This window comes from Hylobates moloch, unplaced genomic scaffold, assembly GCF_009828535.3.
Source record: "Hylobates moloch isolate HMO894 unplaced genomic scaffold, HMol_V3 SCAFFOLD_10, whole genome shotgun sequence".
NCBI lineage: Eukaryota > Metazoa > Chordata > Mammalia > Primates > Hylobatidae > Hylobates > Hylobates moloch.
This window is the reverse complement of record NW_026652285.1, coordinates 36,227,595-36,292,839: the sequence shown is the minus strand read 5'-3', so window position 1 is coordinate 36,292,839 and position 65,245 is coordinate 36,227,595. Positions and strand designations below refer to the sequence as shown.

The 65,245-nt window shown below is 35.0% G+C and overlaps 1 long non-coding RNA gene across 1 annotated transcript; it reads right to left on the bottom strand.

The window, feature by feature from the left end:
• Nucleotides 1-9,065: 9,065 nt before the first annotated feature.
• LOC116474323 (uncharacterized) lies at nt 9,066-18,919 on the bottom strand. Its single transcript, XR_004249654.1, has 2 exons — nt 18,788-18,919; nt 9,066-9,653 (listed from the first exon to the last, which is right to left on the bottom strand). It is a non-coding gene; the product is annotated as an uncharacterized LOC116474323 (long non-coding RNA).
• Between the last annotated feature and the right edge of the window lie 46,326 nt (nt 18,920-65,245).

Here is a 65,245-nt window from a genome sequence, read left to right as displayed (position 1 = left end):
GGGCACAGGAAAGGGAACATCACACTCTGGGACTGTTGTGGGGTGGGGGAAGGGGGGAGGGACAGTATTAGGAGATATACCTAATGCTAAATGATGAGTTAATGGGTACAGCAAACCAACATGGCACATGGATACATATGTAACAAACCTGCACATTGTTCACATGTACCCTAAAACTTAAAGTATAATAATAAAAAATATATAAAAATAAAAATGCTTGAGAAAAAAATGACATGTTTGTGAATAAAAATATCTGGATACACACAACCGCATACTTACATATGACATGTTGGCCTACATAGTTACTAAGTGGATTAGAATTGACATATAACCATAATTCCTTTTAGTAATTAATTGATATTATATAATGTAATGTTTAAGAGTTTCTTAATAACTAAAGATATTTTGAGCTAAATGATTTAACTGCAGATCTTTCACTTGGTTATAATGTTTACATTTTATCTTGATTTCATTTAGTTCTTTCTATTAACTACTTGCAAGCATTTTATTATCCCAACACACATGAAATATGAAGTAAGTATCTAAACATTGGAATGAATTCCCTTGCTTTTCTCCTTGATCAATACCAGGTCCAAAGATTTTTTTCTAAACTGAAACAAAACAAAATAAAACAACAACAACATAAAACTACTTTCTTAATGGAATAGTATATAATAATGTTTTTAAGATATCCATATACAAGATAATAGAATGACAAAGTCACAAGTCACAATAATTAAGTGAGGGGACAGAATAGGGCAGGCTAAGTGCTTGGTATCTAGTCTTATTTGATATTTCAAATATATAATGTCAAATATAAAATAACCACTTCAGAAAACATCTCCACTGTGCTTCTACAGTTATCAGCAGTAACATTCAGATGTCCATATCTTAGTTATAACCTTGTTAATCTTACATTTAAGCAAGGAAGACAGATAACTAAACCAGTAATAAAAACAGTGATGGGTGTGCAGTGTGCCACGGGAGAATACACAGGAATACAGTCTAATCCTCAATAAAACATTAGTGAAACAAAATAGGCCGGGCATGGTGGCTCACGCCTGTAATCCCAACACTTTGGGAGGCCCAGGTGGGCAGATCACGAGGTCAGGAGACCGAGACCATCCTGGCTAACACGGTGAAACCCCGTCTCTACTAAATACACAAAAAATTAGCCAGGCGTGGTGGTGGGTGCCTGTAGTCCTAGCTACTCGGGAGGCTGAGGCAGGAGAATGACGTGAACCTGGGAGGCGGAGCTTGCAGTGAGCCGAGATCGCGCCACTGCACTCCAGCCTGGGTGACAGAGCAAGATTCCGTCTCAAAAAATAAAAAAATAAAAATTAATAAATTGCTGACTAATGGGAGCAATTTTTAACTACAAGGAAGATAGATCCAAGAATATTAAAATGATACAATAAAACATTTTAATGCAAACCGTCAATAAAACCAGTATAAAGTAAAACTTAACAGATGCATTAGAAGCTTCCAATGTCATTTTAAATACATATTTTGTAAAAGCATTAGAAAGCCAGAAACATAGACATATTTTCTCAACATATGAGGAAGAGAAGATGTCAGGGCAAGTACCATTTCAGTTTACAAAGAAACTACTTAGGGAAAAAGCATACCATATATATGTAATTTCTAATATATATATAATTTAGCTCAGAATCCCTAAAAAAAGGTAAGATATAGCAGTGGGGATGAAAAGGAGGGAATGTTCATTGAGAGAAAATGATGTATATTCAATTACTTCATTAATTGATATTGTAATAATATAAAATAGAAAATAATACTTCAAAGGTGGAAAACACCTAATTAAGTAATGTTTTGCTAATAGACGATAGTGCAGATTCATTTCTGGACTTCGATGGAGAGGAAGATTTGGAGATGAGATGGAAGCATTCTGTCAGAGGTCATAACTGTCAAAGTCAAATCAGATAAATACACATAGAGTTTGGTTAGAGAAGAAGATTAGTTTACCTATGTCAGCGAATATATGTTAGGCTGCAGTAAAAATGAGATTGGAACTATAAGGTGTGCGAATTTTGGTAGAAATTTGAAAGTCGGAGTTTCAGCTTAATTGTGTAGACAATAATATCATACCACCGCAGTATGTAATGCTGAATGGGATTTCAGATATTCACTCCAGTTTTGTGAAATTTTTAAAAATTATGCTTTAAGTTCTGGGATACATGTGCAGAATATGCAGGTTTGTTACATAGGCATACGTGTGGCATGGTGGTTTGCTGCACCCATCAACCCGTCATCTACATTAAGTATTTATCCTAATGCTATTGAGAAAACTGATGCTCTTAACATTTTAAATGGCTTGATTGTAATGATAGTATCAAGACCTGAATTCAAATAATATTCTCCTTAACAAAGAAACAGTATTGAGGAGAGTGAGTCAAACAGTGGGTTCTTGCAATAATAATCCATTTTAGAAACAGTAATCTCTGAATTATATTGAGAAAATATTTGCATAATTGATGGAAGTAAGAATATTAAATAAAAACATCAAAGAGCCCTTCTGAAGAAATGTGTAAACATAGAAAATGAAAATATCATTTGGAAATGAGAGTGAGGTGTGAGTACTAAAGAATTTTCAAAGGAAGATGTGACAGAATTTAGTGAACATAAAATTGAAAAGTAAAGAATAAGCCATCAATTCTAGATTTCTGAGCTAGAAGACTTTGGGGCAATTAGGCATTATTCAAAGCTAAACTGTTGAGAAAATATGCCATATTTAGCGAAAACAAACCTACAGACTAGTTATTATGAGGGAATAATGCCATAAATTTAAGTTAATCCTTCAGATATGTGGAATCAAAATAATTTTATTTTGCACTATTTCTGTAAACATTACTTTTTTTGTGTAAATAGGAGTTTATTTTCCCCAAAATTTTGAATCATGCACTTATAAGAAAGAGAATCCTGAGCTTCTAGGGATACATTTTGGAGCATTCAGCTTGTTTATTTGTTCCCTGGAATTAGAAACCTTCCAAGGAAAAAAGATGAAATGGCAATTGCTATTAATGCCTTTGGGTCTTCACTCCAAAATCCGGACCAAATACCAAACAAATTATGATTTTTTTTCAGAAGATATAAGATTCTGTCTCTCTCATCTTGCTTCCTCCCCTACCTCTCTCCTCTCTCCTTTCCCTCCTTCATTTTATCCTCTCTCGTACATAAACACTGGTAGCAGGAGTTTGGTACATAAAGTAAAGATATTAGCCTCGAAGTAAATGTTTGGTTGGCATGCTGCAGTTAAGTAATTTACAAAATATAACTTACTAAATTCAAATTTGCAATGTACTCAGGTTTTTCACCTTTATTTTCCTCTTCATCAACTCATAATTAATTCTTGTCCTTCTAAATGCCCAAGACATAAAATTATCTATTTTCTTTCATCTACCTTGATCTCTGTGGAAATCTAATGCTCTTATTCTGGTTTCTTGAGGTCTTGCCTTTATGTTCAGGATGAACATCATGCAAAATAGCCTGTGACATTGCATGATGCCACTCTTATTTCTCTTTTGTCATAGGTTTCTCCTTTTCCTAGCTATGTTATACATGTTACCATTTCCCCTACAACTTTTCTAACTGATTTTTTTCTATTTCTTCTTTCTCAGGTAAAGACTGATTTAATTAAGAGTAATTGTGGTACCTTCTTTGATAGCAAAGTAATGATGTATGTGTGTGTGCATCTATAGAAAGTACAGGCACTCAAATCATGATGTATAATTTAAAAGTTATACAATAAAAATCAGATGGAGAAAGGAAGCAAAAACCACAATGAATAATTTACCTATTATTTCACCAATCTTTAAGTAAAATACCTCAAGGAAATTTTCAAGTCATTTAAAAATATGTGGAATATGTGAATATATTCTTCAAAATGACCAAAGCCTATCCATATTTGTTTAAATTTGCATTTACTTCTCTATTTTACTTACTTTGAAATCCTCTATTGATTATTTATTTTTACTCTGAAAAATGGTTAATCATATAAAGTCGTCATTCAAAAAAATACAGTGCAAAATAGAATCTATATTAGCTTTTACAGGAACAATAAAGGTGTCCATAAATGAATTATAAATTGCATCACAAAAAGCATCAGAATAATTTTTAAGGTAAGTGGAATGTGACTCACTTCTCTATCAGAAAACTAGAGCAAAGCAATATTTTGACACATAAAATAATTACTTTCTGTTTGGGAGGTAAAATATAGTTGTTATCAAGTATAAATTGATCCTTAAAACACAAATATTTCTTCTACAATAGCCATACATTTTCCATTTTTATTCTTTTATTTGAGGGAATAAGTGTTTTTAACAAGTAATGTTCAAAATAAACATTAATGCTTACTGAAAATCATATACAAAAATTACCTCAAAATGGATCATAGACCCAGATTTAAAACCCAAAATTATAACATGTGTAGAAGAAAATATAGGAGAAAAATCTTTGTTACTTTTGAGTAGGCAAGGATTTCTTAGACAGAACACAAAAAGCACAAACTCTATTTTAAAAAACTAATAAACTGAACTTCAATTTTTAAACAGATACTTTTTTATCAGTATATGGCAGTGTATATCTTATCTAAATTATTAGTAAACTTGAACATGAGCCAAAGAGAAAAAAAACTCCTCTTTTATTTGATAATATTGCTCATTTATCCAATTGTTTTTGGATTATAGAGTTCAAACAATACTTTTAAAAGATGCATAATTCTATATTAATTACAACATTGCTTTTAGCCTCCCACCCAAAGATAAAATAAGACATTGATGGAGGGACTTTGCTAAAAATAGAAGCCTTAACTTTTTGTATATTAATCCTACTAGAAATAATATAATCTTACATGTTACGGCAAAGATTGTGGAGGCACACTAAGGTTTTTTTTACTGCTCCTTCTGATTCCAAGATAGGGCTGATGACCCATTCTGTCTAATAGGCTAAGAATAGGGATGTCATATGTCTACTGTGTATCAAAACATTGAAGAGTTAGCATGGTCCCTTCAGAGTGTCTTCCCTTGATATAGCAACTAGGAGGCTGAATGATCCAGCTGGTGCAGTTATTAGACATTGGAATTTCCATCAGCCTGGATTCCTGAGTGACTGTGGACAAAGAACACCGAGAAAATGTAGCATGAATGAGAGAGAAACTTTTGTTTTGATAAGCCACTCATATTTGGGAATGTTTGTTATCACCGCATATCCTAACCTAACGAATATGTACTTTTTATTAACACTTTCAATATACCAATGTCAAGAACTCTTATTTATCTATTCATGTTAAAATTTGTCTAATGTGTCAATTTTACTTACTCATAGTCTATTTGCCTTTATTATATTCAGTCATTTAAATTTGTAACATCAACATATGTCTGCTTTTATTTTCTGTCTTGCCATAGCTTAGAAAATGCATTTTAGTCATAAGAACATGTGCACCCAAAGAGCTTTTGAACCCAGAAGAGGCATAAAGTTATATGAGCCAAAGCTATCATTTTACTGAAACCCTTGGGGTTATGCTGGGCCAACTTCTATGTAAGAATTGTGGCAGAGCAAATGAGTGACTTGCAGTGGTAAAGATTAAGAAAGATATGAATTGTTACATGTGTATCATAGAAAGTTTTCTAATGTATAATGGTATAAAGATCATTTACATTTAGTACACTTGAATTTTTGTAATATGGATGTTTCATTTTCATAATTATTAATTTCCAGTATTTTAAATAAAATGGTGAATAAAATGTCTAGAGAAATGATCAGAGAGACAAGCAGCATTTGACAGATGAAGATATGTGAATAGTCTCAAACCTGTGGACAAATGTTCAACTTATCAGAAACAAAATACATATATTAATGAAATAGAATAGTAATAAAACACAGATTGGCCTGTCTTATTGGTAAACACTGAAAAGAACTACAGAAAATAAAGTTGACATGATATGAGGAAATTCACTAAAAACGGTGTTTTGGAATGAAGAGTGCTGCAAATTTTGTAGGGAAATATTGATAATTTATATTAAGATAAAGCAAATATTTTCAAGAAAATTCTAATTATGATGGAAATAAAGCAGCTATAAAGTTCAAAATAGAAGATCAACAGAATTTGATATACAATATATATGTCAACTAATTGAATTTAAATGCAAGGAAATGTGTTCATTTTTAACAAATATGTGTTTGTCTTCTACAATTATCCTATAATTGTGTCACGATCTTTCTAGTCTCCAAGGATGCAGTGGTGAACAGAGAGACACATCCCTGTTCAAAGTACGGCATAAAAGTCAGGTGCAGTGACTCACCTCTAAAATTTTAGCACTTTGGGAGGATGAGGTGGAAGCATCGCTTGAGAACAAGAGTTCAAGACTAGCCTGAGCAAAATAATGAGAACCCTTTCTACAAAATAACAAAAACAAAAATAGCAAGGTGTGGTGATGAGCACCTGTAGTCCCAACTACCTGGGAGAGTGAGGCAGGAGGATCCCTTGAGCCCAGGAGTTTGAGGCTGCAGTGAGCCATGATCAGGCCATTGCACTCCAGCCTGGGCAACAGAGAGAGACCCTCTCTCAAAAAACAAACAAAAACAAAGCACAGCATAAAATCAAACAGTGATAAATGAGATTAACAAAGAATGGAAATCTGGATGATGTAATAGGGTGTGTTGGGATAGGGTGGAACAGCAGGGGGGCATTTATAGTGGGCAGTGAGGTGAGGCCTTACTGCCAAAGTGCCATTCAACCTGAAAGCTGAAAGACAAGAAATAGCTGAAGGAAAGGCAAGCTAGATGAACAAACAGAGGCTCTAGGATAAAGATGAGCTTGGTGTTTGAAGAATAGAAAGATACCATGGGTTTGAGCCTGGTAGGTCAGAGGAAGAGTGCTGTGGAATAAATTTAAAATTAGATAGTCAAGTCTCTTGCTACTTGGAGGCCAAGTTAAGGGAAATTGATTTTATTTCAGGTGCTGTAGTTAAGAGGCAGAGGACTTTCACCAAGAACAGTAATCTGGATTTGTTTACATTTTATAGATCATTCTTGTTTCTGTATGGAAAACAGACAGTTCGGGGAGCTAGAGATAAAACAGTGCAACTCCTAAAGTGAGTGTTGTAGTATTAAGGAAAGAAATAAAGAAGTCTGGGCCAGGACAGTAGCTGTGAGGCTCGAAAGAAGTGAAGTAATTCAATAGCTGTGTGATTATTGATGTCCTAGATTTTGGGGGTTTTGAATAGAGCTACTAGATGGCTTTATTTGTTGCAATAGGGAAGACTAGACGGAGAATACATTAGTGGTCAATAGAAGGGGAGAAATCATGAGCTCGTGTTTGTCATTGTGACTCTAAGATGGAATTTTAAGCAAGCCTACTTACTGCATATACAAATTTGGATCTCAGTGGATGAGTCAGAGCCCTTTTCATAGAAGTGGTTTTATAAGTCAAAATAGTAGATGACAGCACTAAGGGAGACACTGTAGATAATGGTAAGAGCAAAGAAGTCTTTTGGAAGTCCCTTAATCCAGTTTCCCTTTAAATCTATGCCACCTAACACTCACCATAATAGCAAGCACATTTTTCTCTCTCTTCAGAGAAATATGAAACTAGAACTGTGTTATTTAATAAGTTAAAGGAAGTTCTGCAGTGCCACATTTCATATAAAAACTATTCACCCACATTTCAGATTTAAATATTTTTATTATAAATTAACAAATTACAGTTGCATATATTTATGCAGTACAAAGCGATGTTATGATTTATAAATACAATGCATAATAATTAAAACAAGCTAACATATCCATCACCTCAAATATTTATCCTTTTGTGGTGCAAATGTTTGAAATTTATTCTTAGTAATTTTAAAATGTACAATACGACATTATTAACTATATTCACCACACTGTGCAATAAATCCAAAAAAAAAAATCTTACTTCTCCTGTATAACTGACGCTATGTGCTCTTTGACCATCATCTCCCCATTCTCTCGTCCCCCGCCCCATTCTACTCTCTGCTTCTATGAGTTCAGATGTTTCGGATTCCACATATGAGTGGGAACACATGGTATTTCTGTTTCTTTGTCCAGTATATATCACATAGCATAATTTTCTTCAATTCCATTCATTTTGTTAAAAATGACAGAACATATTTCTTTCATAAGCTGGTGTGGTATTGCACTATGAATATATACCATTTTCTGTTTGTCCATTCATCTGTTGATGGACACTTAGGTTGATTCCATAATTTTGCTATTGTGATTATTGCTGCAAGGAATGCTGGAGTGTAAGCATCTCTTCAACATATTGATTGTAAATCTTTTGGGTAAATACCCAGAAGTGAGATTGCTGAATCACATGGTAATTCTGTTTTTGTTTTTTTGAGGGACCACCATACAGTTTTCCATAAATGACTATACAAACTTATCTACCCACCAACAATGTACAAGGGTTATCTTTTCTCCACATCTTCACCAACCCTTGTTGTGCTTCATGTTTTTACCATAGTATTTCTGAAAGATATGATGTGTTATATCATTGTGACTTTAATTTGCATTTCACTAATTATTAGTGATGTTGAGCATTTTTCCTACATCTGCTGTCCATTTGTATGTCTTCTTTTGAGAAATGTATATTCAGAGCCTTTGACCAGTTTTAAATCGGATTATTTGTTTCTTTTCTATAGAATTGTTTGAATTCCTTATATAATTTGGATATTAATCTCTAACAGATCTACAGCTTGCAAACATTGTCTCCCATACTGCAGGTTGTATCTTCACTGTGTTGTTTCCTTTGTTATGAAGAAGCTTTTTATTTAGATATGATCCAATTTTGTCTATTTTTGCTTTTGTTGCCTGTGCTCTTGGTGTCAAATCTAAAACAAATCATTTCCCAGATCAATGTTGTGTAGTTTTTTCCCTGTGTTTTCATCTAGTATTGCTCTTTCTGCTTTCTACTAGGATAGTAGAAGTCTAATAGAATTCTTTCCAGGTTTTGTTTCAAGGACTATGCAGCACAAAGCTAATCTGAATTTCCCAATATTAAAGTTACTAAACCATCGCTCCCTTTGTGAGCAAAAATTACTCCTTTTTTAACTTTATTTGAAAAATTGAATGGTAACACTCATTTGGGTGCAAAGAACAGTTGCATTTTTATTGTCTAAAGTAATTCAGTTAATGGTCATTCTTTAATACTTTCATGATTTCTCTTGACTGTTTTCCTTATCAGAATGCAGACATGAAAAGCACATGTATCTTTTTGAGAAAAAAAATCTGGCTTTTATGAATAAAATATAAAACTGATAGTGGAAGAAGAATGTGGATGGGTTGAGGTGCCTCAGGCCTAGACTCATCTGTCTCACTAAGTGTGTCTCCCCACAACTTACCTCCAGCTTCTGCCTTTCCTGAACATACATATTTTTGTTTTCTGCATTCAGGTTGAATCATTCGATTCTAATAAAATCCTCTGGAAAAGACATTATATCTTTCAAACACTCATATAAATCAGAACACCACCTAGGCAGAATAAGTATTAGCTGACACCCAAAGTTAGAAATGGCTTTGGTAATTAAGGTAGTACTGTGTTCCTGCTGTCACTGCCTAAATTTTTTTTTAATCAACACATTTCTTAGTCCCAATGTCTTTTATGCCTGAGATTTCTAGAAAAAGAGAAAACAAGATAGCGTCATTGTAGAGACTGACCTGGGAGCATGCACGTGACTTTATCTTTTTCTTTGTGATTACTATATTTAAACATGGTGTATTACTTAATATGGAGAAAAATAAAATGAAATTAAAGAAAGGGTAATAGAAACACAAACACTGAATTGAAGTTATGCCTTTCGATGCAATATGACCAGAAAATTTAGTCATATTTCTGTATTTTTACCAAATCGACATAGAGATAAACAAAGCTTTATTATCAGAAAGACATAGTATCCTTATATGTGAAACTCTGAGAATATAAACTGCTCATGATCCTTTTCCTGATCATATTGCAAGTACTCCTGTGTTTAGCTCCATTTAGGCATCCCAGGGAACTGTAAACAGTATCATAGTTACCACTACAACAAACATTAAAAATAACCGTATTAGGGATATCATTGATTATTTGGTCCAGACAGTAAATTCTAAAGACATTTGTGTACTCACACATATTGTATCCTGGCATTTATAATTTCACATTCTTGTAAGTGATTTCAAAGCCCATCTGACCCCTGCTATTCTAGAATATAAACATGAATATTTATTATTTTGTAATGGACACTAAAACTTTCCTTCCTAAGTTGAAAGTCTAGTCTTTCTCCTTTAAGGGAGATACTGCTGAATGAAGCCAGCCATCTTGATCTTTTTCAGGTTTGCGTAAAATGAAGGATGAAGAACATAAGTAGCCATGGGAATCTCAAGGGCGCTAAGTCTGTTACGAAATATGCCCTCTGCCTAGTCAGAAACGACTCAGTACTCCTCTTCTGCTCCATTGCCTGGGAATATTCAGAGCAAGGTGAATTGTTGGCAAAGTGTCATGCTATAAACCTCACAATCAATGCACTCGTCAGAGTGGACACCTTTCATTCAGTGGTAGAAAGAAGCAATAATAACATTTTAGAGGCTGCTTATTGAAATAATATTCTGGACGCAAGCACTTAAAAGGACTTGAAGTATTACCCAGTGACCTCTAGAAGAAAACTGCCTGCTTAGGGAACCCAAGGTCTGTCTCATTGTGCCTTTCCAATATACTGAGAAGTAACTTGAGATTGAGATGTACTTGAATGACTATGAGATTATCTAGCAAATATTAATTTTTTCTAGATATTAATTCTTTCTGGAATATTCCTAAGTGAATGGGCCACCTCAAAAAGACCTATCAGAGTATTTCAGTCATTGAAACTCATGCCCAGAAAAATGACTAATAAGCTGTGCTTTTGTTGCTCTCATGGTCTGTCAAAATCTGACTTTTTTTAAAATTTTTTTTATTATACTTTAAGTTAATGGGTACATGTGCACAATGTGCAGGTTTGTTACATATGTATACATGTGCCATGTTGGTGTGCTGCACCCATTAACTCTTCATTTACATTAGGTATATCTCCTAATGGTATCCCTCCCCCCTCATCCCCCCACCCCATGACAGGCCCTGGTGTGTGATGTTCCCCTTCCTGTGTCCATGTGTTCTCATTGTTCAATTCCCACCTATGAGTGAGAACATGCGGCATTTGTTTTTTTGTCCTTGCAATAGTTTGCTGAGAATGATGGTTTCCAGCTTCATCCATGGCCCTACAAAGGACATGAACTCATCATTTTTTATGGCTGCATAGTATTCCATGGTGTATATGTGCCACATTTTCTTAATCCAGTCTATCATTGATAGACATTTGGGTTGGTTCCAGGTCTTTGCTATTGTGAATAGTGCCGCAATAAACATATGTGTGCATGTGTCTTTATAGCAGCATGATTTAAAATCCTTTGGGTATATACCCAGTAATGGGATGGTTGGGTCAAATGGTATTTCTAGTTCTAGATCCTTGAGGAATTGCCACACTGTTTTCCACAATGGTTGAACTAGTTCACAGTCCCACCAACAGTGTAAAAGTGTTCCTGTTTCTCCACATCCTCTCCAGCACCTGTTGTTTCTTGACTTTTTAATGATGGCCATTCTAACTGGTGTGAGATGGTATCTCATTGTGGTTTTGATTTGCATTTCTCTGATGGCCAGTGATGTTGAGCATTTTTTCATGTGTCTGTTGGCTGCATAAACATCTTCCTTTGAGAAGTGTCTGGTCATATCCTTTGCCCACTTTTTGATGGGGTTGTTGGTTTTTTTCTTGTAAATTTGTTTGAGTTCTTTGCAGATTCTGGATATTAGCCCTTTGTCAGAAGAGTAGATTGCAAAACTTTTCTCCTCTTCTGTAGGTTGCCTGTTCACTCTGATGATAGTTTGTTTTGCTGTGCAGAAGCTCTTTAGTTTAATTAGATCCCATTTGTCAATTTTGGCCTTTGTTGCCATTGCTTTCGGTGTTTTAGACATGAAGTTCTTGCCCATGCCTATGTCCTGAATGGTAGTGCCTAGGTTTTCTTCTATGGTTTTAGGTCTAACATTTAAGTCTTTAATCCATCTTGAATTAATTTTTGTATAAGGTGTAAGGAAAGCATCCAGTTTCAGCTTTCTACATATGGCTTGTCAGTTTTCCCAGCACACTTATTAAATAGGGAATCCTTTCCCCATTGCTTGCTTTTGTCAGGTTTGTCAAAGATCAGATGGTTGTAGATGTGTGGTATTATTTCTCAGGGATCTGTTCTTCTCCATTGGTCTATATCTCTGTTTTGGTACCAGTACCATGCTGTTTTGGTTACTGTAGCCTTGTAGTATAGTTTGAAGTTGGGTAGCATGATGCCTCCAGCTTTGTTCTTTTGGCTTAGGATTGACTTGGCAATGCAGGCTCTTTTTTGGTTCCATATGAACTTTAAAGTAGTTTTTTCCAATTCTGTGAAGAAAGTCATTGGTAGCTTGATGGGGATGGCATTGAATCTATAAATTACCTTGGGCAGTGTGGCCATTTTCATGATATTGATTCTTCCTGTCCATGAGCATGGAATGTTCTTCCATTTGTTTGTGTCCTCTAGAGAAGCAAGAGCAAACACATTCAAAAGCTAGCAGAAGGCAAGAAATAACTAAGATCAGAGCAGAACTGAAGGAAAAAGAGACACAAAAAACTCTTCAAAAAATCAATGAATCCAGGAGCTGGTTTTTTGGAAAGATCAACAAAATTGATAGACCACTAGCAAGACTAATAAAGAAGAACAGAGAGAAGAATTAAATAGATGCAATAAAAAATGATAAAGGGGTTATCACCACTGATCCCACGGAAATACAAACTACCATCAGAGAATACTATAAACACCTCTACGCAAATAAACTAGAAAATCTAGAAGAAATGGATAAATTCCTCGATACATACACCCTCCCAAGACGAAACCAGCAAGAAGTTGAATCTCTGCATAGACCAATAAAGGCTCTGAAATTGAGGCAATAATTAATAGCTTACCAACCAAAAAAAGTCCAGGACCAGATGGATTTACAGCCGAATTCTACCAGAGGTAGAAGGAGGAGCTGGTACCATTCCTTCTGAAACTATTCCAATCAATAGAAAAAGAGGGAATCCTCCCTAACTCATTTTATGAGGCCAGCATCATCCTGATACCAAAACCTGGCAGAGACACAACAAAACAAGAGAATTTTAGACCAATATCCCTGATGAACATCGATGCAAAAATCCCCAATAAAATACTGGCAAACCAAATCCAGCAGCATATCAAAAAGCTTATCCACCATGATCAAGTGGGCTTCATCTCTGGGATGCAAGGCTGGTTCAACATATGCAAATCAATAAATGTAATCCAGCATATAAACAGAACCAAAGACAAAAACCATATTATTATCTCAATAGATGCAGAAAAGGCCTTTGACAAAATTCAACAGCCCTTTATGCTAAAAACTCTCAATAAATTAGGTATTGATGGGACGTATCTCAAAATAATAAGAGCTATCTATGACAAACCCATAGCCAGTATCATACTGAATAGGCAAAAACTGGAAGCATTCCCTTTGAAAACTGACACAGGACAAGGATGCCCTCTCTCACCACTCCTATCCAACATAGTGTTGGAAGTTCTGGCCAAGACAATCAGGCAAGAGAAAGAAATAAAGTGTATTCAATTAGGAAAAGAGGAAGTCAAATTGTCCCTGTTTGCAGATGACATGATTGTGTATCTAGAAAACCCCATCGTCTCAGCCCAAAATCTCCTTAAGCTGATAAGCAACTTCAGCAAAGTCTCAGGTTATAAAATCAATGTGCAAAAATCACAAGCATTCTTATACACCAATAACAGACAAACAGAGAGCCAAATCATGAGTGAACTCCCATTCACAATTGCTTCAAAGTGAATAAAATACCTAGGAATCCAACTCACAAGGGATGTGAAGGACCTCTTCACGGAGAACTACAAACCACTGCTCAACGAAATCAAAGAGGACACAAACAAGATTTAAAAGTTTAAAATTTCTCTTACCGGAAAACAAACTTGTACCCCCTCTAAAGAATCTATTAGCAAGTTGGAGCCTTCAGGTGATAATGTTTTACTATTAAAAAATACAGGCTGGGCGCGATGGCTCATGCCTGTAATCCCAGCACTTTGGGAGGCCGAGGCGGGTGGATCACTTTAGGTCAGGAGGTCGAGACCAGCCTGACCAACACGGTGAAACCCCGTCTCTACTAAAAATACAAAAATTAGCCAGGCGTTGTGGTGCGCGCCTGTAATCTCAGCTACTCCAGAGGCTGAGGGAGGAGAATCGCTTGAACCTGAGAGGCAGAAGTTGCAGTGAGCTGAGACTGGGCCATTGCACTACAGCCTGGGCAACAAGAGGGAAATTCCATCTCAAAAAAATAAAAATAAAATAAATAAATAAATAAATAAATAAATAAATAAATAAATATTATGTTACCAGTGCAAGTTAACTGGTTTTTGATAACTCCTTTTTTGCAAGGTACAGGGCAGTTTATAATCGTCCTGTTATCTTTTATTACTACATGGGTTTTAATGGAATTTCTGTTTACTGATTTCTCTTCCTAAATAATTATCCTTGAAGGGATGCATAGTGCTGCTTGTGCTAAATAATTGATAGCATGTAGAGTTACTGGGAAAGCTGTGACAAGCTAGAGCATGTCGCAGAAAGAGGCTTAGTAGCACAGCGATAAATATAATAAGAGGCCAGTGCTGTCAGGAGAGGAGAATCATATGATTAATTGCTCTATTACTTTTTCTTGGTCTTCAGAAAACCAAGAGGATATTAAAAAGGAAGTAGAAAATAAAGCACTTTGTTGAGTGTTGCTTCTTCCTATTCATTCATTGGGATAGAGGGTGAAAGAAAATGCTTTAGTTTCTGTTACATCTTTATGGAAAGCTGATGCAATAATAGATTCTGTTCAAATTGTATGGAAAAATATTCTTCCATAATGATAGGTTAATTATTTTAATTTTACAGGAGTATTCAGAAAGAATGTCTATTTCCAATGAATTAACTATTATTTTGAATGTGGATTATTGAAGGAAACTGGAAATGCCAAAACTGTTAGTACAGTAAACATGAACTGCATCAGAAACAGTCCCGGTGCCCAAAGAAAATGGGGATTTGTATTTAAAATTTAGGTTATGTTTGTTTTTAATTATTGACAAATATTATATCAAAAATTTCCTTAGGAGTGTGTGGTTATAAATTTATACTGTAACCTTTTACACACACACACATATAGACATATAGACATGTCTCGATGGCTTCATTAGAAATAAAAATCGGTTTCACATTGTATTAAAGCACATAACTTCAAAATTTTCATGAATTTTGCAAACTTATCTTTATGTAATTATACAATAATTTGTTAAAATTATCGGTCTTGCAAATAAAAATATATTTTTTAAAAATTCTACTGTAATTTTATTTCTCAAAATGTAAATCCTAAATTTTAATTTGATATTATCAAGTTTCCAAAACTCATCAGAGTGCTAGGTTGGATATATATGTGTATCATGGAGCCCAGACAGATGGATATATATTGAAGCCATATGTAAGAGAATATATTTTAGAACCTTTTATTGCCAAAAAGTAAACTTGGTACCTTGGTTCTGATAGGATGAGTAGGGCAGGGATGGAGGTTAATACACATCTTCTGTAGTCAACTTTGGTATTTTGGTTTCTCTCTATCTACTATCTTCTAACGTTTGCAAATTTTTTACCACCTAAACTACCCCTAATTACATAACTGCTTACAGGCTGATTTTTTTTGTGCATTTTTTGTTTTTTTGTTTGTTTTTTGTTTTGAGATGGAGTCTTGCACTGTCACCCGGGCTGGAGTGGAGTGGCACAATCTTGGCTTACTGCAACCTCCACCTCCCAGGTTCAAATGATTCTCCTGCCTCAGTCTCTCGAGTAGCTGGGATTACAGGCACCTGCCACCATGCCCAGCTACTTTTTTATATTTTTAGTAGCGACGGGGTTTCACCATGTTGGCAAGGCTGGTTTCAAACTCCTGACCTTGTGATTCACCCAACTCGGCTTCCCAAAGTGCTAGGATTATGGGCGTGAGCCACTATGCCTGGCCTACAGGCTGATCCTTTGAGCAGAATATATTACAACAGAAGTCTCCACAGTTTATCTGTTTAGTACAGTGTATGCCATAAACATGGATCATTCTCTCCTATTCATCAAAATAGTGTATGTGCTGATAAGATATTGTTTCTTTCATCCAGCTCCTGCCATTTCTATGAATTTTAATCTATAGACACAAAATAAACCTTGTAAAATTGTTACCATATCCGTATAAATTTAAACAATAGCTCTAGTTTTGAAACAATAGCATAGTGTATGATTTATTTTCTTCTTTAGCTTTAAAAATATGATGATATATCCCATACACTAGGATTTGTTAAAAATATATGTAAATACATTGTTCATATTCCTATTTGAACATTTGAATAAATGCCAAATATCAGAATTATCTCTACTGAAGGAAGAATGTAGTTCTTATTTAAAACAAATAATTAAATTCATCCAATTTTACTTAGCTTTTCAGTATCAGTTCCAAAATCTCATACTGGATTATTTTCAAAACTTAAACATTTTAATTTACAAAGAGTATTTTGCTAAGGAACATAGGCATTTTAATTAAATTACTAATTTAGGACTTAACAGCCAAGGTCATGATAGGTGCTATGGAGAACAGGAAGCTACAGTTTATTATCCACAAAGCAGCCAGATACTACTTTTAAACATAAATCAGGTTATTTCCTTTCTCTACTTAGCTTTCCTTGGCAATTTGTACAAAGTTCAGAACCTACAGCAGGGTAAATCAGACAATAAATAAGCCAACAAATCTGGCCTCTTACTAACTCTCCAACCTCATGAAATGCTACTTTCCCCTTAGCTCTCTGGGACCTAGCCCATTTGCCTTCTTTCTATTCTCCCACCTTGGACATTTACATTAGCTTTGCCTTTACTGGGAATTATCTGCCTACATCACTTTGCAAGGTGATCTCTATTTGTCAGAAGCCTCAGTTTAAACATCCCTTCCTTAGTGAGGCCTTCTCTTACACACAAGTTACAAATCATTGACTATTGTATCACTCTTATACAGACTTTTATAGTATATATCAGTGTCTGAAAATGTCTATTTTGCTTAATTCTTTAATTAATTAATTTGCTTCTTCCCAGCATTTACCTATTGTGATAGGCAGAAAAATGGCCTTCCAAAGATGTCAACATTCTCAAATCTGAAACCTGAAATACGTTACCTAACATGAAAAAAGGGATGTGGTTCTAGATGTGGTTAAATTTAAGGACCTTGAGATGGAGCGATTATCCTAGATTGGACAGGTATGCCTAATCTAGTCACAGGAACCCTTACAAGTAGAGAAACTTTTCTGACTGTAGTCATTCAGATAGACATGTGATTATGGAAGAAAATCACGGATGGGTGCAACATTGCTGGTTTTGAAAATGGAAGAAAGGAATCACAAGTCAAGGAATGTGGGTGATCTCTAGAGCATAGAAAATGCAAAAAAGCTGATTCTCCCCTAGAGCTTTCAGAAGGACATGCAGGCCTGCCAACACCTGGATTTAAGCCCAATTAGTCCCATATTGGACTTCTGACTTAAGAATTACAGATATTATTTTTGTACTGGTTAAGCCATCAATATTATGGAACTTTGTTATAGCCGTGATAGAAGACTAATACAACCATGAAAACCTCAAGATCAGAAACCCCATTCATCTGTTTAATTCTCTATGACCAGAGCCTAGAAATGGGCATGGTGCACAGATGGTACTCAATAAATCACTGTTAATACACAAACTCATGTTGAAATTAACCAGAGGCCGGGCGCGGTGGCTCACGCTTGTAATCCCAGCACTTTGGGAGGCCGAGGCGGGCGGATCACGAGGTCAGGAGATCGAGACCACGGTGAAACCCCGTCTCTACTAAAAAATACAAAAAATTAGCCGGGCGTGGTGGCGGGCGCCTGTAGTCCCAGCTACTCGGAGAGGCTGAGGCAGGAGAATGGCGTGAACCCGGGAGGCGGAGCTTGCAGTGAGCCGAGATTGCGCCACTGCACTCCAGCCTGGGCGACAGAGCGAGACTCCGTCTCAAAAAAAAAAAAAAAAAAAAGAAATTAACCAGAAATAAATATATCCTTGAAGATATGTATTGGATAAGACACATGTTCTTTTTAAATACAATTAAATAATATTTTATCAGCTAATATATATTCTCCAAATTTCTCTAGACATTATAGATTATAACATAATTATAAGTAAAAGAGTACATTATTGCTAAAAATATCCCCTAAGTGCTTAATGAAATAAATGACTGATAAAGCCTCTCCTGATATGTGTGCAAAAGTCAAGAGAACAGTAGAATGAACACTGTGTACTCATCTCCCAGCCATACAATTTATCAGCTCATTATCAGTCTTGCTTCATCTCATCCCATCCATTTCCTTTTCTTTATAATATTTTGAAGCAAATTCAAGACCTCATGTAATTTCAACAGCAAATATCTCAATATGTATCTTTAAAAGGTAAGGACAGAATATATCCTAATTAACAATTTCCAAAGTTACAAGAAGTCATTTTTGCCCTCTTGATTCTGTTATACCATCTATATGATTTGATTTGGTCAATGAGGCATTAGTCGATGGGATACAGAGAGGTTTGAATAAGTTAGTGTGTGTTTCCTCTACTTACCCTTTCTCTGTGTCATTACTGTGAGAACATTCCCAGTATAGCCCACTAGAGGATGAGAAACATGTGGAATGAGCCAAGTCGCCCCAGTCATCAAAGCTAAAGGCATCCTAGCTCAGCTTCCTGACAGTGACTCTAGGCTTGTCAGTGGTGAGCCTAGATGAAATCACTCCCCTACAAACTCGAGCTAAACAAATGCTCATTGTTCTATGTCACTGAGTTTTGAGGGTTATTAGCATTAAAATGGCAATAGATAAGTCATACAAGGGTTCTATGTTATAAATTAGTGATCAGTTTAGCAGAGATCTTTAATCTCATTTCTCCCCTCCTGGGATAAGGATTTAGGTTTGAGGACACCAAAATCTTATGAAAGTTGGAGAGCTCTATTTGAGAAAAAGAATGATACAGAACAAATACACAATGGGGCATGAAAGTGAACATATTTTCAGAATGAAAAAAATATATATCGTAGCCTTGGTAACCTAGGTACCTGTGTTGTGAGGTTTGTTTAGCCAAATAATTGCAATCTGGCTTCCGATCTCTACCCAAAACATTCAATAAACTCCAGCACTCACAGAGGCCCAAGAGCTTAAAGAAGCACCAGTTCCATTAGTTTTACAATAAATCCGACTCTTTTCTTACTTAATGGTATAACTGATGTAACGAGAATGTCAAATGAAGTACTATTAAAATAAGATAACAATTTTAACCATTTTTTTTCTAGTGCCTCACACAGGGTGCCTTTGGAATAAGAAGTAAGCAGCCAAAATTGCTGGGCATATGGAGAACTGTCAGGTTCATACTGGAAGCTATGTTGCTCATATTTCAGAAGTGCTGCAGAGTACTAAGTGCAGTGTAGAGACACACTTGTCATGGCATTATTCCTTTTTTTCATATCTTTCCAGACTTCTGATAGTTTCATAGATTTCGCTTGCTTAAGGAAGAACTCCATTCAAGTATCAAACTAAGTAGTCATACTGCTAAAGACCTACCAGGGTCATGAGGAGTATCTCCTGATTGGACCTTGACAGTGTGCTAATTATTTGTGACATTTTTGTAATAAGGGAATTGTGCTTATAAAAATAAGTAAATCCAAGATCTTCTTCTTACAGATTGTCTTATTAATCTCAATTGTATGTATCACCTGGGGTAGGCTGAATTTATTCATATCACATAAACCACTTCATTCCTAAATATGCTGAAATTATTGGCTGAATTTTCATTAGAAAATGGGAGTACAAAGCTGCGTCTTTGTTGATTAGAATATCAGTAATTTGAAGGCTAATTACACTAAGCTTTTAATCTCCACATCTTGGATTTAAAAGTACCTAAGATTTTTTTTTTGTAGTTTCAGTTCTTTTTTTAATTATTATACTATAAGTTCGGGGATACATGTGCAAAATGTGCAGGTTTGGTACATAGATATACACGTGCCATGGTGGTTTGCTGCACCCATTATCCCGTCAATTGCATTAAGTAGTTCTCCTAATGCTATCCCTCCCCTAGCCCCCCATCCCCCAACAGGCCCTGGTGTGTGATGTTCCCACACCCTGTGTCCATGTGTTCTCGTTGTTCAACTCCCACTTATGAGTGAGAACATGTGGTGTTTGGTTTTCTGTTCCTGTGTTAGTTTCCTGAGAATAATGGTTTCCAGCTTCATCCATGTCCTTGGTAACCTAGGTACCTGTGTTGTGAGGTTTGTTTAGCCAAATAATTGCAATCTGGCTTCCGATCTCTACCCAAAACATTCAGTAAACTCCAGCACTCACAGAGGCCCAAGAGCTTAAAGAAGCACCAGTTCCATTAGTTTTACAATAAATCTGACTCTTTTCTTACTTAATGGTATAATTTATGTAACGAGAATGAACTCATCCTTTTGTATGGCTGCATAGCATTCCATGGTGTATATTTGCCGCACTTTCTTTATCCAGTCTATCACTGATGGGCATTTGGGTTGGTTCCAAGTCTTTTCTTTCAACCTTTTGCTGTGGATAGCAAAATGCGATTTAAAAATTTGGTTATGTAAAAATAAATTTTGAATAATGTTTCTATGGAATCCTTTTGTTTTAGCCTTTATTTTTTCTTGTATATAGAAAAACAGATATATCCTATTAAAATAAATGTGTTCCAGATATATGAAACAAAGAATGTGAAAGTGCCCAATATTTCAACCCTTGCTCCATCCTGTTCATGACTAGAACTGTGCTAAATTTATTGGTGTCTTGAAAATTTTAATGATCCTTCCGTTTCCTTGGCACATATGTATTTAGTAAGATGGGCAATAGAAATCCTTATAAAATTATCTTGTAAATTTTTAAAAGTGAATTAAAATGAAGTACCTAATTTAAATCTCAGGAGATTTCTGTTTATTACAAAGGTCATTTAGATATTTATTATTGTTTTTTCTGGTAAAAGATTGACCATTAATTATGTTAACTATTAAAAGAGTCATTATGTTCTCTTTGTTACAGTTATGTTGTGTGTTTACAATTCTGACTATGTCTTCTCTTACCTTCTAACTTATGTTTACATAGGTTAACTTTCATTACTATCCCAGAAGTGTAAAAAGCAACTATGAACTAATTTGTAGTGGTTAACAACAACCCCACTTTCGGTGAATTTGACTTAAAAAGCTCAATTTCTTATTCACACTACATGTGAAACATCAGTTTCAGGAGCTTTGTGTGCTGTGGCCACTCTGAAATTAGGCTGACATGGGCACAACCAGGTTATCCTACAACCCAATCAGCGTGGGCCTCAAGGTTGGCTATGGCAGGAAAGGGGACTAAGAATTACATGATAGGTACATGGCACATGCAACCATGAGAATCAGGTAGTGCAACTACCTGATTAAAATAAAAATATATATACATATACATATATACATATATACGTATATATGTGTGTGTATATATATATATATGACCTAGAGATTATACACAGATAGCTTTTTTTTCAAACTTGGAAGATATATGAGACTCATATTCACATCATTGTTCTAAAGTAAAATGACATATTCAAATGACATTAATTATTGTTTTCCTGTCCAATAAATAATGTTGTTGGACTGTTATACAAGATATATATTTTTAAATGTATGCACGATTACGTTATGTAGAAAAATGATCAATTTGCTATAATAAGGAGGACCATGGTACCAGGTTAAGTCTATAATTGAACAATATTAATAATTATTCCATAGGTAATATAATTAAAGATATTGTACCTATAAATGTTAAGCATTTAACTCAATCAGACCTGCTTTATAATAAAGTTTATTTCTAGCAGAATTTATCTAGTTTACATCTCAAAGTTGATTTCCACTTGATCTCTTCTGTATATCAACATGGATGGAATTGATATTGGGGTACTGGAACAAAGACAGACAATTTCTACCCAATGCTACATAAATTTATCTAGATTGGAAAAAAGAGATAATGACAATCATCCACTTACATTATATATTTGTTATTTTTTCTGAAGTTTATTATATTTGTCAACTAATTTTTATAAGATATGGGCTTTAATAATCTGATCAGTCTTCGTCTGATAGTATAAATGGTTTAGGTTCTCCCTATAGGAAGATAGAGACAACAATAGAACTGTGGGCTCCAAGAATAAGGAGGAGGATTTGGTCACTGAAAAACTCAAGTATCATTAATCTGTGTTCCATTTTGGTAATATGTAAATCGGCTCATTTTTTGGTATCAAATTAAAATCAACACCGTGAAAGAGATGAGGTTATTAACCCTTGTTCTCTGGCCTTTTCATATTAAGATAATTGTACTTTTCTGCAGAGCTAAATTCTCCCAGTAATTTCATTTTGAAAAATAAAACTAGACAGCAGATCCTGGCACTGTCATCCAAATTGTAGTTCTCTAAGTGTACTACTCAACAGCTGCTATGTTCCACCCCTTAAGTGGTTATGTTCCAATTTTTCCAAAATATTCTTTTGTAAAAACAATGCATCTCATTTACACAGAGCTTTCCATTTCATAATGTCAATATTATTTTTATTCAATCCACATAAACAATGTCAGTATGAGACTGAGGATAATTTCACAGACAATGAAACAAAGACATGCAGGAAAGAGAAAGGAAAGGGCACATGGTGAACTATAGCTCTACCTCTTTTTAAAATGATTTAAGCACTTTACTAGGATGTTTTCACTTGCCCACAGTGTTTCTCTTCATGATCAAATCTCTACACAGAATAAAAAGAGTCAGTTTCATTACAGGGCAGGGAAAATTGGAAATGTAAGATATATAGAAAATGGGAACACATATGTTCAAGAAATATCCAAGAATATAACCAGTCTTCCAATATGTCTCAGTATCCATGAGTAAATTGGCAATTCTAAAATAAATAAATGATATGCATTTAAACTAAATGCTACAAAGTGAATAAAATCCACCTGATAGCGACAAGAAAGCCACGCAATTATGCAAGTTAGGTACAATGATGGATAAAGGCCAAGGTTGCTATCACAGTAGAGTACATGCCTAAATATGATATTCTCTTATCCTCTATCCCTTTCAGATCGTTCAGTGTACCATGATATTTGTACCTCAGTACTGATAACACCAAATGTTATTAATACTCATATCCACGTTGTCAAAGGGAAAAATAAATCCGATAGTTTGGGTCATCTCTTTCTCCCTAATAAAATAAATACAAATTTGCTCTTTTTCTTTTTAAGTTTTATGACTCCAATAGTTTTCCTTTGCCTAATTTCATTGGCTAACACTTTGAAAACACGTAAAGTAGTAGCAGTAACATAAGTCACCCTTTTCTTGGAATTAGATGTAGACATCTAATAATTTCTATTAAGTATAATGTAGAGTTTTGAACTAGCTGGCTTATATTTTATCACATAAAAAAAATCCATGTTTCTATATCTGTTTCTATTTTATTGAGTACATTAAGGAATGGATTTTAAATTATGTCAAATTCCCTTTCAGCTTCTAGTAAGATGATCATGAGATTTTTCTATTATATCAATTAACATAAGATCTGTCAACAGACTTACTGATGTTGAATAATGTTTTATACTTTTATACATAATGTAAAACACAATGTCTTATAGCCTTAATATCCTCCTGGATTCTTTCTAATTAAATGATAGTTCAAATGTTTACCTTGTTCTTTAGAAGTAAGGTTAATCAACAGTTTTCTTTTTTGTATTTAACCTTTTCAGCTTTTAGTGTCATAGTTATATCCACTACATAAAGTTTTTGGAAGTTTTATTTATTTTTCAATGCCTTCTAAGAGTTTAAGTAGCATTTGAATAATTAAATCTTTTAATCTACTTGTGAATATGCATGTGAAATTCTCTGGGCCTGGTGCTTTTGTGCAGAAGAGAGCTTTTTGTCACATTTTTCTATTTCTTCTATGAAAATTATTCTGTTTAAACTCTGTCTGCAATGAGCTTGGGGGTATTTTATTTATCTAGAAAATTATGCATGCAATTGTGCACAAAATCTCTTGTGATTTTTGTAATATCCTTGCTTTTGATGGCCATTTCCTCCTTGTTAAGTCTTTTTATTTAATTTTAGAGATACATTGTTCTCATTTGCTGCCCAAGCTTGAGTGCAGTAGCTAATCACAGGCACAGTCATAGTCTACTACAGCCTTAGACTCATGGACTCCAGTGACCGTCTCACCTGAGCCTCCCAAGAACTTAGGTTTAGCTAGGAAGAACTTAGGTTTTATGTACCTGTTATCTCCCCTTTGTTTATATAACTGGTTAATTATTTTATTATTTTAAAATAGTTCATCTCATCTGTTTATTAATTCTATTTTTTCCTCAACAACTCACTGAATTCTGTTTTTATAATAGTTTCTTCTCTCCACTTTTTTGATTCTAATTTCTCTAGAATCTTGATCTCTTTGTGCTTGAAATTATTTTTGAATTCTTAATGCATAAGTGTTTTATTTGGTAACAGATTCTAATTTTATTGCATTGTGTTCAGAGAATTTTTGTACCATTTCTGTATTTTGGAATTTGTGGAGATTTTCTTTGTAGCTTAATGTATCGCCGGTGTTTGTGAATGTTCCATGTGCTTCTATAAGATCTACCTTATTGATAATGTGTCACTGTATCTTTCATCCCTAATACTGATTCTGTCTCGCTTTGCAAGCTATGTCCTAAATTATCTTATAATTGTTGAGATTCTTTCTGATTCTTCTTATGTCTTATTAGCTTTTTAATGGAAATATTGCTGTATTTTTAGTAAATAGATATCAACAATTTTTCTTTGTCTTTAGCATTGTAAGGTCTTCTTTATATAAAATAATACTGTTTTGGCTTGATTTATATAACACTGATAAGATAATGACCACAATGGTTTTCTATGTGCCTTTTATTTTTAACCTTTCTGAACCTCTCTTTTTTTAGGTGCTCATTAAAATAAAGGCTTTTCTTATGGGGCAGAGATGTGGGTTTTTTTTGCTATAGAGTCTTTAACTATGTGTTTAGTCTTTATTTTTTTCATTTAGGAAAGCTTGTATCTTTTTTTTCTAAAATTTACTTTTATATCTATGACAGCATATTTATATGTGTAAACTGTACTAAAAGAACAAAAATATTGAGTTCGGTACATACTAGTTAACTTAATTTACATATTTATTTAATGATACAGAAGAGGTGGATTCTACTTTAGAATGCTTACTTTTAAAATAGGATCTAACATCAATATTATTTTTTCTGTTTTAATCCATATCTGCCTGTCCCTAGTAAAAAGGTATAATATACTGAAAAGCTGAGGGGCCTATGCTATGTTCTGTATTTTACAAATTGAAACTCTAAGCATGTTATGAATTTAATATTAGTTATTTAAGTGTATTACGCATTTGAAAACTACTGCTCTAGGAAGAAACACTATAAAGTGTAATTAATAACTATGTAATAGGTAACATGTAATAAATAAATAATAAAGTTACATATATTGTGTATATGTACATAATTTATAAACCCTTTGCATGTTTTAAAAATTAAGTAATAAAGCAAAAATAAGCAATGAGTGAATAAGTTTGTTAAATTACAAACTCTGTATGAATACCAGAAAACAGAATAGGAAAAATATATTTAAAACATTATAAAAAAGAAAAAATCTTAAATGTTTTATCTTGTTATTTGTTCCACATATCTGAAATTATGTAAGTTTACTCTTCAGAAAGTAAGAAAAGGTCAGCTAAATTAATGCCTTATGTCAAAGTAGAAACACCTGTGAGTTCCCAGGTATATGCATGCACATACATGTTTACATAACTACGCGCTTGACATGCCATTTTTCTGTGCCTAAATTCTACAGAATGTTTCAACTAAATCACAATTATTTGTGATATATTTATTCTTGCTGTCCCCTAAAGCAATGAAAGAATGAGAATCCAAAGTTGTCTTCAAGCTACATTTGTATAATCATGCTGATAACAGCTTCTTGCCTTCTCCCAGACACTTAGATACTGCGTGACCTAATCTGGACAACCTCCAGAGGTTAGTCACAAAAATCACATGCATTCTGGCTATACAAAATATAAATAGCGTCTTATTATTTTTCCTATTTTAATTTCTATTGTGCTAAACTCACAAAAGAAAATGTTCTACTTCTTTAAACCTATTATCTATAGCAAGGCATCAATTTTAAGAAATAAGATGAAGGTTATAAATGACCCCTTATTCACTTCATAAATTTTGCCTACAATGTGAATATAAGTCATCTGCAAACATACGTAGATTAGTTTTATTTAAATACTTAGGAAAACAAAGTAATTCAGCACTGTCCATGGCTTGAAAACGTACTCCAGTTCCATAACCTTGAATGTCCTCTGCTGACCTTCTTATTGCCTTACTCATCTTTTGCTCTCCAGGCTTTTAGACACCACTTCTTGAAACCGAAATAGCATTTTAAATACATATCACAGAAATGCTTCACCTTGACCACTTTGAACTAGGTCAATTTGCATTAATAACTTGGAGGGGAAAGATTCTAAAACCTATTAATCTCTAAAGGTCCCAAATGCCCTCTTGCCTTTATTCTTGCTTTCTTATTTTATATGTAAGTCACATATCTGACAAGTAGATGCCAAAAAGGTTGGCTTGACTGTGCTATCCATGGCACTCTTTCCTTTCAAGAGAAAAATGAAATTCATCAAAAAGAGAATTTTATGCTACATTATGAGCATTCCCCAAAAGGAATTCAAAACAAGCATTCCCCAAAAAGAATTCTACAAATTTCTACAAAATTCTACAATTCTACAAATTTCTACAAAACAGGCATTCCCCAAAAGGAAGATAAGGACACCAGATAAAATGAATTGATCTGAAAGGACAAAGGACTGTCTCTACTTCCATTGTATCGATTTGTCATTTCTGTAGATTTCTTTTTGTTTTTAATAAAAAGACAGAAATTTTGGAGTAATGAATAGCTCTAGTTAGCCATATCTGATGGCTAAGGATTAAACTTTCAGAAAGAGATCATATAATTAAAATTTGAATAGAAATATTCTAATGTACATTACAAAAATGCATGCTCTTTTAGAAAGATAAGCCTGAAGATAATATTATTTAATTTACCAAATGTTTAAACAAATACTTTTGATCATCAATATGTGTCAGCACTGTTCTAGGAAATTAATTTAGAGTATGAATAAAAATAAATCCTTACCGTTACTGAGCTTACATATTAGTAGGGCATAATATAGGATAGGAACTGAGAGCTCTCATCAAATATCACCTTGTCAGAGAAAGCTACCTCATTAAGTAGCACCACCCTCAAGCATCTTATCTTTCCTTAATTTTCTTCATGAAAATTATAATTTTCTGACATATATAATGTTTATATGCTTGCTTTTATCTCTGTCTCTTTCCCTTTATTTCTTTTTTTCTGATTAGATTTCCCAGATAACAGCCATTTGCAGATCACTGCAGGCGAGCTATGCAGTTAAAAATAAGGTTCACCCTGACCCTAGAATCTCTGACTTATTCTGACTTTATGAGTTGAGGAAATGACACATAATACTCATCCCTCCAACCAACCACCTACCTTCCTTTGGCAGTTAGCTTTGCAAAAGTTGTACATTCCCAGAAGAGTGAAATATATCACGCTGTTTTGTGGGACCTACAAAGCAGAAACGGCTCAAGGGACTGATCTAAATACCAGAGAAAAGTCTCTCCAGTGCAAGACAGTCACAGCAGGTGCTTCTGCCCATGGCAGCTAACCAGTGGCAATTTAGAAGTGGGGAAGGCAAATTACTTGCTAGTCATGAGAGCTGTGTGACTTTGAGTCAGAGAAAAGGGAAATACAGATCAAGTAATCAGAGAGGTGTCTTTCTAGAGTTTGACGATTGGTAAATCTTCAGAAGGTTGAGATACGTGACCTTCCACACAGAAGGCTTTCAGTTATATCGAAACTCTGGACCATCTTTCTTGCCTCTTGTGTAGTTGATTACAGAATCCTAGCTTCTTCTCTTTTTCTATAAAAGGTCCACGGCCTTCTGTCAACTATCTGTCACTCAGGGACAGCTCTTTGGCTGCCTGCCGTTTCTCACACTGAATGCATCCATCTTCCTAAACAATTTCACTTTTGTGTATCAGAGGCACTGCTGAGAGCTGAGAGAAATGGTTTCTCAAGAATCTGGGAAAGACATATGACAGGAAGTAAAACATACTGAGCAAGAGGCAGAAACGGAGAAGGAAGAGCTAAAAACAGTAAAAGGAGAGCTCTAACAACAACAACAAAATTATGATACCTGTTCCACTCTTCATTTCATTCTCTGTAGTGCTAACCACACTGCAATATTTCTGAAATGCAGTATAGGGAGAGAGGAGGAAAATTCAACAGTTTAGAGGTACAGGGCAAAGGCAACTAACTGCTTTCTGAAATCAATTTCTGGCATTTTGTTCCAGCAGTTTTTCCCTATTCATGAGGTTCCAATTCGCATTTAGTGCTGGGGATTTAGTGCTGATTGCAAATTAAAGATCTTCATTTATTCTCTCCTGTTATTTTATTTTATAGTTATCATTCTATTTTACATTCTATAATTCTATTCCCTAAGTTCTAGTTGACATTCTATAATACAGAATGTAAACATCACTGCTTCCAAAATAATTCATAATTTATGGATATTAATGTAGACTTAGCTGTCTTTGAGTGAGCTTTCGTTATATTGAAAGTATTGTAAAGGCCAATATATTTTAATTTAGCAGCTGTTTATATAATGTCTGTTTATAAAATATAGCATCTGTTTGACTTATCCTTTAATATTAATATTCAAAAAAGCAAAAACAAAAACAGCCTTTTTCCCTGAAATGAAACTACCAAAATGGAACGGTTGTATTTACTATACAGATTTTAAACATAATGTATGTGTTATATTTAATAAAATATACGTATTAGCTGTATATTATGTGGGAGATAACTATTATGACACTGAAAACACAACAGTGGGAAAAACAGACAAAACTCCCTGTGCTGTAAGGGCTTATCTTCTAGTTAGGGGAGGCTGATGTAAAACACAAAACACAGTAAGTAAGAACAACATAGCATGTGCCAGGTGCTGTTGAGGACAAAGAAGAAAAAAACTTAAAGTGGGGTGAGGAGTCAGGAATTTTAGGTTGAAGCAATTTGAAAATTTTCTCTTAAGGAGGAGACATATGAGTTCCAACCTAAAATGGTGAAGATAAGCATAAGACATTTTGAAAGAAGAGTACTGCACAAAATGCTAAAAGATACTGCCAAGTCTGGGTTCAAGAAACTCCCAAATGGGCTGGTGGCTGGAATCGAGTAAGGGTGAAGGAATTATTAGGAAAAGAGGAAGAGATGTACGTGGGGAAAGATTGTACAGCTTCTTGTTGGTCATTCCATGTATTGAAAAATACTTTGTATCAGAAATATTTTGTCCCCTGAGCTACTGTTTTTGTTGTTGTTGTTGTTTTGTTGTTGTTGTTGTTGTTTGTTGTTGTTGTTGTTGTTGTTTTTAAGACAGAGTCTCGCTCTGTCGCCCAGTCTGGAGTGCAGTGGCGCGATCTCGGCTCACTGCAAGCTCCGCCTCCCAGGTTCACGCCATTCTCCTGCCTCAGCCTCCCGAGTAGCTGGGACTACAGGCGCCCGCCACCACGCGCAGCTAATTTTTGTATTTTTAGTAGAGAAGGGGTTTCACCGTGTTAGCCAGGATGGTCTCGATCTCCTGACCTCATGATCCACCCACCTCTGCTTCCCAAAGTGCTGGGATTACAGGCGTGAGCCACCGCGCCTGGCCCCTACTGTTTTCCTTTCTAAGATAAACATCCCAATTGCTTCATTGAAATGGGAAATTAGTGGAAGCTTTAATCTCTTTATATATTAAAAAGTTTTTTCATATAATCATTTTGTTTTCCAAGAAATATGTTTTTCAAATTTATTGAGAGCCCAGTCTCTCAGTAACACCTGTTTTGTAAATTATCTTTTAAATGTATGGTTTCTAGAGTTCTGCATCCTGCTCAAATGGTTTGACATAATTGTCTGGGCTGGAGCAAGTATCACCTAAAATCCAACACTGCTTTGTACCCATAAGGGTTAATTTCCTTCAGGAAACCCACCATTTGTTTTCCCATTGCATCACTTTTACTCCACTTACTTGACTGAAAATCCTGCTTTTAGTGTGATGTCAAGAACATTCTTTCATAATGTGAATTATTCACAAATCATCCTACATTCTCTTGGCATAAAGAGAACAGGGCCTATCCACTGAAAAGGTGTACATCCCAAAGGTGGGATGAACATAGAGTGACAAAGAAATCTCTGCTCATCTTGCTATATTGTATTCCCTAATCCACAGCACTATTCTAAATATGAAAGCAATAAATGAATAAAAACATACTTAGTTTAATTATTACTAGTTGCCTTGTTATTAAACCCATCAAAGTCATTGTTTTATTCTATTAAGGCAATCTATGATTCTACTTGATTATGTATCGATTGCCGCACTTTACTTTGGGCTTATAACAGATTTGAAGTCAATTGCATTAAAATTTAGCCGATGCTTTACATCTTCAGACTTTTTTGTTAATAAATGTGCTACTCTTTATATTCATTCATAATGCAATTTATCTGGTTTTACTTCCTCTAATGTTACAGCCCCCTGAGGTTATCTTAGATCCTGAATATCTCAATTCATGCAGACTTTATCACTCTAGTTTCCTGTCATCTGATAATTTGTTGTGTCATATAAGCCCTCATTCACGGTAATGATAAAAAATGCTTAACATGTGATGCAACAAGCAATCAAATCCTACCATATAAAACTAGATTCTTTCCTGTCCATTGTGGTTGACTTCCATTCTTAAAGCAGTTCACTAGATAAGATCATTTAATCATGTTATAATTCTCTGCAAAGCATCTCATAAATAAGTCTCAAATAATTTTTTCACAAGGACTTAATTAGCATTTTTGTCACATATCTTTCTGAAATCCAAATCTTGTTTTTGTTTTTTTTCAGTATTTCTCTGATATAACAGCCTAGTTGCTGCCATTAAGGACATTAAATCCAGAAGGTGCACAGTATTGCAATAAACTTAGCTGTTTGTGAACCTATTTTGACTGTTGGCAGTCACCACTCTCCTCTATGTGCAGTAACAATCAATAAGCTTTTCCTGTTATGTATTGATAGTTGACAAATATTTTTAGTTTGCCTTCTGCATAATTTTGTGATTGTGATGGGTGCTTCTTGAGACATAATTTTATTACATGTAAGTGGAGAAATCTTCCTTGCTACCTACTCATCTCAGAGGCCCAGTAATATTAACTAGGCTCTTTGTGAGATCTATGGGGAAAGGGCATTGCTCTAACAACCTGCTATTATTGTTACAGCCTCTTAATAATTCATTCCGTTGAAGGGTGCTGTAATTTGGATGTTCCCCAGCTCCTTAAATACCCATAACAGCTGCATAGCCACATCTTCTAATAAACGTGCTAAGAACTTAAAAGCTATCACCTTTTCAAAATCTTTAGTTTACAGCTACTCTACTGATACAGTGCAAAATTATGTCAAGTGGCTCATTTCAGGGGAATCCCAGGAGCCTTCCAAGTAGCTTTATTTAGAAAACCCTTGATGCTAGCAAGTACATTATCTTGGACTTATGTCAAATTATTTACAATAGCATGGCTCTGTTCCAGTTTCAGGGATTATGTGTTACAATTACCACATTGTGAACTCTACTGTAGTTTCTGTATCAGTTAAAGAAGGTGTTATCTCATGAGTTGCAGAAGACCCTGAAAATTAAGGCATTATGGTCTTCATATTTGACGACATGTTTGGTGAGAGTCACTTTTCTTATTTTGATATCTACTGTGGTCAACACACTTATTTTTAGATTCATAACCATTTTTATTACAACATTTGAATATAAATGTTGCTTTTGGCTTTACCTACTGAGCAAAAAGAAAAGTAAGAAGAAAATAGAATTGTCAATTTCTTAGCACAAACAGATAAGCTATTTTCACCAATTGTATACATATGTGTAACTATAAAAGTATCTGATCTACAATTAGTATTATGATCTACATATAAATTTAGATTGTACCTCTTTTCTTAATATTACTTATAATAATCTCTTTTCCAACAGTATAAGATATCCTACAAAAGTTGACTTAAATGGTTATGTTATACATTAACATTTTCCTATCTCAAAACTTAACTAACCATTGCTAATGGTTAAATATTTTGGTTGTTGCCCATTTTTCAACACCACAACTAGTTTAAAAAAATATTAGTACATAAAATATTCTAAGCATGTCTCAATATTTTTGTAAAACAGAAAAAAGTTACTTTGATAACTATTTTTTAAGTTATTTGTATAAAACTATTATATTAACTTCTGAAACTGTGCACAATTTTATGTCTTTATTGATAACAGGTAAGTTTTCATATGTTCTAACACCAAAATAGCCATGCTAATTTTAATTATAATTAAGAATTTGCCTCAGTTTGCCTTTTTATTGATTACAGGTGAGATTTAAAATATTTGTATTTATTATAAATTTGTATTTCTTCTTTGTGAGTTTTTTTAAACTACTTTTGTTTTAGATTGAAGTTATTTTCTTCTCTTTGCAGATTTTAATCTGTCCTGTACCAAATTACATTTTTTTTTCTGTGATTTACACTACCACCCACTACTTGGGAGGCTGAGGCAGGAGGATTTCTTGAGCTCGGGACATCAGGGCTGCAGTAGCCGTGATTGTGTCACTGCACTCCAGCCTGGGCAACAGAGAGAGACCCTGTGTCTATTTGATTACAAAATAATAATAATATCATCATTATATTTTACTTTTAATATTTTCTCTTTCCTAATTGAGTTCAATTTTCATCCATTTTATGAGTTCTAACTTTTGATATCTTGCTCATGCTGTCAGTGGATTTTTTTTTTTTTTTGAGATGGAGTCTCTCTCTGTCACCCAGTCTGGAGTGCAGTGGCGTGATCTCTGCTCACTGCAAGCTCCGCCTCCCGGGTTCACACCATTCTCCTGCCTCAGCATCCCGAGTAGCTGGGACTACAGGCACCCGCTACCACGCCCGGCTAATTTTTTGCATATTTAGTAGAGACAAGGTTTCACCGTGTTAGCCAGGATGGTCTCGATCTTCTGACCTCGTGATCCACCCATCTTGGCCTCCCAAAGTGCTGGGATTACAGGCGTGCACCACTGCGCCGGGCCCAGTTTATTCCTTTTTATCTAGGGACTAAATAGCTGCACTTTTTTTCTGGTTATTATCTTTAAATTATGACTATATAAACTTATATTTCTCTATTAAAGTAAAAAAGGAAGCATACTTATTAAAACCAGTTCTGTAGCTTGAACATTTTAGCATTTCAGAATGTGTTGCTTTCTCTGTCTCATCTTACCATTCAGTGTTTCCTAGCTTCAAGATATCTTTGACATTTATATTTTTATTAATTTTAACTACCTAAGTATTCTCTCATCAATTATTTTTGACATTCACTTTAATGTTCATACTAAGCCTAAGAGCAAAGTTTTCTGCTTTCCTTATATTGCCATTTATTTTATGTTATCTCTTTCTCATTCTTATTTTCTACCTTGTATTCATTTCTGAGTCACCTGACATACTTCTGATAAATCAAAAATGACACTGCGGAGGCATATTTTTATAGTCCTTCTGTATCTTTGTTGTATTTCTATTGACTTTACATATCACTGATAACTTTTCCAAATGGACTTCTCAATTTAAAATTTTCCTCAATCTCATATTTCTAGAAATAATTGTGAGCATATCCCCTTCTGGTTCCCACATTTCATGGAATAAGGTCTAGTTTACTTGCTTTGTTCCTTTGTAGATAAACTTATTTTGTGTGTGTGTTCATGCTTATTGAATTTCAGGAACAGGGAAATGTTTACAAGCTTAGTTTCTGTGATAAGGCATGCATGAGCTTGAAGCTTGTCTCTGCCTCTTGTTAATTATCAATTACGCTAAGTTTCAGTTTTTTCTGAGGCAAAGGGAAGATCATAATTGGGCTATTCTATACAATTATTTAAAGAAAAAATAACACAAAGAAAAGAAGTAGAGGAAAATAAGGAAGAGAAAGAGAGACAGAGAGCACAAAGAACTTAGAATAGCGCTCAGCAAATAGTAAATACACAATGAATATGGCCTTTCACTAAATCTTGAAGTGGGGTTAGTTTCATTAATTGCATTTATAATTAGTGAGCTCATTCCATCAAGATAGTCCAGGTTATCCTTAACTTAGTAATATTATTTTCTATTACCTCTTCTCCTTGAATTTAGCACATGTGTGTACATACATACACACAATTATTCCAGGCTGGTCTTTTAACTCAATTTTTTTGTTTGTTTTTGTGTTTTTAGTATCTCACCTGCAGTTCACCCCTTCTTTTCTGTTTTGAATTTGGCAATTCAGTTTTTCATTAAAAAATCAAGATTCCTTTAATATATCTTCCCAAATAGAGCACCCACTTCTTTATTTTCTTACTCTTCTTTGTAGCCACAAAGCATCTTATAAATTTGTCTATTGCCTACTTAACGCTGTTTGCAGTAGAACTCTGTTGCTTTGTTTATTGCTGCACTCTCAGTGTCTAGAATAGCTTCTGGTATCAATTGATAATTCATTAAGTATTTACTAACAAATGAAGAAAATCAGTAAATGAATGAAAACTCTTAACTATTAGAATCACAACCGTTAACTAATTTTCTATTGCTTCGTGTTTGTTCCAGTGAAATTTGCTTTAACTCTTCTGTTTTATCCATCTCTTTTAGGTTTCCTATAGCTTCAGTTTGACAATTTGTTGCTACATTAGCCTTTGCCATAAGAAAAGTAACTTCATTGATCTGCACGTAATTTTTTTGCTTGTTTCAAGAGAACCTTGGTGATAGCTAAGGAACTTTCCTGCTTCTTTCATTGACATTTTTGTCCTTATCAGGAAACCACCGTGGAAGTGCTGTTGCTTTACGTGGTACCCAGGTTGCTAGGGATCAATATTTTATATTCTCAGTATATTACTTCCAGGTATGCTTTCCACAGTCACATATCTAGTTCTTACACAGTCAAGATATACAGTTGCACAATGCCCAATAGCTCGATCTAAACGATAGTTTGTAGCACACAAAACCAGATGAACTTGAAATAACTTTTTTTCTCTAGTCCTGTTTTCATTATAATGAATTACAGCTCAGTATTTCTTTCTTAAATATAGATTCACTTGAGGATATCTTTCAAGAAAAAAACCAGAATTTTCATTGATATATCAAAATTGTACATATTTTGAGGGCACATGTGATTTATCATAAATGTGTACAATGTGTAATAATTAAATCAGGGTCATTGGGTACCCATCACCTCACACATTTACCTTTAGAGTTCAGAACATTACAATTCTTCTTTTCTAGCTCCTTTGAACTATGCCATAAATTATTGTTACCAATATATTCCCTATTGTACTGTCAAACACTAGACGTTATTTCTTCTATCAGTATATTTGTATCCATTAACCAACTTCTGTTCATCTCCCCCTCACTCTTTCGCTTCCCAGCCTCTGGTAACCACCATTCTTCTTTCCACCTTCAGGTCTTCTTTTTTTGCTTCCACATATAAGTGACTACATGCAATATTTGTCTTTGCCTGGCTTATTTCATTTAACATAATGGCTTCCAGTTTCATCCATATTGCTACAAATGACAGAATGTCATTCTATTATATGGCTGAATAATATTCCAGTGGGTATATATACCACATTATCTTTATCAGTTCATCTTTTGATGGACACTTAGGTTGATTTCATATCTTTGCTATTGCAAATAGTACTTCAAGAAACACGAAGCTTCAATATATTGATTTCTTTTCTTTTGGATATATACCCAGCAGTGGGATTGCTGGATTACACGCTAGTTCTGTTTTTAGTGTCTTGAGGAATCTCCATACTGTTTTCCATAATGGCTGTACTAATTTACATTTCCATCAGCAGAGTTAAGAGTTTTATTTTCTCCACATCCTAGTCAGCATCTGTTACTTTTTGTCTTTTTAGTAACAGCCATTCTAACCTGGGTGTGTCAATATCTCATTGCGGTTTTGATTTGTACTTCGCTGGTGATTAGTGATGCTGATCTTATTCATATGCCTGGTGGACATTTGTATGTCTTCTTTTGAGAAATGTCTATTCAGGTATCTTCCTCATTTTTAATAGCGTTATTTGGCTTTTTGCTACGAAGTTAATTTCCTTATATAATCTGCTTATTAATAGCTTGTCAGATGAATAGTTTACAAATATTTTCTACTATTCTGTAGGTTGTCTCTTCACTTTGTCAATTGTTTCTTTGCTGTGCAGAAATTTTTTAATTTGATGTAATCTCATTTGTCTATTTTTACTTTTCTTGTCTGTGCTTTTGAGGTCTTAGCACAAAACATCTTTGCCTGGGTCAATGTCCTATAAGGTTTCCCCAGTGTTTCTTCTAATGATTTCATAGTTTCAAATCTTGCTTTTGAGGCTTTAATCCATTTTGTGCCAATTTTTGTATGTGAGAGAAGATGACGTTCTAGTTTTATTCTTCTGCATATGGATATCCAGTTTTCTCAGCACCATTTATTAAAGAGACTGTCCTCTCCCTGCTGTATGTTCTTGGTACTTTTATTGAATGGAGTTGTCTGTAAGTGCTTGCCTTTATTTCTGCATTCTCTATCCTGTTATATGTATCTATGTGTCTGTTTTTATGCCAGTACCATTTTGGTTTTGGTTACTATTGCTTTGTATTACAATTTGAAATCAGTAGTGTGCTGCCTCTAGTTTTGTTTTTTGTTTTGTTGTTGTTGCTGTTGTTCAGGATTGCATTAGCTATTCAGGATCTTTTGTGGTCCCATACAAATGTTAGTATTTTTCTTTAATTTCTGTGAAGAATGTCATTGGTATTTTGCATTGAATCTGTAGATTGCTTGACCAGTATAGATATTTTAACAATAGAATGTTTCATTTCACTGGCTCACAAAAGTTATTCTTCCCTGTTTCAAGTACCAACACACATTTTCTTCTTTGTGAGGGGTATTTCTTTCATGATTTCAATTGAAATGGGATGGGGATTAGTGATAGTAATTAAAATTAAATGTTTAGACCAAACTATTGATTATAAACAAGTAACTTATAACCAAAGTGTTCTTAATGGCTTGTATTGATTAATACAGCTAATCTAATAATTCAAGCATACTCATCTTACACATTTTGTTAAAATTTTAACATATCCACAAGACATATTTTACTATAGAAATCACATCCATTTCAAAGTTTTTACTACCCAATACATTGATCACATGTGGCCATCATTAAGTTGGTTATGTAAGACAGCAGGTCTCCACTACTAATGGAAATAAAAGAAAGATGTTTTATTTTTTGCGTTCATGCTTCTTGAATTTTAGGAACAGGGAAATGTTTATAAGTTAGTTTCTGTAATAAGGCATGCATGAGTTTGAAGCTTGTCTCTGCACCTTGTTAATTATCAATTATGCTTAGCTTCAGTTTTCTCTGAGGCAACAAGAAGTTCATAATTGAGCTACTCTATGGAATTGTATATATATATATATATATATATATATATATATATATATATATATATTTTTTTTTTGAGATGGAGTCTCGCTTTGTCACCCAGGCTGGAGTGCAGTGGTGCAATCTCGGCTCACTGCAAGCTCTGCCTCCCAGTTCACACCATTCTCCTGCCTCAGACTCCCGAGTAGCTGGCACTGAAGTCACCTGCCACCACGCCAGGCTAATTTTTTGTATTTTTAGTAGAGACGGGGTTTCACCATGTTAACCAGGATGGTCTTGATCTCCTGACCTCGTGATCCACCCACCTCAGCCTCCCAAAGTGCTGGGATTATAGGCGTGAGCCACCACGCCAAGACTCGATAGAATTATTCAAAAAAAAAAAAGGAAAGAAAAGAAATAGAGGGAGAATATGATAACAGTAATCATGCTCTGTTTGCACTTACGAATGTTACCCATAATGTGTTCTGAGTGTTATCCATAATGTGTTTCTCATTCTTACTTATAGCTAAGAAGCTGTGGCACACATTCCCAGTGTGTCATCTTTCTGCACATGTAGAGATGAGAAGATTGGGGACCAGTAGATTGGACTGCTACAAAAGCAAAGTTTTTCTGGCATCTCATGATTTTACTCTTCCTTGCATGTCATGGTTTTATCCAAAATAATTTATCTAATTTTTGATTAAGAATGTACCGTCTCACTTTGGGAGGCCGAGGTGGGCGGATCACCAGGTCAGGAGATGGAGACCATCCTGGCTAACGTGGTGAAACCCCGTCTCTACTAAAAATACAAAAATTAGCTGGGCATGGTGGCACGCACCTGTAATCCCAGCTACTCAGGAGGCTGAGGCAGGAGAATCCCTTGAAAACCCAAGAGGCAAAGGTTGTAGTGAGCCAAAATCACGCTACTGCACTCCAACCTAGGCAACAGAGCAAGGCTCCCTCTCAAAAAAAAAAAAAAAAAAAAGAATGGACCTTCTATTTTTATTGTTCAGTGATGCTCTGAGAACCATTTCCCCAGGAAGAAAGGAAAACAAATGAAGTATCATCTGACTCAAATATAAGCAAACGATTCTGAATTTTCACAAAACAAGTTCCTCTTTCTCCATGGAAAATAAGGCAGGGACTGCAGGAAAGTAACCAAAAACAGAATAATACACAAGAGAGAAAGGACAGAACAAGAAAGAAGAGGAATATTTGAAATGAACAGAAGTTGTTTTATTCAGTGTTCTATTTAGAAACTGAATGAATAGGATATATATATATTACAGATTGATAATCAGAGATTTACTATGAGGCATTAAATGGCTCACACGATTACAGAGACTGAGGAGTCTCATGATCTTGCACCTGTAAGCTGGAGGCTCAGGAAAGCCAATGGTGTCATTTCAGTCCAAACCCAAAGGCCTGAGAACCAGGGAAGCCAATGGTGTAAGTCCTAGTCCAAACCTGAAAATCCAAGCACCAGGAGCACCAATGTTCAAGGACAGAAAAAAGATGGAAGTCTCAGTCTAACAGAAAGGAAATTTGTTCTTCCTCACCCTTGTGTTCCATTCAGGTCCTCAATGGATTGGAAGAAATGATGCCTGCCAAAATTGGTGAGGTAAATCTTCTTTATTCAGCCTAATGACTCCAGTTCTAATCTTTTCTGGATACAGTCTCACAAAACTTTCTCCAGAATATTTTACCAGCTATCTGGGCATCTCTTACCCCAGGCAAGTTGACATATGAAATCCACCATCACTGAAGGAGTACTGCTCAACTTGATGATCATTGATAGAATGAAAACAACTCTGAAAAGTAAGATTTCTCAAATGTGAACTCTGACCAGCAGCACTGTCAAATAACCACGGAGGACTTGTCAGTGTACATGTCAACAACCCTCACCCTTTCAAACAAAAATATGTGAAGACTTATATACTTTGTGTATAATGGGACATGAGTTGAGAAACACCTCATTGAACAGAAGAGAAATAAGAAAAACAACTGTTCATTTCCCTCTGAGTTGAACAGTGAGTACTCTGTACACTGCTACTGTAATGGACTTTTATTGTGTAAGCACTCCTTTCCTATCCCTTCTGTTTGAAAAGGAAAAACTGATGATAACTATTAGTTAACATTCTACATGCTCCATGAGGAGGCAGGTATAAATACCAGGTACAAGTACTAAAATACACTCAATATTACCACTTCAGCTTCATTGACTCAATTAAATGTATTAAATATTAATGTGTCAAGCAAGTGGTGTTGCCTTTTTGATTTTCAGATCTGATTCTATGCTGGGCCTTGCCTCCCACACTTGGTCTCTCTTCCTGTTCTTTGGCTGTAAGTGTACAAATTCTATAATATGGAAGAAATCTTAAAATTTTCTTGTTCTTTGCTTATGCCCTGCTGGCAGGAATGTAAATCAGTTCAGCTATTTCAGAAAGCAATTTGGCAATTTATGAAAGAACTTAAAACAAAATTACCATTTGACCCATCAATCCCATTACTGGGTATATACCCAGAGGAAAATAAATCATCAGACACACATGCACACATATGTTCACCGCAGCATTATTCACAAAAGCAAAAACATGGAATCAACCTAAATGCCCATCAGCAGCAGACTGGATAAAGAAAATGTGGTATATATAAACCATGGAATACCATGAAGCCATAAAAAATAATAAGATCATGTCCTTTATAGCAACATGGATAAATCTGGAGGCCATTATCCTAAGCAAACTAACACAGGAACAGAAAACCAAACACCACATGTTCTCACTTATAAGTGGGAGCTAAACATCAAGTACATATAGACAAAAAAAAAGGGGGAGGAACACCAGACACTGGGGCCTACTTGAGGGCTGAGACTGGGAAGAAGGTGAGGATCCTGTATAAGTACTAAAACTTACCTGTTGGGTGCTATGCTTATTACCTAGGTGATGAAATAATTTGTACATCAAATCTGCACGACATGCAGGTTACCTATATAACAAACCTGCACATGTACCCCTGAACTTAAAATAAAAGTTTAGAAAAAATTCTTCTTCTGGCATAATCAGAATATCCCTATTTTTCTTCTTATATGAATCATAGCTAAAACAGAAAATTTTTTATGATCTTAGATCCAGTGCAGCAATTATGCTTTTAACTATTAAAGAACCGAAACTTGATACCTAGAAGTCTAGGTGTATGCTCTGGCTTCCTCTAAGATTTCATTGCTATACAGTGTTGTCATTGAATTTTAGATAAATATTCTGCTTTGGACAACATTGGAAACCAGACAATATAGAAAATATTGATAGTTAAAAAGAATCTGCACATACTAGGAAAACATAACATACATAGTATAATCCGCATAGTGGCTCTTGTAAGTCAGCAACAGAGTTCATTGTTCATAAGGCCAGAGTATTTTATATAGGAATAATCTTCCCAAAGATAATAAAATAATAAAATAAAAGTTTGGACAAAATATAAAAATTATCTGAAGCACTGTAAAATTATGAAAACTAAACAGAAAACCATGTAAGGGGGTTGTCTTAAAAAGAAGGGAATGTGTTTTCTATTGTTACATAACAAATTACCAAAAACTTAGCAGCTGAAAACAATATCCATTTATCATCTCACATTTCTGGAGGTCAGAGTTCTGGGCAAAACATGACTGGTTCTCTGTTCAGGTTTTCACAAGACTGATCTCAAGGCATCAGCCAGCTATGTTCTCTCCTGGAGGTCAGTGCCCTCTTTCAGGCCTATGTTGATATCATTCCATTTCTTGCTAGTTGTCATCTGAAAATTGCTTTGAGCTTTAAATGCTGCCTTATGTCCCTTCCACATAAATCGCTCCATCTTGAAGACAAACAATTGAGAACTTTTTGTACATAAAATCCTACCTATGCTTCAAATCTCTTTCTCTAGGAAAAGCTCTAGTCTTTTTTAAAGGCTCATCTGATTAGGTCAGGCCCTCCAACATTAATAATCCTTTCTTAAAGTTAGCAATACCATATGCCATAACCTAAGCACAGAAGTGATATCCCATGATATTCTCAGTCCCAGGAATAATGCAGGGCATATACACCATGGGGCAAGAATCTTGGGAGCCATCGCAAAAGTCTGCCTACCATAGAACCACTCTGGGTAAATGCTCATTTGTACAGCTCTATTTTTTTTTTCCCATGAAAGTAATGTGTAGAACCCAAGAATGTTGGGTGGTTATATCTCAAGTAGAAAACCATACATTTTATTAGCTTGAAGTATGAAAGAACAGATTTCAGAACTCTTCGAACAGCTAGAAATTGAGGAGGTAATTTTCAGAAAAAAAAAAAAAAATGAGCCACAAAAAGTAACAAAATATCTACATATAAATTCCTGTGAAACTTTTAGTTGACGCTTTATTTTGTCTGTTGATATGGTGACCAGCATTGATTGATTTTTAAACGTTAAATCATCCTTGCGTTCCTGGGGTAGACTTTACTTGATCATAATGTATTATCAAGTTCATATATTTCTGAATTTGATCTAATAATATTGTGTTGAGGAGTTTTATGTGCATGTTCATGAGGGACACTGATCTATAGTTTTCTTGAAAAATCGTATCTCATTTGCTATTATGGTACTATTAACCTCATAAAATGAGTTAGGAATTGCTTCCTCTTCATCCATTGTCTAGAAAAGATTATGAATAATTGGTGTCATTTCTTTCTCAAATGCTTGACAGAATGTGCTACTGAAGTCATATTGATCTTCAGTTTTCTTTTATTAAAAAAATATTTTTGGCTGCGCACAGTGGCTCACATCTGTAATCCAGCACTTTGGGAGCCTGCAGTGGGTGGATCACGAGGTCAGGAATTCAAGACCAGCCTGGCCAACATGGTGAAGCCCCGTCTCTACTAAAAATACAAAAATTACCCAGCTGCTTGGGAGGCTGAGGCAGAGAATTGCTTGAACCTGGGAGGCAGAGGTTGCAGTGAGCCAAGATTGCACCACTGCACTCCAGCCTGGGCGACAGAGTGAGACTTTGTCTCAAAAAAAAAAAAAAAGATTTTTAACTACAAGTTCATTCTGAATGCCTCACGTATTTAATCAGTTCTCTGAATTCTGGCTGGTTGAAAATCAAATAACTTCCAGCACTGAGCCACCTGTTGTAATTGTTTAGTTTACAATTCCTCGGTTCTTGTTTCTTCCCCAGTCTGATAGAGTCCCACACACTCAGCTTAGAATTCAGTCAACTACTCAAGGAGATCCAGATTGAAATTTCTGGGGCTCATTATTTGTGTAACATCATATTCTCTGATACTCTGCTTCATTAATTTCAAACACCTCAGGCTCTTCAAATTCTCAACTTCGTCTCTTCAGCTCAGCAAGGCCTCCATACTCTACTTGGGATCACTTTGCTAACGTTGGGCTTCAGTAGCTGCTTCCAGGTAAAAACCATGATCCATTTTCAGGCATCATATTTCTTAGTTGCTTGTTGCTCAATGTCTGAAAATAGCTGTTTCATGTAGTTTGTCCAGAGATTTAGCTGTTTACATAAAGAGCTTTAATACAGTACCAATTGCTATCTGATGGCCAGAAGAGAAAGTCTCTTACTGATTTATAATATTTTCAAATAGCCTAAGTCTGACTATCAACATAGCATTTGATAATTTTAGTTACAGAATTAAATTTAAATTAATATCAAGTGGTAGTCCCACACACTTGAATTGAGCTGCCCCTCCTCTGGGCTAAACATTGAACTTTCCATATTCACAGCAAGGTCAATACCCTCTTGATCGAAACCCTCATTTGTCATAATCCAGAAAAAAATTCCTAAAACTTGAACCTAAAACCATTCTTTTTCAGCCCTTATGTGCATCTTCTATTGTCCAAGACTATATACTACCACGGTCAACAGGCAGCATTTGGAGGGAAACCACTCATCGCATAGCCGCCGCATCTGATAAAGCTCCCAGCTTCCATTAGTCCCTGCTCTGCCAACATTAGCACCAGTGTTATTACTATCTGCCTTGAAATTTGCAGGATTAATCCATTCATACCCTGCTTTTCTGTTTATAAATTACCCCCATGAAACCCCAAACTCCATTGTCAGTCAGTCCTCTTTCCCTATATTCTAATCCTCATATGATTCTGTAGACTGTCTTTTCTGATTCATCTCTTACCCTTTGACAACTACTGCAACCTGTCTTTCATATTCTCTGGAAATCACGGTTCATCATTGACAAAACCACCCATATTCTTACCTTATTTCTCTATGATTCATTTAGCTTTTTACGTTACCTGAGAGCTAGCTATTTCTTGAAGATACTGTTTCCACTATAGCCCTGCTAAGTATTGAATATTTGTATTTCCATACCACATTTTCTCACTATTTTTTAAGGTAGGAATGTATATTATTACTCTTTAGCCTCATTTTTAGATCACTTTATCACCTTCCTTTCTAAAAACTTTCATAGCTTTGAATTTCATGTCACAGGATTAAGATAACCAAATACTTCGAATTTTGGTCATCGTTAGAATTTAAGGCTATTCTCCTCCTCATTTCTTAAATATATTAACTCCTAAATTACTGTCACTGTCTCCTACAAGACACCAGTTCTATTTCTGAGATATCAATAAACGTCTAGATGATCTGTCCAATACTCTGGCCTATTGATCCTTGAACTTCTCTCCTCCAGTGATTTTATTCTCCACCTAATTTCAGCCCTTACTTTCATGATCATTCATAGAAGGTATCATTTCCAATATCTTCAATGATTTCACAACCTCAATTCCAACATTAAATTCTGTGAGCACCACCTCCTTTCTATCTCAGTAGAAACACTCAACTCTACTGAAACCTGCAATGTATTGATATCACCAACTTTTAATTCCCCCTCATCCCCTTATTTCCTCCACCTTACACAATTAAATTCAATAGTTAAATATTTCAAGCTTTTTGCAAATACAGTAGTACCCAGTTCACTGCCCCACCCGTGCCCCCCCGCCCCATATTCACAGAGGATACTTGTTGAAGTCTTTTAATAGACTCAATGCTTTCTAATGCAACACGATGCTGTCAATTGGAACACATTTCTGTTCATGGCTTCCACCCACTAATTTAATGTCTTTACCATCTTAATTAAGCACTTACTACACACTGTGACCGTAATGTTTGCAGTTTAGGGTGCACCAGCAAAACTAACACAGATTTATTTTTCCTTCTTCACAATTTAATGAATGCATTTGTTCTAACTGTAGAGCTTAGCAATCTCAACACGGGATTGTTTTTCTTAGTAAGTCAAGAACTTTCACAATTTCACTTAAAGAAAGCACTTCACTCAGCTTCTCTTTGGCATATCCAAATTGCAAAAGTCGCTACTCTTGTCATTTGAGGCCATTATTAGGTAAAATAGGGGTTACTGGAACATAAACACTGTAATATCACAACAGTTTATCTCATCAAGACAGCTACTAAGTGACAAAGTGAGTAGCATAGACACTGTGGATCTGCTAGACAAAGGGAGGATTCACGCAAAGGGAGGATTCACATCCTGCGTTAAGACAGAAAAGGATGGTGTGAGATTTTGTTACATTACTCATAATGGTGCACAATTTAAACTTCATGAATTGTTTATTTATCGAATTTTCCATTCAAAATTTTTAGACCACTGTTGTGGGTAAATGGAACTGGAAAGTTAAACCAGACATAAGGGGGAACTACTCTATCCTCAGTTCTCTCACCCTTCCCTTTCTTCATATAACTGTGCTGATAAAACCACTTCTTTGGTTAAATCCAAATCACCACACCATTGTAACCAAATATAGCTGGGGAAAAGCCAAAATCATATTGACTAGCCTTGCTTTTGGTTCATGAACACAGCCTTTATTGATAATTACTGTAGGAATGTCAGGACCACCAAAGGTAAATTGGCTCTGTCCTGGGCAAATTGGGATGTATGGTCACGCAAATTTTTGATGATTTGTCCATGCTATTGCCTGCCTCAACTGGGCCTCTTTTGTGTAATTAACCTCACTTACTCAAGGTCTTCACTGAAATAATCCCTATTCCCTTCCTGGTAATTTTCCCTCTACAGAGGACTGTTATTTCCAATGACCTTACGTTAGTAAATCTGATGACCAGTTATCGCTGTTCTTATAGCTGTACTTCTCAGCAGCATTTGACACATTTGGCCACTCTCCTTTTTGAAACACTTTTTTTCACGTGACAACCTGAACACTGCACACTTATGGATGTCTCTCTACTTTACTAACTACCTTTTATTCAGAATCATTTGCTGGTTTCTCTTCCCAGACTTCTCCAGTTTTGGAGAAGTCTGCCCTATGGTCCTCTTACTTTCTGTATCAACATGCCAACATTTCATGACTTCATTCTGGCTCTTGGTGTTAAGTATGATCTAGATGTTGACAATTTCACATTGGTGTCTCCAGATAAGCTCTGTCTCCTCAAAACCAAAACTATTCATATCTACTTGGATTCAAAAGGGCATCAAAACTTAACATTAATATTTTCAAATCCGAACTCTTGATCTTCTCCTCAAAATGGTTACTAGCTCAATCAGTTCCTGTCTTTGTTAATAGAAATCTTTTATTTTTTCACACCAAAAACTTAGTGTTTAACTTTCCTTTTCCCTTTCATTCTATTTTAAAATCCATCACAAAGTCACATTCATTCTAACTTCAAAATATATCAAGTGTGCGACCACATATTCCCTCTCCCACTGTTACTATCCTCTCCTAACTCAGCATCATTTCTAGTCCGGACATACCAATAGGTCATCCTGCTGCCTTCCTTCTTCAAAATATGGTTTATTCAACATGGCATGTTCACAGTTTTTTAAACCTAAAATATTGTCAATAGCCTGCTCAATATCTTTTGAAGGATTCCTTTTTGACTCAGAGCAAAAGTTAAAATCCTTAGGATGCCCAACCAGTTCCTTCAGTGGCCTTGATGCCACCTGCCATTACCTCTCTGACATCATTAATGTTTCCCAGATCTTCTACTTCAGTTACCATTGCTGTTTCCCAAACATATTCAGAATTTTTCTCCCTCAGAGTGCTTGCACTTGCTCTTCCTTTTACAAGGAATCATTTTCTCCCAGATATCCACAGACTTTATTTTTAAAATCACCTTCACATCTTTGCTTACATTTCACTTTTTCAGGAGACACATTTATTGTATTTCCATCCATTAAAAACGTAGTTTCCTTAATAGAAATTTTTTTGAATTTTTCTCTTTCCAGTACCTAGTGAGTTATTAATAAATATTCATTGAAAAAATAAATGAGTTAATTAATTCAACATTTTTCTGCCTCACAGAAGACCCTGATAGCTTCATGATCTTACCATATAAAACAACAGTTGATCTTATAATAGTCAACGACATAGTCTAAATTTAGCCCAAAATAACTCAAACAAATGTGTAGTTCAAAGTCCAAACAAAAATATGTTTTATTGGCTATATGTGCACTTTTTTGGTTCCATATGAAATTTAAAGTAGTTTTTTTCTAATTCTGTGAAGAAAGTCAATGGTAGCTTGATAGGAATAGCTTTGAATCTATAAATTACTTTGGGTAGTATGGCCATTTTCACAATATTGATTCTTCCCATCCATGAGCATGGAATGTTTTTCCATTTGTGTGTGTCCTCCTATTTCCTTGAGCAGTGGTTTGTAGTTCTCCTTGAAGAGGTCCTTCACACCCCTTGTAAGTTGTATTCCTAGGTATTTCATTCTGTTTGTAGCAGTTGTGAATGGGAGTTTACTCATGATTTGGCTCTCTATTATTGGTGCATAGGAATACTTTTGATTTTTGCACACTGATTTTATATCCTGAGACTTTGATGAAGTTGCTTATCAGCTTAAGGAGTTTGGGGGCTGAGACGATGGGGTTTTCTAAATATACAATTGTCTTCTGCAAACAGAGACAGTTTGACTTCCTCTCTTCCTATTTGAATATGCTTTATTTCTTTCTCTTGCATAATTTCCCTGACCAGAACTTCCAATACTATGTTGAATAGGAGTGGCGAGAGAGGGTGTCCTTGTCTTCTGCTGGTTTTCAATGGGAATGCTTCCAGCTTTTGCCCATTCAGTATGATTTTGGCTGTGGTTTGTCATAAATCGCTTTTATTATTTTGAGATAACATTCCATAAATAACTAGTTTATTGAGTGTTTTTAGCTTGAATTTTATTGAAGGCCTTTTCTGCATCTATTGAGATAATCATGTGTTTCTTGTCATTGGTTCTGTTTAAGTGATGGATTATGTTTGCAATCTTAAGCAAAAAGAACAAAGGCTGGAGGCATCGTGCTACCTGACTTCAAACTATACTACAAGGCTACAGTGACCAAAACAGCATGGTACTGGTACCAAAACAGATATATAGACCAATGGAACAGAACAGAGGCCTCAGAAATAGCACCACACATCTACAACCATCTTTGACAAACCTAACAAAAATAAGCAACGGGGAAAGGGTTCCCTTTTTAATAAATGGTGTTGGGAAAACTGGCCAGCCATATGCAGAAAACTGAAACTGGCCCCCTTCCTTAAACGTCATACAAAAATTAACTCAAGATAGGTTAAAGATTTTAACCATAAAATCCCTAGAAAAAAGCCTAGGCAATACCATTCATGGCATTGGGCAAAGACTTCATGACCAAAACACCAAAAGCATGGCAACAGAAGCCAAAATTGACAAATGGGATCTAATTAAACTAAAGAGCTTCTGCACAGCTAAAGAAACTATCATCAGAGTGAACAGGCAACCCACAAAATGGGAGACAAATTTTGCAATCTATCCATCTGACAAAGGGCTAATATCCAGAATCTACAAATAATTTAAACAAATTTAAGAGAAAAAACCAACAACCCCATCAAAAAGTGGGTGAAGGATATGAACAGACACTTCTCAAAGGAAGACATTTATGTGGACAACAAACATATGAAAAGAAAGCTCATCATCACTGGTCATTAGAGAAATGCAAATCAAAACCACAAGGAGATACCATCTTATGCCAGTTAGAATGGCGATCATTAAAAAGTCAGGAAACAACATATACTGGAGAGGATGTGGAGAAATAGGAATGCTTTTGCACTGTTGGCGGGAGTGTAAATTAGTTCAACCATTGTGGAAGACAGTGTGGCGATTCCTCAAGGATTTAGAACTTGAAACAACATTTGATCCGGCAATCCTATTAGTGGGTATATACCCAAAGGATTATGAATCATTCTACTATAAAGACACATGCACATGTATGTTTACTGCAACACTATTCACAATAGCAAAAACTTGGAATGAACTCAAATGCTCATCAATGATAGACTAGATAAAGAAAATGTGGCAAATATACCCCATGGAATACTATGCAGCTATAAAAAAGATGAGTTCATGTCCTTTGCAGGGACATGGATGAAGCTGGAAACCATCATTCTCAGCAAACTAAGACAGAAACAGAAAACCAAACACCACAGGTTCTCACTCATAAGTGGGAGTTGAACAATTAGAACATAAGGGCACAGGGAGAGGAACATCACACATGGGGGCCTGCCAGGTGGTGGGGTGCAAGGGGAGGGATAGCATTGGGAGAAATATCTAATGTAGATGACGGGTTGATGCCATGGCAAACCGCCACGGCATGTGTATACCTATGTAAGAAACCTGCACGTTCTGCACTTGTATCCCAGGACTTAAAGTATAATTTTTTTTAAAAAAAAGAACATAATGCAAAAAAGAAACATGTGGGCTTTGTACATAAGACCATGAACCTAATGAATCTCAGAAAATAGTAACTTTTTAAATTAATAAATATTTTTCTCCCTCAAAAATATGTTTTATTTTTGGAGGGATTAGAACAAAGAAATCCTTAATGGAGGTGACAGTTTATCATTTCACACAGCTCCTACTTGTTTTCTCCTACCGTCACACAGATACAAAATCAAGGGCCAAATTTCAAATATGAGGTCTATACCCAATGCAAATCAGATCTGAAGATTTTGTTTATTCCATTTTAAGTTCTGAACCAAAATTTAATGAATAAAACATTTACTTATATTTCATGAAATGCCAGATTAGGCAACCACAATGGCAGGCATTCTTATTGTTAATTGCACAAGATTCCTTTCTTTGGTTATTCAAAATGCAGATTCTCTGACACCAACTCCAGAGAATTGTCTCAGTTTTAAGCAGGGACCAGTAATTTACATTTCTAACAATCAACTCAGTTACTTATGATCAGCCAAGTAGTATAACATATTGAGAAAGTCTGACATAAGGGTTTGAAAACAGAATCCACTATCAATATATAGTGATTATTTACTGAGTATGCCTGTTATTTTTCTAAGGAATTCCTGGTTATAGCACACAGCAAGTTAAAGACAAATAAATTGTTATCTCATCCTTGTATTTTTTATTAAGGACATGTTTAACAATAACATGATACATAATTACCAAGGAAAATGTTAATTGTATTAATTATCAACTATTTATTTAATTATTGATGATAATTAGAAATTAAAATCAACCCACCTTTCTAAAGTTGTTATTTCTATATAGCAACTCCACTCAAAAGTACATCACTTACTTTAAAGCACAACAAGCCATATCCCATCCAGTCATCCATAGGGGTAACATTACACTCAATTAGAAAGCAGGGTAATATTAATAATCAAAAAGATTGTTTTGGAATAGTAAACTATTGAGAATCAATATGGAATATCAAAAGGAATAAGGAACTTCAATTAATAGTGTTCGTTCTGACACTGACAAGACATTTTCTCTGTAAAATCAATAAGCTTGACTAAATATTTTCTACGATTCTCTCCTTATTCAAGAATTTATCTTCAATATAATGTGTTTACAAATCAAGGAAAGAAATTCTTGAAAAATTTTATCAAAATTTTAAAATAAACTGGTACATAGAAGAAATAGTTTTAGAAATCTGGAGGATTAATTTCTCAGGAAGTTTCATTTCATTCCTTATAATTCTGAGTATAGAAGATCTCATGATATATTTATACAAACAAATTAATAGTATAAGTTCATATTCTTCATAATCATAGACATTTTCCAGAGAAATAAAATGTATTCGTAAAACGTATCATGACCTCTCTGATATTGTCAGCAACCTAGCATTGATTCTCAGAGACCACAAACAGTTTGAATCCAAATGTTTAAATTTGTTTCACTTCAGAACAAATCAGTCTCAGTTTATTTTAGAAGGCCTGATCTGTGTACTTGACCTTTAGATAAGCACTTGTAAAAATCTGTTCAACTGATTGCATTAATAAATAAAACAGAGGAAAATCAACAACCCTAACTGCATCAAACCTGGTTTGCCATATAGTTTATACTAATATGATTCCTACATGTATATTGAACATTTAGTTTAAGAAAATCTCTACATGAGCCTCCTTAAAATAATATACTGCATTTTTATTTTTCACTTCTAAATTCCTAGTGACTATACAATTATTAATGGTGATTATGCATTAATGAATTACTATCCAATAACCACCAGTGACCATTATTTTGCCTTTTTTGAAACAAATAATTTTTGGCAGAAATGTCAGAATTTGTAGATGTATTGAAGCTTTCCTTCTCTCAGCAGTCTCTGACATATCAGTTGGCAAGGTGATCTGGAAATATTTGGAACTTGATATCTAAAAACTATAAAAACTATAAGACATCAAATACATGCTCCCAAAGTATAATATTTGTAACAATTTGTAAAAGTAGTGCTGAGTTGGCTGGGTGCAGTGTCTCACGCCTGTGATCCCAGCACTTTGGGAGGCTGAGGTGGGCAGATCACGAGGTCAAGAGATCGAGATCATCTTGGTCAACATGGTGAAACCCCATCTCTACTAAAAATACAAAAGTCAGCTTGGCGTGGGGGCACGCACCTGTAGTCCCAGCTACTTGGGAGCTGAGGCAAGAGACTTGCTTGAACCTGGGAGGTGGAGGTTGCAGTGAGCCAAGATTGCGCCACTGCACTCCAGCCTGGCAACAGAGTTAGACTCTGTTAAAAAAAAAAAAAAAAAAAAAAAAAAAAAAAAAAAAAAAGGCAGTGCTGAGTTAATTGATGTGGCCCTGATTGTTTCATGACTTCCTTTAGAGTTCCCTAAAGCAATTTGGAAACTATGGTGAATTTAAAGAACTCATCTTTCCATGAGTTCTCTGAACCTTTGCTATCCATCCGGATGCCAAAAGCTGTTCCTGGGGTCCTGACAGCAATGTGCTTCATTATCCACGAGGCTTCCTCATTTCTGGTGCAACTGGATAATCATTCAGTAATTAAACAGATATTGATCACATTGTAATTGAGATGCCCATAACATAAGGGTTAACTCTGATACTTACAATCAAGGAAGCATGATTAGATTTTTATCATAAATTATATAATACAATACTATGTCTCAAAAGATTGCTTCAAATGAATTAATTGCTAGTTTACAGATAGGAATTACACATTTCTCTTGGAATATTTGCCTAAGGCATAGCAAGAATTTGACTTAGGTCTTAAAACATGAGTACATTTTGAACTCATCAGAATTGGGTGGGAAGTAGGGCAAAAAGAATAGAGATCAAAGTAGAAAGATAAGAGAATGTAGAGAAGTTATGTATATAAGAATAGAAAAAAAAAGGAAAATCATGAAAATGCAGTGCAATTTAAGTTGAATATTTTGAAAAAGATTGAAAAGTCATATCAGGGCAACATCAGAGAACTTCCTTGAATGACAGAGTAAGATGAAACTTAGAGTAAGACGAAACTTGTGCAATTAGTGACCTGAGATTTAACAATTTGTGGCTAAATTCAAGTGGCCTGTTTATCCCGTATGTCCCTATTTTTTTTGCTTCTTCCCTATTTTTTTTGCTTCTTGTCATTATGAAGAATCAAACCAAGATATGTCAGTTTGTCATGACTACAACTGCGGCAAACGATTTGGCCTATTTACTTGGCTGTCATGTCAAAACTTAGACACACTGATTTGCTTTATAAACGTCCACTGAAAAATGGAAAAGGTGAAAAACACAGAATTGATAGTTTGCAGTTTCTCATCCTTCTTGTAGCTCAAGAGCAGCTTGGTCTTTTTTTTTTTTTGAAACATTTGCTTCATGCTGTGAACTGACAGCCAGTCTTCAAAGTGCAATTCTTCTTAGATGAGGACAGTTGAAGATATTTCTCCTTTTGGCAAGGAATCAATAGTGCATTAAATTCTAGAATGTGCTTTCTGTTAGGAAACCATTACATTTTATTGTACTAATTTGGTTTTATGGCGATATCTAAAATTTGCAGGGATGCGGAGATGACTTCTGTCTTAAATTAAGCAAAATTAAGAGATCTAATCTAGCTTTAGAAATGGATAATCCTGTTCTTAGTTTTCCCTAGCCCTGAAAAGTCTGGAAATTCCAGAGATCATTAATAAGCTACCTCAGGATGTGTGTGTGTGTGTGTGTGTGTGTGTGTGTGTGTGTGTGTGTGTGTATCCTAATCTAGGAAGAAAAAAAATTACTAATAAAATAGAAAAAAAATTGAGATATCTATTTGTGTAATTTTACTTGCTGAATGAGGAGGTATGGAAGGACAGGCAGGCCTTTAGTATCTAAGTGTCTTGTTACAGGTGACAGAGAAAGGAGGTTTTCTTAACAGAAACTTTGTATTTTAGGTGCTGTCTTGAAAAGAAACCTTACTCAGACTATTTAGGTAAGAGAGAGACATTGAGAAAAGAAGGGCATAGGCCAGGCGCAGTGGCTCATGCCTGTAATCCCGGCACTTTGGGAGGTTGAGGCAGGTGGATCACTTGAGGTCAGGAGTTCGAGACCAGCCTGGCCAACATGGAAAAACCCTGTCTCTACTAAAAATACAAACATTAGCTGGGTGTGGTGGTGGGCACCTGTAATCCTAGCTACTCAAGAGGCTGAGGCAAAAGAATCACTTGAATCCGGGAGGCGGAGATTGCAGTGAGCCGAGATTGCGCCATTGCACTATAGCCTGGGGGTGAAGAAGCGAGACTCTGTCTCAAAAAAAAAAGGCGGGGGGCATACAGAGCGGCTCTTTGAGGTAAAGCTAGAGTAAAGCAAAACTAGAAAAAGGAAATATTCATAGAAGTGAAACAGACCTTCAGAGAATTGGAGAAGACAGTAATTACATGTTTAACTTACTGTAAGTGGGAAAGATAAATGTGAAGTGCTGCTGCGGTACCCATTGTAGACACTTGGGCGATGGTGTGAATGAGGATTCATAGGGGGATTATGAGCCAATGTCTGATTGGCGAGGTTAAATATTTGGGTATATCACACTTGGCACTGTCCTTCCCTTTCATTCTCTTTCATATGAGCATGATGAAGAAGGGATATTATAGACTGTATGCAGAATAATAGGGTACAATACTATAGATAAAATAAGTTAAATCAACAGTTGTTTAAAATGAAATGAAAATGTACTAAAACTCTAGATTGACTATATATCTCATGTCCACATAGGGGACTCTCATATTATTTTACTCCTTTTCAATTTTCACATTACTTAAGAAACTTCTCACCTAATGTTTATTTTATTGTTTTTAGTTCTTTTGTTTTCTGTTGTGAAAATGCATGCATGTAAGTCAATAATTTGTTAGTTTCTGGGCAATATATTGATCTTTTTATTTGATATTTTTGTTGTCTTTGTTTGTCTTCCAATATTCACTCGTACTTGCATAACATTTTCTGGAGTAAATGAATATGCTCTAACAAGGGTTTAATTAGATCTATGCTAAATAATAGTTTGGGCAGTTTATCTGCTTGAACCCAAAGTGAACCTAAACCTTTAAAGTTGTTGCTGAGAACATATTGCTGATGAAAGTAGAAATATACATCTCTTGCTACTCATTAAAAACAAGAACAAACATTTTTTAAAATCATAACTAGAAATTCATGATCATAAAGCTCATTAAAATCCCTATGTAGACAGTCAACATGACTATTAACGGTATGATATCCTAAAAGTTCAAGTAGTTTTAAAAAGACCACAGTGCTTCACAGATAGAGTAATTTAGAAAAAAAAAGGATCTTTTAAAATTAGAAATAAGTTCATTACAAAACTTTAACACAGGGTAATTTCTGTAATTAAATCCTATTGTTCCTAATTTTTTTAATGGATCCACATACGAAGGGAAAAAGAACTGTAACTTAAAAACAGATAGTTCTGGTAATGGTGGAATAGCTATTATTAGGCTAATAGCCCTTCATACGGCAATTAAGTACTTGGAAGTTTCTTTGAAGCCACCAGAGAGTAAACAAAAGCAGATAGAAATTGGAGGAAATTTGAATCAGGGAAAAGGAACCACACTTCAAAAAGACATATTTACATAAATTTTTCCACTGAGGGAAACCATAATGTCTATAGGGTATTTTAGCCATAGAATTCAAGTAAATGGCTGCAGTCATATTGGTCTCTTACATCAGAGGATATTAGGACTGTCTGAAAATTGGAACTGGATAAATCAGGATGAGAACAAAGCCATAGCACATAGCTAGCTTAAACTATCATCATATCACTAGAGTAGTTAACACTTGAAATCATAATACTTAATATTAAAGTAGAATCTTACCATGACAGGTAATTTGTTGCAAATTCCATTAAAAATGGAGGTATTAAAATTAAGAGCTGAAGTGACACATGACATTCTATGGACATAGCTACTGTGCACTAATAAAAGCCACATTAGTGTAAAATTCAGAATCACCACCCCTTCTTGATATAAATTCACATGAAAATATAGAGTAATATAATGTCTCTTAATTTGTTTCATTCCAGTTTCTACTGGCATGAAATTACACTAGTCCATCAGGGAAACAGCTAGCTTATTTACATAATCACTCACTTAGATAAAAATTCAAAAGTGGCAGAAATGATTAAGTATAACTGTCATACACTTCTTTGTTGAAGATACTGACTTCCAATACCCCTTTGAACAACTCTGATTAGGATATGGTCTTTTACATGCTATTCCTTTAACACATGGTAGGAAAAAGCAAAATTTCCAATCTTCTCAAATGAGTAAAATTATTAGTGCATAAAATACACAGTTCTCACATTTAATAATAAATAGCCACTTAAAATTATCTAATAAGTAAAGAGGACACATATAAACCTTATTCTAGTAAAAACCATCTCATAAATCAAAAACATGATTTTTATTCTTTCTGTTAATTACTGCAGAAGCTCAGTGACTCCATCTTAGATAACTGTCTACAGTAGAAAATTACAGTTTAACTGCTCACTCTCAAACATACAAAATATGTATTCCATTCACTGTCTACAGAAACATATTTTAATAATTATGGAATAGTTTCAAAAACTTATACATAGATTATTTTCTCATAGTCCACATATAAGCAATATGACATCTCATAGCTCAAAGTTACATTCTATTACACACAATTGCTTAAATTCGCTTTCATTTTTGGTTAAACCATGAAAACAGTGAGCAGAAGTAGGCCAACTTTTTATGGAATGTAAGCATCTACATTAACTTTCAGTTGTAATACTTATGTTGCATCTACCCTCAAAAATAGGTGGTAATGAGAGAATAATGTATTTATTAAACAAACATGCCAGGGATATGAGTAATATCATTTCTATATATTGCTCTTCTTTCAAAAAGTCCATATTTTTACAGACCTTATATCGTATAACTGTTTTGTGTGTATATAATTAATTTATTGTGCACTGACAGGAGTTTCATTGACATATCAAGAAGGGAGACAGAGCCAAGAAAGGATAGGTAAATGCAGAGTGTATATTGCTAGTGATAGAGACAGGAGGTAGAGAAACTCTAGGCAGACAGGGGCGGGTCCCTGGCAAAACCCCACCTTTGAGCCAAAATGCCTGAAACCTGCAGCCCAAAGTGAGAACTTCCATCCATGTGTGTCCACTCTCTCCTGAGTAGTTCTTTCTGAATAATTTCTTTTTAAAAATTGAATATTGCCTTTTCCAAAACTATCTATGGCCTGCCCCGCCCCCCCATCCTGTGCCTGTAAAGACCCTAGACCCAGAGTAGCTAGACAAGAAGAAGTGGCTTGACTCCAGAGACAACAGCTGGACATCGGTGAGAGGTGACCTTACTTCAGCAGAGAGCGACCTTCCCTTCCCGTCTCCTTTCCAGTTCCCCTATCTGCTGAGAGCCACTTTCATCACTCAATGAAATTCTCCACATTCACCATCTTTCAATTTGTTCACATGACCTCATTCTTCTTGGGCACCAGACAAGAATTTGGGACCCACCAAGTGTGGGTACCCAAAAAGGCTGTCACACTGGCCTTTTGCCCTTGCTGGCAGATGGCAGCTGCCCCACTCAACAAGGCAAAGGACTAGTTTTTGAAATATTTGAAAGGAATAGTTTTTGAAACTATTCCATGATTATTAAAATATGTTTCTGTAGACAGCGAATAGAATACATATTTTGTATGTTTGAGAGTGAGCAGTTAAACTGTAATAACTGATAACACACTGTTGTCCACAGACAGCAGAGCTAAAAGAGCACTGTTACACAACCTCTGGGGTCTTGGGGTTGCAGGTACCCCAACCTAGTTGCTGCAGCAGTGCCTTCACAGAGTTTGCTCCTGCCAGCACTGAAGAGGCTGGCTGGTTCCTGCACTTGCTCAGCTACACGCTCCCTCCTGCAATGGGGTGAGCAGGACAGGCTGAGTAAATTGGGCCCCACTGTTGTGAGCCCCACAAACGGGTCAAGAAAATATCCTGCATCACTATAGTAGGTGAAAGACCTTTAAACCATGATCCACTATCTGGAACACTTAAATGAAAGATCTCCAATGGCAGACTTTCTTCTGAGTGGGATGGCTGTATTCTTTAGATTTCATTAGTGGGTGATGCATCTCTTGGACATTCCTAATCCTAAAGGAGTATGTGAAAAAGGTTGTGCCCATAGGAAGATTAAAAAGTCACACTCCATTTGGAGTGTTCTACTACAAGGACAGCGATGAAAAGAAAAAAAAAAAATGACTGCCATAACAAATAGAAAACATCCTGTATCTCGCAGCTGATAATGCTGCATGTTCACTCTCAATTCAGTCAGCTTAAAGTTGATTCAGTGAGTAGTTGACATGTGAAATTGGGCCTAAGGATAGTAGGGGAAGGGTGGAAGGAAAATCCTCAAATTGCTGCAAGCTAGTGGTTTCATACCAGATGAAATGCTATTCAATTCATCATTAGAGAGTTTCCTTATACAATCAGAATATGGCATACCATAGGGGTGCTACTGATAATTACGTGAAGTTAATATTCAGAGAAACTTTTTTTTATCATAAAGACAACAGCATCATGGTTGTTAGTGAAAAGAAAGTGAGCCTTTGGGTTGATCACAGCCCTATTTTAAAAATGTGTCATCCTGCCTGGCATGGTGGCTCATGCCTGTAATCCTAGCACTTTGGGAGGCTGTGGGGGCCAGGTCACCTGAGGCCAGGAGGTCAAGACCTGCCTGGCCAACATGGCAAAACCCTGTCTCTACTAAAAATACCAAAATTAGCCAGGCATGGTGGCAGGCACCTGTAATCCCAGCTACTCAGGAGGCTGAGGCAGGAGAATCGCTTGAACCTAGGAGGTGTAGGTTGCAGTGAGCCAAGATCATGCTACTGCACTCCAGCTTGGATGACAGAGTGAGACTCCATCTCAAAAAATAAAAATCAAACAAAAATGTGTTATCCTAAAAATTTTGGTACTTTTGAGATGAGAAGCCAAATGTGTAGTAGGATACACATATTCTGGGCCTATTCCAAATCTAGTGACTGCTTGACAACAAGTTACAAAAGACCTACTTTTTGCTAATGTCATGACTTAACTTTTTCAATATAGATCTTTGCCATCTTTTTTTTCTTCTCGTTAGGAAGCTTCATCACCTATGATTTATAGGAGTTTTGTTTTATTTAACTTTCTTGAAAATCCTGAGCTGGTGAAGTCTTAATTTTTCTTCTAATTCCTGGAAGAATTTGGAGATGTTCTTTTCATCAATTATTATTATTATTATTAATTATGTTCATTATGTTGCATATAAATATTGGTATGCTTAATCATTTTTTAATTCAGACAGTGTTATGTAGTCAGTCCTATTTCTCATCTGGAAATATTAAGAGTGTATATTGGTTTGTTCTGGTTCAGTTTGTTTAATCCAGGAACTATGTTTCATATAATCCCCTTCCTAGTATGGATCTGGATTGGAGTTGGACAACAGGGGAATTTGCATGAGATATGGAGTTTGAAAGTGAAATAGTGCCCTAGACTCTCTGAAGTTGACCTCCCTTAGTTTCTGTATAGTCAGACGTGATAGCAGACAGATGTGCTAAGTGGTGTTTCTTTTCTCTCTTCCACTCTGCATCCAATTATTCCCAAATGCTGGTACTGCTCTCTCTTTCTGTGTTCCCCTGCTCATGTCACCTGTCTACAAAGGTGGAAGCTATGGAGGGGACCAACTTTCAGAAATCTATCTAGAAACTTTCTATTCACAATTCCAATTCAGAGGTGACACTTACTTAGCTTCTCGGATGATTTAAAACCCATGATAGAAAACATAGTAACAAACTAATAATAGAAAGAGACACAAAACTTATAGTTTGAAAGACATGTAATTATTTAAAGAAAATTATATTGTTTACATTTCTAATTTAACTTGAACATCTATTTTTTATTTAAAGTATAGGAATAGTTGAAATGTTGATATAGACATTCTTGGAAATAATTTTCTTACTAAAAATGAAGAAACGGTGCTGTTATAAAAACATTGATAGACTTTGTATTAGGTCATTCCTGTGTTGCCCACCTGAGACTGGGTAATTTATAAGAAAAGAGGTTTAATTTGCTCACAATTCTGGAGGCTATAAAGGGAGCATGGCACCCAGCATCTGCTTGGCTTCTGATGAGGCCTCAGGAAATTTACCATCATGGCGGAAGGTACAGGAGGAGCCAGCATATCACACAGTGAGAGTGCAAGCAAAATACAGAGAGGGCATGGAGGTGTCACACACTTTTAAACAACCAGATCGTGTGAGAAATCACTATCACAAAGACAGTACCAAGTGGATGGTGCTAAGGCATTCATGAGGGATACAACCCCATGATCCAAACACCTCCCACCAGGCCCCACCTAAAGCAATGGGCATTAGGTTTCAACATGAGATTTGGCAGGGACACATATCCCAACCATATCAAACCTACAGAACAAAATAAATATTATATATATATAAAACTAGCATATATTACTAAATATATTACTCCATAAGTAATGCTGTAAGAATGGTTTAGATAATTGTCAATAATAAAGTTGAATTCACCAGAAAACAGATTAATTTTAAAAATTAGAATAAGTTTATACATATATTTAAAAATACATGCACATTAACTAACTCAAAATTTCATAGACATTGGACCGGTCTTTGATAATATTTATTTTATTTTCACAGTTCTTAAAGGAAAACATAATCATTTTAGAGATGAGATAACTGGGGATCACAGGACTTTCTGCAAGCCACCCAGCAAGCCAATGGGATAGATAATATTAGAATCTCTTTCTACAGAACTTGCTAATACAAGCTCTTCCTACTGTATAATTTTACCATCATGTAAACAATTCTATTGACCAAAATAATTTAATAGTTTATTCTTCTTATTCAGATGGTTGCTAATTATAAATCTTTGAGGTAAAATGATGTGTAGAACCAAACGCCATCAAACTTCTGATGTACTTTACTGATATTTTTATTTAATACTCAAATATTTTCCATATAAGTTTCACAGAATTGTTTTGGAGATATCAATATACATTAAGTAGAATATTGTTGTAGACATCATAGTATTTATTAAATTTGTAAGAGCTATAATTAATATTTGAAGTAATTTTTTAAAATGAACATTTAGAAAGAAATTACATATTTTTAAGAGTTTTGTTTACCATAAATTCAAAATTTCTGTTTCCAACTAAGTAGAAGTAGAAAGGGTAAATATTTACCCAGAGGAAAAAAAAAATCTCTTCCTCTCATTACTGCAGCTAATGTTGAGAAACATTCTTTCCTTCTTTGTATAGAACTGTGCTGGCCAATGAGTCTATTGAACACTTAAAATGCGGCTAGTCTGAATTGAGATGTGTGGTAATTGTAAAATATACAGCAAATTCTGAAGAATAGAAAAAATTACGTTAACAGTTTTTACATTGCTTGCATGTTGAAATAGTAATATTTTATAGAGTGGCCTAAATTAAGTACATTTAAAATTAATTTTATTTATTTCAATATTTATTTTTCTGATGCAGGATCTTACTCTGTCACCCAGGCTGTAGTGCAGTGGCACAATCACAGCTTCGACTGTGAGGCGGGAGGTGATTTTCCCACCTCAGCCTCCCATTAGCTGGGACCACAGGTACACTGAGCCACAACTAATTCGTGTATTATTTGTAGAGATGGGGTCTCACTGTGTTGCCTAGGCTGGTCTAGAACTCCTGGGCTCAAGTGATTCACCCGCCTTGGCCTTCTAATGTGCTGAGATTACAGGTACGCCACAGCAACTAACCTAAAAATTATTATTTTTTTACTTCTTTCTAATGAAACTATTTATAAATTTCCAATTAGATATGTAAGTGACATACATAGTATGATGGTCCATAATATTGTTCTAATGTGCTCACACACCCATCCTAATCATATTATATTATGTATGAATATGATGTCTTATATATAACACTTCCATCTCTGATGTATATCTGAATTTATTAAAAATAATCCATTATTTAATATGGGTAGTTGTATTTTAAGTCTGCTCATGTTCAATGCTGCATCTCATTTTTCTTGCTTATTGTGTAATAGATTTAAAATTTTAAAATTTATATATGTATACATATGTGTACATACTTTAAATTTGTATATGTATACATATATAAATGGTAATAGTAATATACACATACTCACATATGTATACATATTTATATATGTATACATATATATGTATGTAAAAATTTATATATGTATACATATGTATATTTAGTAATAGCAATATATACACACATACATGTTTATAAATATTAATATATATGCATATGTATGCTGTGTAGGCATAACATAAAATGATGCATGAAAACAAGTGTTTGGTGTTTTTTGAAGGAAAATCTGTTTTAGTTGCCAATTTTGAATACAAAGAAGTCAGGTATAATTAAACAGTAAAACAAAGACATACCTATGACAAAACCTATGCAGATAAAATCAGCAAATTCGTAAAGGAAATCTAAGACACTAGTAATCTAGTGAACAAAGAAAAAATTATAATTTAAAAACTCATTGAATAACTCAATATTTAAAAGTGTAAAGGGTTCCTGAGTCCAAAACATTTGTAAGTTTTCATCTAAATCTTTAATCCTATGCCTAACTCTGTTCTATAACATCTAACACGTTTTAGCAATTTCTGCCACATTCCCTATCTCAGAGCTTTATAGGTTGTTTGCATGGAGGCAGGGTTTGGGCCTCCATCTAGGTGACACTGCTATAGCACAGTGGCTGCTGCTCAGCCTGTGCCTCGTAAGTGCTCATTCTTGTTTCCTTACAGCGGGGAAAACACATATTACATCACAACAAATGTCTAAGTAGCAATCAAAATCAGCTACTTCGGCAGCTAGACAAAGCCCAAATCAGAGGGAAACGAAAATTTCTAAGAAAAAGCCGAATGATTTAATTAGAAAAGAAGCCAGTACATATGTCCATCTGCAACTACCTCTATGACTCTCTTGGTCCCTCGGGTTAGCTTCCTGTATGAAGAGCAAAGAAGCCTGCAGAAAATCATGTTAGTGTAGATAAGACATTGAGTGACATCTGGAGTCCTTCAGTGCCCTGACAAGCTGGTTGGTGTGCACAGAAGTGTTGCTGTAGCTTCAGGGACAACAAATCAAACTGCAAGGATGACATTATGGGGTACAGTGACAAGGTATAAATATGTTTGTTGGAAAAATATATTCATTGGTTTATCAATAGAGCACTCAAATGTTGACATAGGATTGGTAATGTACCACATAAAGTAATTTAATATTTCAGAGTGAATGATTTGCTATAATAATTGTGTTTAGTTCAAAAATATTTAGCTCAAAAGCCATGTGTATATACTGCATCACTTTATACTACATGTAAGTGAATGCCATGATATGTACTGGTCATTAAGTTAGTTTTTTATTAATTTATAAGTATAGTATCAATCTTGTATTTACTGGTCATATAATATATTCCATGCATTAAATGTATTTGTTAAAATCCTGAGGTGTGGAGAAATTAATTTGCCAAAGTACACATAGAATAGTTTCACATAATATATATTATATTATAATAAAATTCATAACTATCACTAAAAGACAGGTAAATATATATTACTAACTAATTTAAAACATTTTTACAAAGTAGCTTTAAAATTGAACCCAAATTTTGCTGTTCAAGTCACAGTTTCACATATTCAGTACCATTATTCCTAACACGTAATTCAGAGATACAGCCTTTCTAATGTTAACACTTATGAAAGAAAGAAATGTGTGTGTGTGTGTATGTGTTCACATTTAATGAGCACAGTAGAATTAGGCATTATGCTCTATTTTTCACATGCAATGTATTATTTAATCTTCACGTAAAAACCTTAATTAAAGAAAGCGCAGTTATTAAAGGGAGAGAGCCAGAATTTATCCTGGGAATTCAGACTCTATCTATCTCTGTCTTGCTAGACTTCTTCCTGAGAACACTGATGTCTCTACCCAACAATGATACTAGAATCAGCTCAAAGAAATGTCAGTCTTCCCTTATAATATGATAAATACATCAAATTATCACCCCACAATTATTTGTTGAATGTATTTGTGCCAGGTGCTATAAATATGATGTTCTTGATCAGAAAGTGATGAACAAGACACTAAAGTACCTGCCTCTAATATGTCATATACCAGTGATTATGCTCATTAAAATAATGGCATAAAAGGGAACAAAGAACCATCCCCTTTTTAAAATCCCACACCTGAGGTGGAGGGTTTCCAGCATATGTATTAAAGCTAGTAAGAACAACTGCTGTGTTCCTTGTATCTGCATGCAGTGCCACATTAAATACAAAATGAAACAGAACATAAACTACCTATTATGAGTTACTTATTTAATTCAAGCATTAGCTCTAGCAGTGTGAGCAATTTAAAGCATGTTACCTTGTGTCGAGATGTACAATTTGATTGAATAAGAGGCTTTTCTGAGACATAATTTATTTGTAATTTACAGGAAGAAAAGCACTCTCATTAGACTTAGAACCCTGCTTAGGACTCCTGGTCTTTCCCATGGCCAATTTTTGCTGATTCACAACACATTCATGCTACTAAAAACTCACAGTCAGCCTTGCAATTTTTACAAATTCTGCATAATAGGTCTAATTAAAATAGATTTCTATGGTTAGCATGTTTCTATCAACCCATATATGTACTTGAAACAAAAAGATCTTCCTTTCCTGTGTGAGTATTCCAATAGCTCTCTTTGATCATATGGAAAATATTGATATTGGTATTTATACTTTTGTTTCCATTGATTGTATGATTCCTAGTTCAGATGAACATCTATCCTCACATGATTGTTCTGTTCATTGTAGACTAAAGTTGGGGGGACAGAAAACTAAATATTCTTCTAGCCAATTTTTTTTAACTTTAATAACAAATTTTATGATATCCTGAGGCTACGAATCCATGTTCCATGAGGGAAAGTCCAGCATGCTTTTCTAACTACTGAATGTATTGAATTGGTTAAGTTTATGATACCAGTAAAGACATACAACTCAATCACAGTCATGGAAACCACTGAAAGATCTACAGAGTATCCTTTATTTCCAAAGACCTAGTGATAGAGAAGTTAAAAAGTTGCACTGGAAAGATTTACCTATAAATGCATATTCCAATCATGAACAACTAGAAGAGACCTACAAAGCATCACAAATCTCATTTCTAACAAAATGAATTGAAAATGACCTGACAGAATAGAACACAGTGAGATAAAATGAACAAACTGGTATGAATAGCCACCAACTTTGATATTATTAAGGCTAATTTGATCCCTTTTTAAACTGCTTTTATTTCATAAAAAATGAATCAGTTTTATTTAGTAAAATGAATGCCTCTTCGGTGTTTTTTTGAAATCCCAATTTGCCATCAATATTGATCCCATTTACTGGCTGCCCCTAAAATCAGATGAATAAATGCCAGAGGATTTGGAATTGAATTGCATCATTTTGCAAAGTGCACATAGTTCAAAGCAAATTCTTTTCAAAGCTCTTCGCTAGCTCCTTGAAGTTCTTTTCAATTCTGATACTTTGGAACTTCAATGCTTTCTGACAGCTGACCCGTTTTACATCAGTTTTATATCACAAAACTTATGTATTACCTCACATCAGTCACAAATCTTTTGCACCT